The sequence below is a fragment of the Cryptomeria japonica genome, chromosome 3 (assembly GCF_030272615.1).
Source record: "Cryptomeria japonica chromosome 3, Sugi_1.0, whole genome shotgun sequence".
Lineage (NCBI taxonomy): Eukaryota > Viridiplantae > Streptophyta > Pinopsida > Cupressales > Cupressaceae > Cryptomeria > Cryptomeria japonica.
Genome location: NC_081407.1, coordinates 30,171,673 through 30,243,761, shown reverse-complemented (window position 1 = coordinate 30,243,761; position 72,089 = coordinate 30,171,673). Strand labels below are relative to the sequence as shown.

At 35.9% G+C, this 72,089-nt stretch overlaps 1 protein-coding gene across 2 annotated transcripts; it reads left to right on the top strand.

The window, feature by feature from the left end:
- Positions 1-32,183: 32,183 nt before the first annotated feature.
- On the top strand, positions 32,184-49,091 carry LOC131066006 (MACPF domain-containing protein At4g24290). Of its 2 annotated transcripts, none has more exons than XM_058000677.2 (7): positions 32,184-32,304; positions 45,126-45,364; positions 45,719-45,917; positions 46,025-46,105; positions 46,395-46,578; positions 47,661-47,827; positions 48,228-49,091. In XM_058000677.2, exons 1-7 carry the CDS (start codon positions 32,278-32,280, stop codon positions 48,915-48,917), a joined length of 1,587 nt encoding a protein of 528 aa, XP_057856660.1. In that variant the 5' UTR covers positions 32,184-32,277; the 3' UTR covers positions 48,918-49,091. The 2 variants fall into 2 exon arrangements, with proteins under 2 accessions (XP_057856660.1, XP_057856659.1); XM_058000676.2 differs by lacking the exon at positions 32,184-32,304 and adding an exon at positions 42,412-43,772.
- Positions 49,092-72,089: the final 22,998 nt, after the last annotated feature.

Here is a 72,089-nt window from a genome sequence, read left to right as displayed (position 1 = left end):
CTTCTATTCATTTCAATAAACTTCCCTCCAAGGATGAAACATTGATACGTAATTATCTCTCCCATCCCAAACTTGGTCCTGCTCATAAGGATACCCTAGTTCAAGAAGACATTGTTAATATCTCTTTCAAAGATCTTTTCCTCAAGGATGAAACTGTAAAAAATAATGTTGATCCTTCTCCTAGAGAGTCCCTCTCCCATGTAGATCCTTTGGTCATAGAGGATGATATGATCTATCCTACTAACACTATACCCTTTTTCAATAACTTGATCTCTAGAGATGAAACATTTAATTCTTACTTCTAGTCTATCTCCCAAAATTGATCCTATCCAAGATAACATTTTGGTGCAAGAAGAGACTATCAACACTTCTTTCAATAATCTTAATCATACGAATGATGTTCATCCTTCTTCTCAAATTCATAAGGATACCTTGGAACAAGAGAATGATCTTAGGTCACAAGGGTTTGACATTACTAAACCATCTTCAATCAATATGATACATGTGAATGGTTATGAAACACCCAATAAACCCCTCTTCATAGTTCAAAGTGCTAGTCCTTCTCCAAATTCTCAACCTCTAAACAAGCCTCTTTTGTGGTTCAAGGTGGTTATAGTAATGATTCCTTTTGCACCCCTAACAAACTAGTTATTACTCTGGAAGGAGGTTATCCTACTAAGATCCCTTATTAGTATGCTAGACAAATCACTCGAGAGGGTTATAATTCAGTTGCTCACACATATGATACACAAAATAATAGACAACCTAATCCTCCTCCAGTTATTCCATCTTCACTTCCTACTTCTCATCCTATTCCTCCACTAGCACCTCATATCTCACAGACTCTTGGTAAAGAGTATGACCTTATTGAACAACTCAAAGCTACTCCTGCCAAGATATTGTTAAAGTTATGAAATGCAACCTCACAAAACATTGTGAACACCTGTATGCAAATAACATGTCACAACAATGGAAGATTCATACAAAACACAAAAGTTGCTTTGAAACCCTAGAGAAAAAATATGCAATAATAATAATCATATGTTTAGGATTACAAAGGGATCAATCCGTATTAAAGGATATCAAAACCTAAAAACATAAACCCAAAAAGATATTAATAATTAATAATTAATTAATTATTAATGTGCCTAAGTTTAGGTTCGTAAATTTAGCTTAAGTGAAAATAAAGTAAAAGGTGACTTAATTAATAAATCCATATGATTTAATTAAGTAAGTAAAGAACCTTATTCCTCCAACAACCCCCCTTAATATGAAGTTAGGGAGAAGCTAAAAAAACTAAGGACTAGATGCATGAAAGGAGAAACGGGTCCCGACAACAAGGCCTGATGAGGTACCCAAGTACAATGAAATCTCTGTAAAGTGAAGAAAAAGGATAAAACCCTGTGGGAACAAAAATCCTCTCCAAGAAGAGAAACACAAGTAAAGGACTAAGAATCCTCCAAACAAGAATGTTCCAAAAGATACGAACAAAAGACAAGCATGAAGAAGCTGCAAACACTGTCATAGAATGAATGTTATGATGCTGAAATAAAAACCTCCTCTAAAACAAAAGATGATCAAGATCAAGAAGACATGAATATGCATGAGTACCCTCAATGACACTACTTGAATCCGAATCAGATGGAAAACACAGGCAAACCATCTAGAACCCGAAGATATAGATGGCACAAGTACCAATGGTCTGAAGAATTGATCAAGTGAAAAATGGAAGGTCACCTCTAGAAATAGGAATGCAAGAGTGTCCATATGGTAAGTGTTCCATCTCACCAAAATGCATGGGTAACCAGCTGCTGCATCTACCTAGTACATAAGAATAAATATTGAATACATATCTCACTCCAACGCAAAACCAAGGAAGCATTAGCACGAATAGTAGAAACCCCACCATAATGCTGACAAGTGACAGGTATGACAAGTACACTAAATCTGAATGCGATAATGTAGTGCATGAAGAAGAACCAAGAACATTTGACCATGCAAATATGAAAGTACAAGCAAATACAGAGGGTGTGAAAACCAAGGCACACACACATGAGAAAGGTATGAAGGCAAAACAAAGGCAAACATCAAACACCCATGGTACTTTATATGATAGTATGAGTACAATAAGGCACAAAAATGATGTGCAAGATCCCATAATACATGTGCAATACAGAGGCATTGTAGCTCAGTGTGTTTACAAAAAATAAGTGCTTACAATGAAAGCTTGGAATGTCAAAAAAAGACACAAGGCTGGAAACACATGAAGAACAACCAAAAATGAGTCATCCCACGTAAACGAGAAGTTTCCATGAGCTTATATGTCCAAATAATTCACCAGAGTGTGAAAACACAAAAACCTGAATAAAATATACCTGAAGTAAAATCTGAAAAAAGTACATGGATGGTTGTGAAGAGCTCTGAAACATTGTCCCAATGCTATTGGAATCATGAAAAACAAAGAAACTGATGAAAAATTAGGAGCTCGAGACAAAAAATAGCATCTCTAACTTCAAATGGAAGTAGATTGCACCAGCAACAAAAATAGGTGATGAAACCCACATATTTGGAAAGTAGACAAAACTAGATTTCTGACGATATCTCATTTGCCAGAAAACGATATCGTATGCCCAAGTTATGACCAAAAGAAAAAAAACTTCTTTTAGGGTACAAAGAAGGTCACTGGGGCCATACAGGTCTGATCGTACCATTAACATCAACAGAATATTTTGTGAATATTCTTTTGTTGCCAAAAAAAAATCCCCTGCCAAAAAATACCCTCTAAAAAAAATTTCGGCACTTGAGAAAACCCAACGATGACGTTGTGGTGGTCTGGCGGTAGAAGGCTGAGCAGAGGCAGCGTTGCAGTGGTTCAACGACAGTGGGCTGAGAAGGGTCGGCTATGTGGTTGTCTAGTGACGACAGGCTGAACAGGGCCAGAAAAAAAAAAAGGTTAGCTTTTTGTAAGCTATATGGACTTGCAGAGGGGGGTATGCCCCTTTTCAAAAACTTTCTACAAATGTTTTTTGTAATTGGTTTTTTTTGTTTGTAATTTTTTTTTGAAAAAAAGAACCAATTTTTCTTTTAAAATACCAAAAAAATATTGAAGTGCGTGCACAGGCAATCGTATAGGCAAAAAAATTTGCCTCAAAGGTCAACATCGCCCAAATTGGTCGAATTATATAACAAAATTCATGGAATTGGCCTCCTGAATCCAATCGTGAGGTCCTTTTTTGCCTGAATTGCTCCTGTTAGGACTTCAAAAAATTTATCTGATTTTGAAGACCCTGACTCAAAATTTTGTAGATTGCATTTAGAATCGCCTTGTTGACCAAGCTTGAGTAGTTGTTTTTGTGAGCTTGTATTTTTGCGTCAGTGAATTGTCATGAGAAATACCTTTAAGAAAGTCTCCTTTGGAGGTCTTGAGGTTAGGTCTGCATTTTGCATCTTTATTCCATTTTTATGAGTAGCCCTGTTTGAGGCATTATATCTTCTCATCGATTGAATTTCAAGACAAACAAAGAGTTTTCTATGCTTCCCTGCTATTTTTTGAAGCCCTATGACAAGTGGCTCAGTCCCATGAATCCGTTTGACAAGTTTCCCAAGTTGATTCCATTTGCAAAAAGTTCAGTTTTGCAACTAAACATTGTCAAGCAGTCGTTTGAGGGCCACTTTGAAAATTCATATCTTGCATCTAGTTTACTTGAATTTTGAATCAATTGTACCCCATGATTCTTTGTAATATTATCTACCATATCCTAGATTTGTAGCCCCCCATCTCATCATTTGACCACTTTTTGGAGCCCATTCCAAATGCACTTTTTCAGGGTTTCAGCATCAGCACGTTCAGAATTTTCACAAAGGCCAGCTTTGAGGGTGAATAAATTTCACATGTAAACTAATCAGGTCAAACCCTCTTGCACACTCATTCAGGATATATTGATGTGTCGGTGTGCCAAGTGGTGGCCCTTGATGCGATGGTTTGATATTTTTTCAAATCAGGGTTAGAAGGCTACTCAGGTTGATTCAACAGCTTTAGATTCAGAAAAACCTGAGTGGGCAACTTTGACAGTAAATAAATTTTGACTCGGATGTCAAATCGACGTTCTGTCAGATGCCCTAGATTCTATGTTTTGCAATCTATCAGTGTGCTAGCTTGCAAGTCTCGGTCAAGTGATTTGGTCAGTTTTTAAGGCCTAGTCTGGGAGATCTTGGGTGTTTTGGGCAAAATTTAGGGTTTACAAACATCAAATTTAAAGATTCTGGATTCAGTTTCTCAGATCCCAAACACTTCAGGACAGTGAATCTGAGCAATTCCACCAAGCTAGTGTTTTGGAAACGAATTTCTTTTTAGCCAGGCCCACTTTGGGGCCCGACTAAGGTAGACGCACAATGTGACTACTGAGGCTTAAATGAATAAATATTTGTTTTTGATAAATACAACAACATTAACTAGGGCGCTGACCCTTTACAAAGACAACAGGCTATCAAATTTAAACAAACCAAGCAGGGGTGCAAACCCCAAACAAACAAAGTTAGATAGGCCAAACAAACCAACCTGTCAAACCATCAACAACCCAACCCAACTCAAGAGTGGAAAGAGTCCACAACTTGATGAAGGGGGGGGATAGGGAAGGGGGGGTATATTTTCCCTTCCGCCTACGACAAATAATCATCTAGGTAACACTATCATTAGAAATATTCAAAGAAAAATCGGGCAGAGGAGACCTCGCAGAGTCACTACCAAACCGTTGTTGCAGAACACTAGCAGACTCCTATTGCAAAAGATTAGAATCACCAGGAGAAGAGTTAAGTTGAGGAGAAGGAGAAATGGATGTAGGAGCCAAGGGGACAGAAGAGACTAGAGCAATAGTAACATCAGCAAAGACATCATCATCGGTAAGGGGCACCTCATCTCGAGAGGATTCAATCGAGACAGAGTCAGAAGCATTAATTGTCGGTGATCTTTAGTAGCATCCTTCCACTAAGTAGCAGTACCTCTACAATGTGTGTGTGTGTGTGTGTGAGAGAGAGAGAGAGAGAGAGAGAAGTTTGAAGCTAAGTGGCTCATTGAGAAGCACACTCAACAGCGAAAGGGGAGGCCCTCATAATCCAGCGGTTGAGCTCATGGCCTATCCCCAACCATAAGAACCACATCCCTCAGAAGGGCCAGAGATACGTCAACATCAATTAATAGGTGAGCAAAGGTAGAATGACCCATGGAGATCATGGCATCATCAACCTTTAAGAAGCCTCCAATGGAGTTGTCGATGGCCTCAAAGCAAGAAGACTCCCATAAATTGAGGGGGAGATTGGGGAGGCGGACCTAAACTGGATGAATAGAGAGAGATTCAGTAAAGGGGTTCAAGTAAGAAGACCAGGGCTTAATAGAGAGAGAGTGATCCCCCCAAGACCACAAATTTGTCAGAATCAAATCATGGTCAAGAGTAGAGGTAAAAGAAGCAACAAAAAATCCTTTAGCACAAGGGAAAAGCTCAATACCATAAGCAACTAAAGGCTTCCAAGAATCACTCACCCAATGATGAAGGTCTAGAAGAGAAAGACAAAACCCAATAGATCTGCAGACCAAAGCATTGCATTGTAGAAATTGATATTCTCCACAATCGGGGAAGTCTTGGCACAAGGAAGAGGATGAACCCCCTTGGAAGGATGGGCATCAGATCTGGCCACACGAGCAAAGCTACGGTTCCCAACAAAAGAAGGTATGGGCAAAGCATTAGCACCCGTAGGAGGGTCATCAGGAGCACCACCAATTTGAGGAGAGTCCCTATTACCTTGAACATTAGCAACAGGAGCAAGGACATCCAAATCCAAAACTGGATCAGGGACACCAACCATGGGGAAACAGCACAACCCACCACCAGGGGAGCATCGCGCACATACTGATCAACAGAAAGGGGAGGGAAGGCAGCGGTAAAGAGCGCAAAGAAGCAGCCCCCACCACTACCCATAGTAGCAGTGACACCACTAGCAGTTGCACCATTCATGATGACAGGGTCATGAGAGCTCTTTGAAAATGCCTAGGCAGGAGACATGACGGGAGACTAAATATTTGTTATTTTAATCATATTGATTAAAATAATACTATAATTAAAATAGAAGAGGGGTATTGTGTGAAATTAAAAGAAAGAATTAGTTTGATGATTCCCAAGATTATATGGTCGTGAGGGAAGGAAATAATTATATTTAAATCATTTAGTTGTTTTAAATATATTTTATTAGAAGGAAAAGGGGAATTTTGAAATAACTTGAATATCGGTGATAAATTAAATCTTTTAAAGATTTAATCCTTGTGCTTAGATGCCCTCATTAAAAACTAAATATGTAAATACCTATGGAGATAAGGAAAGAAGGGGTAATTTATGAAAATCAAAATCATTTTGTGAGTTATTATACAAATAATTATATTTGCATCAAACATTTGTTGGTCCCACTTCACCAGAGCATATGCTAGATGTTTTTTTATTTTGATGAGGAAACATTTCATCTTTCTTTGGCTTGTCCCGCATGATGAGATGGGTAGTTGAGGGGAGCCTACGAGATAATGCAATGTAAGCATTTCCCCCTCTTCTTTTATTGTGTGAGTATTAAAAGCCCCTGCAAAGGCACTGCAGGATAAGGGACACAACAAGGTGATGTCCCCCCGCTCTTACCCCATGTGCATTTCACAGCACAAGAGTAGAGTTGTAGGATAAGCACTAAGGCATAGAGAAAGGTTTAAGCTTATCCCATGAAGGAAGGAGGGGCTAGTCGAAAGTTCATGGGATAAGCATTGAACAAGATAAAGTAAAAAGATAAGAATGCAACATAAGAAACTTATTTGCTTGCATGAGATGAAAATAAATTTAGGCTAGAAGTGAAACTTCGGTCAGAGATGAATTTTAGGGTTTTGGTTGAGAGAGGAGAGCGATAAAATTTGTAGAGTGCACTGCAATGCGATGAGGATGTAAGGTTCACCAAATGCATGATGTAGGGTATTGAGTGGTAATCGGCAGATCAAGTTTGCAGAATGTGTGATGCATAGGAAAAGGAAAATGCAGGTTTCAGATAATATGAGGGTGATAGAAAATGAAGCCCAGGCTTTCACCTATGTCCTCCCAACCGATGTCGAAGTGACATTTGAAATAGTGTTAAATGCACGGAAACATGGTGATGATAATGAGATGTTCCCAGGTGACATGAGCATTGAATGGCAACAAAGAGTAGCAAGTGGTCGAATCAATTGGTCGAACCTTTATGTGATTGGGCCTGCTCGGTGGGAAATGGAAATAATGGCTGACTCAAGCATGATCTTCCTCATGGTTCCTCAATTCACATTCTTGTGAGAGGGGTATCGATGGAGCATGGATGGAAATTGTATTGACATTAATTCAAGCCCTTTGTTCCATAAGCTTCATATCAGTGTCCTAAGCATGTAGTGTGAGTATGCAAAGGGGATGGGTACATTGTTAGGGTTTCAAGCAGATCCGAAGCAAATATGAACTAACAATTATATGCAGATTTAAATACAAAAGATAAAGAAATAAAACAGGACACAGATAACATAGAGATTTAACATGGTTCACCCAAAATGGGTTACATCCACCATACACAGCCGTCCAATCTTTCTTATTATCTAGCAAAAATAGTACATCAACCTTACAATGCCTTAAGCATCCCAGTCGATTATAACATGCATTTTTAGGGCAACAAACAAAGTCGGCCTTTTTAGGGTTTTATTACAATGTCGGTTTTCATCAACAAAAAGTGGCAAAAAAAATTTCTCGGGGGCTGCCGCCCTTGAACCCCCGCTTTTCTCGGGGGCTACCACCCCCAAACCCCTGCTCGAGGCCCAGCCCGACCCCAGACCCTGGTGAGGATACGTGCTGAGTGTATAGTACTTTGTTGATCAGTCACCACATTTCAACAATCTCCCACTTGGAGACTGATACTACACGACACCACTGTACATGCAACATCCGCTGGATAAAACATTAGGACTTGACTGGTATAAATTCCATAATTATCAATCAAGAAGACCAACAGAAACTAATGAAGAAATCAGCTTCTCCTATGGAACTGCCTTTGTGAACATATCGGCAAGATTCTCACTTGTGTGAATCTTCTCAAGCCATAACTGACCCTCCTCCAAAATAGTCCAGATGAAGTGGTACCTGAGCTAAATGTGCTTTGTCCTTGAATGAAAAGTAGAGTTCTTCACAAGATGAATGGCACTTTGGCTATCAGTATACAATGGGCTATCCTCTTGTGTCTGACCCAATTCCTTCAGAAAACATTGCAACCAAATCATCTCTTTGCTGGCTTCTATAGCAACAACATACTTAGCTTTAGTGGTTGAAAGTGCAACAACATTTTGCAGCCTAGAAATCCAACTAACTGCAGTTCCCCCTATAGTAAAAACATACCCTATAGTACTCCTCCGTGAATGAATATCACCCACCTGATTAGAGTCAACAAATCCACTTAGAGCAGCATTAGATCCTTTGAAACATAATGCCTTTGTAGTAGTTCCTTTCAAATACCGAAGAATCCATTTCACAGCATTCCAATGTTCCATACCCGGATTACTCATAAACCTGCTCACAACTCCCACTACATGTGCAATATCTGGCCTTGTGCATACCATTGCATACATCAGACTGCCAACAACTGATGAATACAGGATGTTAGACATTTTATTAACCTCTTCCTGTGCCTTTGGGCACATCTCCTTAGTCAATTTGAAATGACTAGCCAAAGGTGTACTAACTGCTTTTGCATCCTGCATGTTAAATCTTTTCAACACCTTCTTTATATACTCACTTTGGGACAACTTCAAGGTTCTATTTTTCCTATCCCGTGTAATCCTCATATCGAGAATTTTCTTAGCTACACCCAAATCCTTCATAGCAAATGACCTGGCTAATTTCTGTTTAAGATCATTTATATGTTGCATGTTAGACCCAGCAACAAGCATGTCATCAACATAAAGCAACAGGATAATATAACTGCCATTATCAAATCTCTTAAAATATACACAATGATCAGAATGACATCTATGATAACCATGTTCAGCCATGAAACTATCAAATTTTAAATACCATTGTCGGGGTGCTTGCTTTAGGCCATATAGACTTTTCTTCAACCTACACACCAAGTTCCCCTTACCTTTGACCTCATATCCCTATGGTTGCAACATGTAAATTTCCTCCTCCAAATCTCCATGGAGAAAAGTTGTTTTGACATCTAATTGTTCAAGATGTAAATCATCTGTAGCCACAAGACTAAGTACAGTTCTAATTGAAGTCATTTTTACAACTGGAGAAAATATTTCATCATAATCTATACCCTTTTTCTGTGCAAAACCTTTTACCACAAGTCTGGTCTTATATCTTTTCTGACCTCCTTCCTCCTCCTTCAGTCGATAAACCCATTTGTTAGGCAAGGCTCTTTTTTCTGTAGGTAAAGGGACTAAGTCCCAAGTCTTATTTTTCATCAAGGAGTCCATCTCCTCTTTCATGCCTAGCTCCCACTATTGTTTAGCATCTACCTGCATTGCTTCTTCATATTCTTTTGGTTCACCAGAATCCGTTAATAAAATAGAATACAAAGAAGGAGAAAATATTTCAGGGGGTCTACTTGTCCTTGTAGAATGTCTAACACTTGTAGGAGTTTGTGGGACAATCTATTATTGCTGAGCATCAGGTACCTGTGGCATTTCATTTTCAGGAATCTCATCCAACACCACATATTCTTGTTTGTCCCGTTCCTATTTCTTTTCATGTATTTGTTCTTTATACATAACCTTCTCATTGAATATAACATCTCTACTTCTAATTATTTTCTTATTTTCAAAATCCCATAATCGATAGCCATATTCATCTATCCCATATCCAATGAAGGTACATTTCTGAGATTTAGCATCAAGCTTGGTTCTGTTTTCTTTATCAACATGGACAAAAGCTTCGCAACCAAAAGTTTTTAGAAAAGAATAATTTACCTTTTTACCAGTCCATGCCTCCTCTGGAATACCACCATCCAAAGGGGTTGAAGGTCCTTTATTTATCAAATAGATAGTAGTATGTACAGCATCTACACAAAAATGTAAGGGCAATCCAGCATGCAATCTCATGCTCCTTGCATGTTCCATGATAGTCCTATTCATTCTCTCTGACACACCATTTTCCTGTGGAGTTCCTGGAACTGTCTTCTGCTTTTGAATCCCATTTAAGGAGCAGTAATCTTCAAATGCTTTGCTGCAATACTCACCTCCATTATCCGATCTGAGACACTTCAACTTTTTCCCTGTCATATTCTCAACCAAAACTTTCCATTTCTTAAAAGTTTCAAAAACATCTGATTTTTGTTTTAGGAAATATACCCATGTTTTTCTGGTTGAGTCATCAATAAAAATAACATAATAACAAGAGCCATCAAGAGATGATACCTGAGTTGGTCCCCATACATCTAAATGTACAAGCTCTAACTTCTCACTCTTCTTCTCTTTCCCAACCTTGAGAAATCTGACTCTTTTCTCTTTACCATAAACATAGTTTTCACAGAAGTCTAAATCAATCTTCTTTAGTCCTGGCAATAGATTTTTGGAGTGAAGGATTTTCATCCCTTTCTCACTCATGTGCCCAAGCCTATGGTGCCACATTATCAAATCTGTTCTTGCAACATGTATTGTTGTTGTCCCTGCAGTAACTTTATTTGTAGCAGCTAAGGTAGAGTAAGTGTTACCAGTACACAGATATAATGTGCCTACCTTCGCACCTTTAGCTACTACTAATGATCCTTTAGTGACCTTCCACATACTATCTGAGAAGGTAGCTATGCAGCCTTCACTACCTAGTTGCCCTGCAGAAATTAAATTTCTTCTTAAATTAGGAACATGTCTTACCTCCTGCGGAAACTAGTCATTACCATTCTACAGCTTGATCTTTATCTTTTCTTTTCCAACAATTTGATAGGGCTCATCATCACCCAAATATACCTATCCAAAATCACCTTGAACATAATCTAGAAAATATTTTCTATGGGGTATAGCATGAAACGAAGCCCCAAAATCTATTACCCAAGAATCATTAACATTATCCAAACATAACATTAAAGCATCTTGTAAAGTATTACTTGCAATATTGGCTTCCTTACTATCATTTTCATTTTTGTCTCCTTCTTTGTTTTTCCGAGACCAACAGTCTTTCTTTAGATGACCAGGCTTTCCGTAGTACCAGCAATCTTTTTTTCCTCTAGATTGAGAGTGTCCTTTCTTTGACTTCCCTCGTGACTTCTCATTCCCAGGGCCTTTTCCTCTTTCCTTTGATCTTCCTTTGTTCTCCACATTCAAAACACTACCCGATGATGTTGAAGTCTCACCTGTGCTTTTCCTTCACATTTCCTCGCTTAGGATAACACCAACAATATCATCAAATACCAAAGTATTTTTACCAGAGACAGAGTTACTTATAGCCATAACCAAGCTATTCCAGCTTTCTGGCAAAGAACATAAAATCAAAAGAGCCCTAACCTCTTCTGCAAAGGTAATTTTTACCGAAGACAATTGAATGGTAATTGTATTAAATTCATTTAAGTGCTCCGCTACAAATCCTCCATGACTCATTTTCAAATTAAACAAACGCTTCATAAGAAATACCTTATTCGAAGCTGAGGGTTTCTCATACAACTTAGCCAATGTTGCCATCAAATCTACAGTCGTTTTTGCTTCTATTATATTGAATGCTACAGATGACACAAGGCACAATCAAATGGATCCCAGTGCCTTTCTATCTAAAATGTCCCACTCTTCATCTGATATTGTGGTTGGTTTCTTTGCCTTTCCTTCCAATGGCCGCCACAAATCCTTTTGATACAGGTAATCCTCCATCTGCATTTTCCATAACTGATAATTCTGGCCGTGAAAATTTTCGACCTTGAATTTGGAATCCTCCATTGCTCCCACTCAAATCTAAAAGTCCTACCAATTTACAGAAAACCTCGCTCTGATACCAATTGTTAGAGTTTCAAGCAGATCCGAAGCAAATATGAACTAACAATTATATGTAGATTTAAATACAAAAGATAAAGAAATAAAACAGGACATAGATAACACAGAGATTTAACGTGGTTCACCTAGAATGGGTTACGTCCACCATACATAGTTGTCCAATCTTTCTTATTATCCAACAAAAATAGTACATCAACCTTACAATGCCTTAAGCATCCCAGTCGTGTATAACATGCGTTTTTAGGGCAACAAACAAAGTCGGCCTTTTTAGGGTTTTATTACAATGTCAGTTTTCATCAACGAAAAACGGTAAAAAAAATTTCTCGGGGGCTGCCGCCCCCGAACCCCTGCCTAGGGCCCAGCCCAGCCCCGGACCCCAGTGAGGATACGTGGTGAGTGTACAGTACTTTCCTGATCAGTCACCACATTTCAACAAATTTGTGGGCAATGGTAGTGTGTGTAAACCGTGCAGAGCCTGGCAGACAACCCAATCGATGGTTTCAATTCATTACAATATCTATACCAGTGAAGTGTGATTGTGCCATGATTCATATATTGTGCAGTGCTCTTTGCATTCCGGTGAGGTGTGAACCTTGTTCTATGACCGTTAGTGAAGATGAGTTGTCATAATTGTCTCAAATTGAAGATTCGTAGAAATGCATGATCTTAGGAGTTTCTATATTCTGTGTATATTGTAGAAAAAATATTCCTATATCGTGGTTCGTGATTGACTAAAGGGCAATACTTACAACTTGCAGATGGATTTTTTTGCCAAGGAGCAGCTTGATGGTGATACTTGTGTCTTAAAATGGGGGCATGTAATTAATTATTTTATCAAAAATTTTGTTTACCCATGAAGGTATTAAACAAGAGGAGGAGATTTTACATGCACAAGGTAAAAGTTTGATAAAGTGGATTGGCAATGGGAGGTGTGATTTTCACCTGAGAAGTGATTTTCCCATTCAGGTAGGTACAACCATGTGGTAGTAAGGTTAAACTGGGTATTTCTTAAAGCCAAAGGGTTGAATATTGTTTACTCCAAAAGTAAATTATTTCTGCATGTAAAATGTCCAGTACGAGGAAGCAAAGAACGTAGAGATGCATTCATTCTGGCCTCATAAAAAATCATGGCATGTAGAACTCTAATATATTATAGAAACTGATTACCTCCAGCAATATGAATTCAAGAGCTAATATATGCCAAAATGAGTTGTCATATTTTACAATCGAGATATCCTCATTAGAGTAAATTCATACAAGGGGTGAATTATTTTTACTCATGGATCAATGCTTCAGGTGAAGGGTAAAACTCATGAGAAAAGATGTAGATAAAGAAGAAGCATTATTTTCAATTTGAGTTAAATATTTTCTCAAGGAAAATGAGAAGAAACAAATCTGCAAAAAATGAAGGACAATCACATGGCACTTTTTCAATCTAAAGGGGTTTTTTTGCTATTTTCAGTAGTGAAAAGACCCGGGAAGAGGTGCAGAGAAAAGTAATTTTCGACTTTCATCAAAAAGAGGTAGTTTTTAGTATTAAGAAGAGAGAGAAAGGTGGGCTCATGCAGCAGGTGGACAGAGAACCAAAAGTAGAAATATTTGGCAAGGGTGCAGGTGTTGAAATGATAAGTGCCTGAAAGTGGCAATTTTTCAAATTTCTCTACTTTTCAGCAGGGGTCACAATTGCTTGTTTTTGGCAAATTTTGAACGAAGAGGATGAGCTGATTTGAAATGCAAGTTTCAAGTTGAAGAAAGGTCTTCTTAGATATTGTTTTAGGGTTTTCTATTAGTTTTTCTCTATTGGATGTATATCTTTCTTTCTTCTTCTTAGTTTTAGGGATTCTAAATGTAAGTTTTTTTGGAAGCAAGGCTTCCATGCAAGTGTGCAAGATTTTTATGATAGTTAGAGTTATTTTAAGTTTATGTATGTTTTTCACTTTTAGTGCTTGTAATCATTTATGCAAGTAAAGAATACAGGTTCCTCGTACTATTGTTTTATACATGTAACATTGTTATTTATGAAATAGACAATCAAGGATTTTGTGTTTTGTCCTAGCAAGTCTAATGTTTATTCTATTTTTGCTTCTCTTCAAAGAAGAGATTAAAGTGCTTGAATAGGATAATGAATAATATCTTTGTATGTAGGGTCTTAAGTATGATTGCAGGGAAAAACCAAGCTAATGGGTGTTGATGTTAGGCATTGATGCTGGGATTTATGTGGTTGCAATTCAAAGCTACCGAGGTGTAAGGTTGTGTGTTGAGAGTAGAATATGTTGCCCATACAAGGCATTGGTCATGGGATTGTTTCTAGTTTTCAGAATCCATTTCATAATCAATCTTTTTACTTTCTGCATTTCCTTTCAACATTAGGAGTAGGATTAGTGTAGAAAATCCCCTCCTCAATGAGTGCTTAGATGCTTACAAACTAAGATTAAAGCCATAACCAGGAGTTTATTCATTTTCCTTAGTATCTTTCATTGAGATGATCTGTTGTAACATATAATGTCAAGAGTGTTTTGAAGCTGAAAGTTATAGAACATTGCATAGGTTCACCTGCCTTGGTCTCATGGAGCCAAAAGAGTAGGAGATCTCAGTCTTGTGACTGGATCTTGTTCGTTGGCCAAATCCTTCCCCAAGTCTGTTGATGAGTTAGTGGCAATTCCTCTAGGACTCGAGGACTATTGGTTTGGGAACCAATAGCTCCAAAAATCAGGTGCCCCCTGGATTAAAAAAAAAATTAGTTCTTCAAACCCTCACAGATCTGGTCTCATGAATAAAAAATTGACAAACAAAAGGTCAATCTTGACTATTTCGCATGTGTTGGATTCAATGGTGAGGTCCAAATCAACCCAAATTGCACAGAAAACCTACTATAGGTAGAATCTTACAATCAAACGAACAAGAAAGCCTCAGGTCTGAAGCTTTGGTACCATGTTAAAGTTGTGAAATACAACCTCATATAACCCAGTGAACACATGTATGCAAATAACCTATCACAACAATGGAAGATTCATACAAAACACAAAAGTTTCTTTGAAACCCTAGAGCAAAAATATGCAATGATAATAATCATATGTTTAGGATTACAAAGGGATCAATCCTTATAAAAGGAGATCAAAACCTAAAAACATAAACCCTAAAAGCAATTAATAATTAATTAATTATTAATGTGCCTAAGTTTAGCTTCCTAAATTTAGCTTAAGTGAAAATAAAGTAAAAGGTGACTTGATTAATAAATCAATATGATTTAATTAATTAAGTAAAGAACCTTATTACTCCAACATATATCTCTTTGGGATTTGATTCAAACTTCATCCACTCATCATGGTTTGTTACAGGATTCTTTAAAAAACTTAGATGTCCCACCCGCAATGACACCTAATAATATGGCTTCTTTGATTGACTCCATGACAACAACCAAAGCTCAAATTGTATTCACACAAAATGAGTTGTCTTCTCATGATATCCAACATCAATATGGTCCTCTTATGATTGTTGTCCTTATCAATGGTAATGCTATAAGAAGAACCCTTGTTGACAATAGCTCTGCCTTAACGTTTGTAGCATTAAATGTGGATACATCTCTTATTAAACCAGAATCTCTTACTATCTATGGCTTTGATAATGTTGCTAGATCTTCTTTAGATACTATAACCTTGCCTATTAAGGTGGGACCTGTTATTTTGCCTACACCTATTCAAGTCATGCCTGATAATTTGACCTCCAATCTTCTATTAGGGTGACCTTGGCTTCATAATATGCAAGTTGTCCCTTCTACTATTCATCACACTGTCAAGTTCATTTATAACAATAAGATGTATGCTTTGTATGTTGATACCAATTTACAAGCCCCATTGCAAACCTCATCTTCTTGTTCAACCACTTCTAATCCTTTTTCAAATACTCCTACCTCTTCAAGTATGCCTATTTCCTTGAATACCCTTGTTCCCTCTAGTGATTCCACAACTCCTGGAAAGGATTCTACTCAATCTAAATCCTCTCCCAAAGATATCTTTTCTCCTGAAGGGGTACTCTTAGATGACGATTGGGGATCTCTAGACTTTAACCCTACTTTTGTGGGAGAATATAGGGTCTCTTGGAAAGGATCTAAAATTGAGAAGGAGAAAGATAAGGATGAACCTAAAAAGCAACCCACTTTGTCTAAACAATTAAGTAACAATTTTGTGGCTACCTCTAATTCAAACAATTCTTCAAAATCTTCTTCTTCATCATCTAATTATGGCACTGAGACCTATGAGGGCCCACCATCTCTTTTCGATGTGGCATCCCTTTATGGTCTAGGTTTTCACATTTTAGCTAAGAGTGGATATAATGGCAATGGTTGTGGCACAAATGAACAATGGATTAAAGTTCCTTTAGAAAATAACATACGTGAAGCTTCATTTGGACTTCGATATAATCCTTCAAAGCCAATCAAAACATCTAAAAGATTGTCTCTCAATGTGAATGCTATATTTAGTAGTGATAATGAATTCACCTCAATTGGATCATCCTCGACATCTCCCAACACTCATCCCCCTCATAAGGAAATTAGGGTGATTTACAAACCTCTTTATGAATCTTCCCAAGAGATTTATGATGAGGGCACAACCCAAGAAAAAGAAAAACACAACAAATAGCAATAAAAGAGATACAAGAGATATTATTATTATCTGAAAACTATCTGCAATACATACATATATGCAAGTAAAAGGAATAATCCTCACATGCTACAATACAATATCTTACAGAGTTTTCTAAAAAACCCTTACAATAAAAAAACACAACTCCCAAAACTCACTCTTTAGAAACCCACCTCCCAAAAACTAACTCACGAGTTTCCTCAATGAGTCCTAAATAGCCTTTTCCAACTTGGAGCCAATTTCACAGTTCAGAAATTACCATTTGGAAAACAAATGCCAAAACATTAAATTGGAAATATGAAAATACAGCCAGATTCGAAAATTGAAACTTTCTGAAAAATTGTCCAACTTCTGGCAACCATAACTTTTGATCCGAGAATTGGATTGACAAACCATTTGAAGCGTTGGAAATCTCTTTGAGTGAAGAATATGCTAAGAATCCGCTCTGTTGATTCTCGCCATTTTTGGGGCCTTTCAACACCGTTTAATGCCTCAAATCTGACTTGGAAGAATTTTTTTTGGTTTATCAAGAAATTAAAACTTTAATAACTTTTAGACCGTTAATTATTTTGACCCGATTCTTTCACCATTGTGCTTATTTTTCCTTCCTTAATCTTCGTGTAAATTTTGGGCTCCATTCGCCTTCAAATAAAAACCTTCTATTTTTGGCAGTCGGCTAGAAAAAGTAGCTTGCCAAATCGAAGAGTTGGAATCTCTTATTTGTCCAAAAGGGTATCCAGAAATGCAAAAACATTAAATAAAACAAAAACAAAAATATTTTTTTTTGGGTGTTGCAGGATTGCCCATACACCACCAGATGCTCCTGCATCAATTTCCAATCCCACTTATGAGGCCTTATCCTCTAATCATTCTACTATCCTCTCTTCTATAAATAGGGTCCTAATGAATTATACGTATTCCTATCCTAATGCATCTTGTGTGCAAGAGGAACATGACATAGTGCGCTATTCTTCTCCTACAAACTACTCTCTTGATCAAGACATTTTAATATTTATCATCTTATACATGTTTTTAATCTCGCAGATGGTAGAACATTTAACATGTCATAATCAAATTCTTCATCCAATCTATCATATCTTCAAATAACATTAGTTGCTATTATGTTTCTCATCTTTATGTGACATTGGTATCTCACTTACTGGGGGCTCATTGGCATTCATGATAGTACAATTTCAAGTGCAATCATACTTTGGAAGTGACATAATAGCCTATTTTTGTCCCATCTCTTGTCTCTATATGTGTGGGGTAGGAGTGATCTCAAACATCTCTCCTTCTTAGGGTTAAAACTTTCCCCTATGTGAAGCGGTGTCTTCTATAAGGATTTATTATTGATTGTAGAGGTGTATATTCTTTTTGGGAACTCTCTCTCTCATATTGGAACAAGTATCCCTAATGAGGATATTTAGTACATATCCTTAATTGGACCTCTTCCTTAGTGTGGGAAGTCTTTAATCATGCATCAAATTCTTTTCTTCATTGAGTGGTATCTTTTATAAGGAACCCTTCTATCTTATGAATGTGCATATCCCTGATGAGGATCTCTTTCCTTCTTTTAGAAGAATGTTTCTTTTATAAATTATCTCTCTTTGATGTCCTTGTTTCTATGCTTGGGGGGCAAGGGTGACATTTCAATCTTCTCTCTTTTCAAAAGAACCACCTTTCCTTTAATGAGTGGTATTTTTCATTTGATGACCATTTCCTGCATAGAATATGTGTCTTCCGTATCTAGGACCTATTCTCTATTCGAAATGATACATCTTTCATGAACAATATCTCCTTAGTGAAAGTGTGCAATCTTTCACTAAGAATCCTCTTTTCCTAAATATTGGAGAAGGTGTGTATTCTTCTTTTCCTTCTCCCCTCTTTCAAGATGTTATCTTTATCAAAGATCCCCTCTATTCTCAAAGGCGGATGTCTTTGAATAATGATCTCTTCCTCCTTTTTCAAAATTTAAAAGGTAATTCTTTTTTAAACCCTAATTTTGCATTTCTTTTCTGCTTAATCTTTCATCTTGTGTTAGAGAGCTCCAAACCTCATACTCTTGGTTGTGTTGGAATTGGGTTATGTTCCATGATGCGCTTTGATCTTGTATCAAGCTTCATTGTGGGCATTTGGCATCACCTCTTTTCACAATTCGTTGTGGTAAACATGATACCATGTTTCACCTCACTAAATTAGCAAGTTGAAATAAGGGGGCATACAGCTACCCACGAATTTCATCACTTCCTTAGTAAACATTAGGTGATTTGGTGATTTTATCTAACAAGTGGATTTGCAGGGTGCAGTTCCTAACAGTGTACTGCAGATACCAGTGGGGGCTTCATCCAGCACCTTATGGATATATCCTTTTTCATGAATGTTTACTTTTATATACTTTAGCTTGCATATGCATGTAGTGTCATATGATCGCTAAAGTGGGGGCTAAATGTAGCATCATAAATCATACACCCTTAATTGGGTGGTACAATTCCATGCTTAGGTTAGCACCTGCCTTAGTGTGTTTGCATGTTGCATTTAAAACTTCCCTTTAAGAATTTAATTAATTAATTTAATTAAATCTAAAGTTTTCTTGTATCCCTCTACACATCATAAAATTGGACCCTTTACATTAAGTGTGCCCCTTTTTTGTTTTCTTCCTTCAATAAATCATTTCATCAAATACCCTAATTATGTCCTATTTCAACCTTCAAGGCCTGAATTCTCATATCTAAACATCGTAAATTTCCATATCCTCTTGGAATTTTCTCTAAAATCACAATATCTTGCTTCCCCAAAACATTGGCAAAAAGTTAGTCGAATCATGTGTTCGGACCAAGTAGGTACCTACTTGGTCCTGACTTTTTCTCCTCAAATTTTGGGAGCATGTTTTGGTGGTATTTTAATATTCAAATCCATGAGATTGGTGGAAAATATTATTTCTAGGTTGGCCTATGACTCAAAACAAAGTTAGGGTCTCCTGCGTAAAGCCTTCCTTTCCTCATTTGAAGGATCCAAGATCTAGCGATTGAAGGAGCATCTCGTGAAGTGAAAGTGCAGGTTATGGGAAGTCTACAACAACAAATCAAGCATTCATCAAAAATTTATCAAACCTTCATCAATCATCTTCAACAATAATTAAGAGCTTTAAAGATATTGAAGAATAATAGGAGATCACTACTAATGATTGACTTGTACCTCTCCCTTAGGGTTTGGTATGGTTTCATGTTATTTTCATGTCTTTGTATGAGCTTCATTTTCATATTTACATTCATGCTTTAGATCTCTAGTTTGTTTGTGATTTGAAGCATTTACAAGCATTTAGGGTTTTCTCTCCAAAGCATAGGGTAGAACTCTATATTATTTATTACTCTCATTTAGGATCTTGCATACACATAAGATTCTTTCACACACATTTTTAATACATTATCGGCTATTTGTGGAGGTGAAGCCCACCAAAACAAGGGGTTTGACTAAGGCAAAACCCTATATAGCCACCTAGACACCATTTTTTAAGTTGCAGGTGTAGGTATAGAAATCAGACAGCCGTGCGATCTTCAAAACTGACAAAGCACATGGATACAAATCTAGCCTCAAAGTTTGACCTCAATCTTCAAGGACTAGGGTGTGGCACCCTGTTCCTCCCAGGATTAGGGCGTGGCGCCCTGGTCCTCTGAGTTTTCCTACATTTTTTGGCAGTTCAACATTTTGGAGTCAAATCCAATCATTTCAGCCTCTTGTAGTATTAGGGACCAAGGTGCCCAATGCCCTAGTCCTTCCCAATTTGCATCAAATTTCAGCAGCAAGTGCACCTCTGAGTCCATTTTGCAGTCCTACTTTTTGTATCTTAGTTTCAGTTTAGATAGAATCTGCATTTTTCAGTTTTTGTGTGCTTCATTTCTAATCTCCTAGCACAGTTGGTTATTGCATCATATTTTGCATATCTACTCTTCATTATAGAAAAGGAATAGAAACCCTAAGAGATATTCCTTGACTCTCTCTTCCCTACAAGAAGTAGTCAAAGTGAGATATCTCCCTAGGCTCTTTCATATTCCATTGTGTGTACGTGAGAGTGGGATTAGGTCTTAGCTACTTGGTTCCATTTTTATGCATCACGGAAGGTGTGTTAACTCTTAAATTATTTTAATGTAATAAGATAGGACATTTTGCATCAAGGTGTCCAAAAAGAGATATAAATTGTAAGAAGCCATTTAAGCCATATAAGCCTAAATATCAGAAGAAGTGTTATTATGTTGCTAATGAAGGTGTGACAGATGATGAGTCGGATAAGGGAAATTTAGGAGATGAAATTGTGTTCATTGATATCAAGGAAGATGATCCTATAACTAAATATTCTACAAGTTGCATTAATGAGGAGAAAGCTTTAGCTACCAAAGTATAGGAGAAAGATGAATGGGTAATTGACAGTGGTTGCTCTCATCATATGATAGGTGATAAGAGTAAATTTGTAAAGTTTGAAAAGTATGTTGTTGGTATAGTAAGATTTGGTGATAATCAAGCTTGTGTAATTCATGGTAGAGGTTCTATTTCTCTTGATGGTAAGCACAATATTGATGATGTGTTGTATGTTGAAGGATTAAAGCATAATATTTTGAGTATTGGTCAGATGGTTGATAAGGGATATAAATTGCAAATGTGAGATCTTGAGTAGCTCCGGAACTAAGATTGCATTAGGTACAAAGATTAAAGGTAATATTTTTTACTTGAATGTTGGTGGTAAAATTTGTTTGATTACTTAGAGTTATGAGAGTTGGTTATGGCTTAAACGGATTTGTCATGTAAATTTTGATTGCATAATTAAGATAAGTTATAATCAAGAAGCAAGAGATCTATCGAAGTTGATAAAGCCTTCTATTCCGATATGTAAGGAATGTCAATTAGGGTAGCAGACAAGAGTCACTTATAAGATAAAATGATATAATTCTAATGGATTGTTGGATTTTGTGCATACTGGTCTGTGTGGTCCTTCTAGAGTGAGAAGCTTGCAGGGTGACAAGCATTTCATGTTGTTGATTGATGATTATTCAAGGATGATGTGGTTGCCTTCTTAAGGGAGAAGTCTGAAGCGATGGAAAAATTCAAGATTTTCAAGGCTATGGTAGAGATAGAGGCTGGATTGAAGCTGAAGTGTTTGAGATCTGACAGAGGTGGATAATTCACTTCTGGTGAGTTTAATGTATATTGTGAAGAGCATGGAGTTAAGAGATAGTTATTTGTTCCTAGGACACCACAACAGAATGGTGTTATGGAAAGGAAGAATAGAATAGTTCAAGAAGCTACTAGAACCATGATGATTGAAGGAAATGTTCTGCATGTGTTTTGGAGAGAAGCTGTGAGTACTGTAGTATACACTCTTAACCGAGTAAATGTTAACTTAGGTGATACTGGTAAGACTCTTTATGAGTTATGGTTTGGTCATGCTCCTATTGTTAGATATTTCATAGTTTTAGGTAGTAAATACTATATCAAAAGAGATGAAGATCTTGGAAAGTTTGATGATAGATGTGATGAAAGAATCTTTCTTGGTTATTCTATTGAGAGTAAGGCCTACTGGTGTTATAATAAAAGATTGAGAAAGATTGTTGAAAGTGCTAATGTGAAGGTTGATGAAGGTAATGTGTATCAGATTAGATCTTGCGGATATGATTCCGATGATTAGGATGCTAGTTCAAATAAAGAAAAACAAGTGCAGACCCAAAGTAAAGTTCAGATTGCTCCGAAAAAGCCTGAGAATGAAGGTGCATATGCTAATGTAGAAGAAAGAGTTCAAGAACCTGAGAATAAAGAAAATCCTTATGTTGTGATGTTGTGGTTATTTATTTTATGTTCTAGCATATTTCTCTCTTGAGTATTAATAATGTTTTCATAATATTATTGGTCTCATGGTTATGCAAGTGTATTTAGGTTGTATGGATGAGGCAAATGTTGGAAATGAAACTTGATGGATACCTAGTATTTCATTTCTTGAGAGAGAAGGTGAATGAGAAAGAAGTCAGACTAGAGTATGTATCTACAAAGGAACAAATTGCAGATATCTTTACGAAGCCTTTGCCTAAAGATACTTTTGAGTAGCTCGAAGAGAAGTTAGGGGTAATTGCCCCTGCTGATAAGAACTAAGATGCAGGGATTTGCATCAATCTGGTGAACTTCATAGAGATATCTTGTGATCCAGATTGATGAGTGAGGCTGCTACTCAAGGGGAGTAGTCAGTGTTGGTGTTCATATGTTCAGATTAGAGAGATGATATTTACAGTGAATGGGCTACTGACCTTATAGTTCAACCTGAATCATTTGGTAGTTACAATATGTTCAGATACCTAGATTGGATGAGGAGGAATATATAGTTTTAGAACCTAAGTTTATGCTCAACATTCATACCAGCTACCTTCACAACTCTTCTATCAAGGAGTTCTTACTTTCTTACTATAGGGAAATTGCTTGAAATTTGAATATTCCACATTGGAATTTTCCACTAGTTCTCTTTAGGTCCCCACATATGAATCTTCGAGGATGTTGTCATCAATACCAAAGGGGGAGATTGTTGGATGTTGCTGAGAGTTTGTTGGAATGATGTGTTGTCATTGATGTCAACATATTCTTCTATGTATTCTAGTGTTGCAGTTTGGTTGAATGAGTTGGTTTAGCCCGTGTATTGCAGATTGATGGCAACATATGAATGTGAAAAACAATCAATGCAAAGTAATAAATTATCTCTCATAAATCTCAATCAAAATCACAAGGATCAGCTTCCCCTTAGACAAATAACTCAAATTACAAATCTCAAAATTCTCTAGGGTTTTTCACATGCTTCTCTCCCCCTTTAATATCAATGACTATAAGGTCAGTAGCCCATTCAGGTTGAACTATAAGGTTAGTAGCCCATTCACTATAAATATCATCTCTCTAATTTGGAACCAATACAAAAAGAGAGCCTTACTCTAATTTTGTGTTATGATAAACTCATTTTGTCCCATTTCACATTTTTACTTGAAGACATAGCCTAAACCCATTGTACAAACCCTTGTGTTGTAGATTTTGATCCTTTCTCCTTATTATCCTCCATTTTCCCTATTTTGTGATTCCCATTACCCATTTATCCTCCATAACCCAAACATTATCATATCGGTATTCTCATTACGATTTTTATTTTCAACATAACTATTGACACCTTTACTAAGTTGCATACAATCAAATATTTTTCTAGTGTTACTATTGATGTAAAAAGTGTCATCTTAGTGGACTAGATGAAGATGTTTTTCAAATAGGACAGATTATTCCTCGTATTCCTAACTTCAATTGCCCATATTTTGCATCAAAAGCATAATTCAAAGAATTTGCAAGAAAAAAAGGAGTCATGGATTTTTGGTGAGCAATTACTAAATTTTTTCAAGCTATTGGATACTAGGATACTAATGCCTAGGAAGGTCACAAAGTTAAATTTGAAAATTGAAAATTGGTGAGCAATTACTAAATTTTTTGAAGCCATTGGATGCTAGGATACCAATCCTAAGAAGGCCTCAAAGTTAAATTTGAAAATTGAAAATTGGTGAGAAACTACTAAATTTTTTGAAGCCATTGGATACTAGAATACCAATCTTAAGAAGGCCTCAAAGTTAAATTTGAAAATTGAAAATTCATGTCATTTTGATATTTTTACAAAAATTACCCAAATTGTTTCCACATCACATAATTGATTTAAGAGAATAGATTAAATAACCAACTTAACAAAATTGATCTCTAAAATATATTAGATCTCAAATTATTTATCAAATTTGACACTTACAAAATACCTAAATAATAATAATAATAATAATAATAAAATGGCCCTCAAAGAAAGGGGATATGCAATTTTTTAGCGTTATATTTCTGCTGCCCATTCTCTTTGGCCTTGTCTTCTTTAATACACTTATTTCGAAGAAATTGGATGACTTCACTCAAAATTATTTAAATCTGTCCTCTTTCCATGCTTTTAAAAAGAGCATGATCAACAAATCTTAAATAATTTCATATGTTTCTGCACACCTCATTTCACACGTGCGAATAATTGTAAAGTGATTATATATGAAAATAGATTGGTCCTGCTCTCTCTATATAAAAAAGGGAAAATAGATTGGTCCTCCTCTTGCTTTTAGCTACCACCCAACCACAAAAAGATCTTTAAATGATGTATCAAACCAAGCGAAATATTAAAAAATTTAACTTTTTTTATAATACCTCATTATTTATTGGATTGCAGACTATCTTGATGATTAGGCCTCGTGCCTTTCCACACTTGGTTATAAAGCCCTCTGCCTCTTAATTTGAGACTTTTTCTTCACTCTTTCAACCACTATTTTTCTTGAATACCTTAATGTTTTGCAAATTTGATTCAGAAAATACGTTCATCTTTTTGGTTAGATTATATTTTTTTTTTAAATTTAAAAACTGAATGGTATTAAAATTTTATTTTAAAATTGATGCAAGCACTTTTGAAGGTCATAATTTTTTATTCAGTTGTATGTTTGGTCTAAAATTTTAGATGGAGAAGTATTTCGAAGAGTTCTAAAAGATGCCATTGAAATCTATTAGATTGGACCAAATCGGCTAAATTCTTCATAAGACCTCTATTTTTCATTATAACGTAGAAAAGATGAAGAATAATAAAAAGTATATATCATTTAATAAATAAATTTATTACATCAAAAATTAAATAAAAAATTAATATTATTTCTATCTATTTTTTAATATATGTAAAATTATTTTGTAAAATGATAATAAAGACATATAAATTGACTTGCAAATGGGAAACTTGTGTGTGAAGAAAGGCGAGGTGGAGTAAATAAGCATTCCCCACATACAAAAAGGTGGTAATGATGAACATATTACTTGATCTTCAAATTGTGAGAGTAGTCAAACACACAATATTATAATAAATTTTATGCAAAGGACGCCACCCACTATCAGATTGTATCAAGTTGCATGGAAGATGATGATCAAAATATTCATTTCTAACTAATGCTTTATCCTGCCTAAAACCTCGTTGACTAAGGCAAAGATTGTATGGAAGAAGATGTAGCCATGTATCATTTTTCTAATAGAAAGAGGATACCATGTGAAAGGATTCGTATAATGTGAGAAAGAAGCCCATCATAATGATGAAGAGAAACGATTTTATACATTTCTATATTTGTTAAAGATTTTCCACTAATGAATTTAGTTTTATAAAATTGCAATGCTAGAAAAATGGTTCTTTTATTTTTACTTATTCATACATTATATTATTTATTTTATATTATTATTTAAATATATTGTCATAAAGTTATCTTTCATCTTTCATCTTATCTATATATGCATTGATTTTTATTTATTTAATTAGACTATGTATTTGTTATGCACATGCATGTACTCTTTTTCATATATTGTTTGGCCTCCTTGATTTTATCATATTCATGTTTAGGGTCGATTATACACATGTGGGATCAATCTTGCATGTGTAGATCCACATCTTGAAATTTTAGATTTTAAATTCAAATTTCTACAAACTTCTCATCTATTCCTTTTCTACCTAGAGCTAAATAAATAAATATTTGAATGATTTGTTACTATATCCTTGTGTTTAGAGGCATTCAATTGCATTTGTTTCACATTTTTAGGTTTTTTTATCAATCATCTAAAAAACAATGTTAGCATCACTTATTCTGGACCACTAAAAAGAATCCAAGGATATTTATGCATTCTAAAGCATCTACATATTGGAAGTTTTCTATCCTTGATCATTCACGTGACCACAAAGCCAACCTTTTTTGAGGGCTAACCTAGAAGAACTTGTCCCTTAGCAATATTGAGTCCCTTTAAAGGTATTTCATAAATTTTCCCAATTTAGAACACAAATCAAGTTGAAATAAGAATTAGAAGTGTACATTGTACTAGATCAAATTCGTAGTCAAAATATTAGAAAATTGTATTCTTGGAAGTGAATCAAACCTATAAAATTAACTCTACGTAGAGTTAATTGACATCTCAAATCTCAAGGCGACTTATTAGTTAAAATTAAAAAAAGTAGTTCAATATATATATAAAGGTAGATTTAAATATACTTAAAGGTAGAGTTAATTATATATAAAGGTAGATTTAAATATTTTCTTTCACTTGCAAAAATAAAAATTTATTTACTTGCCAAAATTCTAATTTTATCATTTTTTTTTTCAAAATTTCTCATCAATAGTTTTTGAGAAATCTAAATCATAAGGTCAACTTCAAATCACCATCCTTGGATATTGTTCTAAATATTTAATGTGAAAATTTTTTAGAAATATATTTTGAAGTGTCATTTTTAGCAAAACTAAAATCACCTTTTTAAAGACGTAGTGAGACATGCCATCGTCTACAATAAATTTGACCATACACAAGAAAATAAGAAAAATAAGCCTCACTTTGTCTTAGAAAGAGTTCTATGATAGATGTTAGGGATCCCACATAAAATAATAGAAATATGGCTAAGTGCACGAAGATGGTGAACAAAAAGGGGTAGAAGTGGCCACTTTTTTTTTAAATGAGCTAAACATGAACTTGGAGGAGAAATTTAAGATTCACACACTCAAAATTTGAAGATAACAGAATAATAATAATTGTAGTACTTTGAATCTAGTTTCTAAATACTAAAGTTTTAAAAAAATGGATCATATTAAGGGGTCAAATATTTCGTGCACGCAAAAATTCCTATTCTTTTTTCAGCAAAACATAACATAGTGTCTTGTGTGCGCATCAAAAAAGTTATAGTTGCATTTGACATTTTGAAAAACCTTTGGTAGAAAGTTAGTTAAGAGTGAGTACTAGAAGTTGTGTATTTTTTTGTAATATTTAGTTAAGTATTCTTTTTATGATTTTTCGAAGTGGACGCATACTGAAAATCAGATACCTATTTGTGCACATCACATAACTTGTACCAAAATAATAAAAAATGCAATTTTTTTTTAAAGTGTAGAAAAATAATATATAATTTATTTCAAATTTGGACAAGTAGTTCAAAAGTTATTAAAAAAATGGTACACATATGTCTCTGAGTATGGAGACAATGCTAAAAGAAATTAAAAATTAATATGTTAATGTTCAAATCTAAAAAATATATATGGTTAGAAAGCTCAAAAGATATGTGAAATTATGGTGGTGATTTTACAAATACCCACTTGATAACATGAAAACTTGATTCAACAATGAAGCTGAGAAACCAAATTGGAAGAAGAAAACAAGGTAATGAAGCTCCCTAGCCTATGTCTTGTAATCCAAGGCTAAGTACATACCAAAACATGTACATGTTATTTGAAATAAAAATGCGTACACACTTTTATGAGAGAAAAACATGCACATGTTATAACATGTACACGTTATGGTAAACAGGACAAACATGTACGCGTTTTGCTGACATAAACCTAGAAAAGGAACATGCCCCTAGATGCTAATGCCTTTGGCCTTCCCTTAGTTTTTTTTCATCAAGATATATTACATAAAATATAGCATTTAAGTATCTTATACTTTAAGATATATATATATATATATTAACATGATGTTTAAAAATGGTTTCACATCTCTAGGAGCCATAATATAGATTCTCGATTTTAGGAGATAGATTATAATTTTCAAACAGTCAAATTTTAGTAATCAATAGGCTCCTATCATCATTCTCTTGCTATCCCTCTATCTCACGCTCTTTGTCTCCCCCAAGCCCTAGACCTATCTGTTTTCCTATCTCTCTCCTTCTCCTCCCTCCCTCCCTCCCTCTCTCTATCTCATTCTCTCCTCTCTCCCCAATCTATAGATCTTATAATTTCTCAGACAGTCAAATTTCAATAATCACTAAGCTCCTATTATCATTCTATCTCTATCTCTATTTCAATCTCTTTGTCTCCCTTGATCTCTAAACCTATCTCTCTTCCTATCACTCTCCCTCATCTCTCTATCTCATTCTCTCCTCTCTCCCCCTCTCTCCCCTGTCTCTCTATTTCATTCTCTACTCTCTCTCCAAGCTCTTAACCTATCTCTCTTACCCCTCTACTATATATCTCCCCAAGCTCTTCTCTAGGTCTACCTCACACATCCTCTCCTCTCTATCTAACCTCTGTCTCCCCCTCCCCAGCTCTCTCTATCCTTCCCTCTCTCTACTTATCTCTATCTCCTCTCTCCCTCTCCCTACATACCTCCCATCACTCCCTTCCTACCTCTACTTCTCTACTTGCCTCTCTCTCTCTCTCTCTCTCTCTCTCTCTCTCTCTCTCTCTCTCTCTCTCTCTCTACATACCTTCCTCTCACTTGCTCTATTTTTCTACATAGCTCTCCTTCCCTCCTCTATTCCCTTCTATCTCTACTAATATCTATCTCCTCTCTCCCTCTCTCTATACATACCTCTCCCTCCTTCCCTACCTAACTCCATTTCTCGAAATAAATCTCCCTCCCACCCTCTACCTACACTTCATAATGACAACACAAGGATCATGGTTGTACAAACACATCTATATAAACAAGACAAAACTCAAAAAAGACAAAGAATATGTACAAGAGAGAGACAACATTGCTCACATCAAATAATTCTTTAAATGATGACCATGAATTGGTAGCTCCATCAATCTTCTTACAAATTCCTTCATTTCTACAAGTTCATATAGCCCTAGCCATTAAGGATCAAACTTGTCATGTTTTCCTTGTCCTCATATCTTACATTCCACATAATTACTAAATCTCCAACTTGTAAGTTCCTCTGTAATGCTCTCCTGTAAAACAAATTCTTTGTCATTTTCTTATTTGACAAAGCCTTCTCATGTGCAACTTTACCTTTTTCTTGCAAGTCAACCAATTACATGACTCTTTTAGATATTGTAGCACATTTTGTGCCACCAATATCCTGTAGTAGTTGATATACTAGTCATCCTAAACAGATTGTCATCTTTGTATCCATTTCATAAATAAATTTAATTAGACTCATTCCAATAGAAACATTATAAGTTACCCTATCTTCCTAAAGTACGTATTTTAGTTTATCATCTCTCCTCTTCTTGTCTTTTGTTGCTAGACTTAGCTTGTCTATTGCCTTGAGGATGGTAAGGAGATAAGAAAGTGAAACTAATGTCATATTCTTTACATAAATCTTAAATTTCTTATGATATAAAATAACTACCATTATCAAATATGATTCTTACAAGCAGACCATATCTAGTTATTACATTGTTCAAAAAATTACTTATTAGGAATTGCCTCAACCCACTTAGTGAAGTATCATTTGCCATTAGAATCTATGTATATCCATTGTTAGATTTATCTATTTATTATCTTACCTATAAAATGAACTCTCCAATGTTGAAAAGGAGCATTTTCTATTGCACTTTGTTATTGTAATTGTTGCACTATGATGTGACAATTTTATGCATTGGCACATTCGATGGAATTGTTCGAAATTGTTCAGTGGTTGCATTGACAATTTGTCACCCTTTTTGCTAAATTTTATTGTCATTTTTTACAGTAGAATATGAAACTTGCATGTACTGTATGATAATTTTACACTAGTTAGACTTGTTATCATGTTCAAATTGCAAAACTTCTTTCTTGATTTGCTTGAGTTCCACCATAACCTTGCTATTCTTCTCTCATAACTTAAACTTATAAATTTAATTTCCCAATTCATTGCAAATTTAACATTTAATATATGGTTTAGTTTCCATTTAAATTTACTGATTAAATTCCTTATCTGGTGTTAATTTTATTTGTCGTAGTGGAATCTCGAATGAAGGGTGTGAACCGGTGAACGTTGTTGGGTATATGAAGCCCAACAGTCACATGGCTGTTTGTCTTCCCCAGAAGACTCATCATTTCATATTTGATATGTTTATATAAATGGCTGTGTGCAGCCCATACATAATGTACTGTGTAATTGGATATTGGTTAATAAGAATTCTCCCTGCGTTTCTGGTGGACGTAGCCACTTAGTGGTGAACCGCGTTAATCTTGTGTCTTGAGTTCTTTGTTGTGTCTATTATTCTTTCTGCTGTTTTCTGTTCATTATTATGTGTTTTCTCTGCTCGTTTTTAAACTAACAAAAGCAACCAACAAGAAAAGGAAATGTTTGACATGATGCCTTTAGAGGAAGATGAAACACCATGGACTAAGCGTTGCAACTGTTTGACAATATGTCTCGAACAAATATTGTTTCAGGAACAGCAAATAGCAGGATAAGAACAAAACCGATTCAAGTGAATGCAATTGGCAGGTCACTCAACAATTTTTAATTTTTTTTCCTCGTCGGGCATCTTTCCAGCATTATTTCCCATACCCCATGAGATATTTGAACAGCCAAATAAATGAATAAGGAAAAACAAAGTATGGCGCAGCTTATAAAAGGAAAATCAAACGCAATAAGGGAGCGCCTACACACAGAGGGTAAGTGAACTGTTTAGACACAATTTTTCATATAAAAATCAATATTTTTGGGCTGCATCTTTCATACTCATGAGGCATTGATATATCAAAATAACTGTCTATATAAGCTGTGTTGGGAATGGTATGAAACTGCACAATGTTCTAATGCTGTAAAATATGTCTGCAAGTATAATTGCGCCCAGCTCCTTTCCACATCCATGCGGTGTGGTATTTAAAAAGAAAATGAAGATAATTTGCAGTTTAAAAGTATTGCGCGAGGGTTTGTAGGGGAAGGATTCCAAAAACAAGCACTGTAATGAGATTTACTGGCTGTAACTGGGTATGTCAACTGTTTGACAAAATGTGTTCTCATGGAAACATCATGATTACAGGTAAATGTAAAGCCAAACTCCACAAACAAGGTGTTGGGAACTTTTAGCAAATGCCCTAGATGAATTCCAACGCCCTTGCCAGTGTCTCAGGCCACTGGGAAAATTGAAGTGTTGGAAAAGAGTATGGACATCCATTTAAGGGTAAAGAAATGAGGAGTTTGGTCAGATGCTGCAGTATTGCTTTGGTAAGAAAATATGTAAAAGTGGAAGCATAGACAAGGCGTGTGAGCTGGCAGGCAGAAAAGTAGTCTGCACAGGTATGTCATGAAGACCAGCAAACAAGGTTGGGAAATACAGAGTTATTAATTGACATATGGATAGAGGAATAACATAGATATTAAGGCTTCTGGTTTATGATTCACAAGTACATAAGTTCCATGGGTTTCATAGCATGATGTATTGCGTTGTTTGTACCTGGATTGATCCTCATTTTAATAGGACATTGTGTTTCTTTTTTCACAAGATCTGCCAGATGGTAAGTTACTCTGTTATGGAAATGACCAAGGTAATGGCTTTAATGTTTCGCTTGGCTTTCCTAAAAGACTTGTTGACATTGACAATTTGGACAGAAGGGTTGTTTGTCTCCCATCTCAAATTGTTTTATAAACACAGTGTGTTGTGCTTTGTGAGGACATGGGGAACTGTTGAAGTTTAATGAAAATTATTTATTTATTCTTATTTTTGTCAATTTTATATCGTTTGATTTGGTTTTCTGGTTTTAATTAGTCAAAATTTTCACAGATTACCATTCTTTGAAGGTTGAACCAGCTCACATTAGGCTTCTGCGTTACTAGTTTGGCGGAGTTCAATTTATGTCAAGTTTGTCCATTCATGGATGAACATAAAAGAGGATCGAATGCAGGTTTGGATTTTCAATTTTTTGGTCTATCGCTTTTCTTTTTCTCCTATCATTTTCAATTTTTAATTCCTAGATATTAGTTTGATTTCAAGTTTGAATGATTGATTATAGTTATGCAGGTTAGTATGGATTTTTTTTTACTTAAAAACAATGATATTTTGCAAATATTAAATTATTTAATCATTATTCTTGATTGATCATAATTTAGTAACAAACAAATTTGAGAAAAAATTATACAAATTTAAATATGTTTGTTGCTATCTTAAAATTTCAATAGTTTAATTATTTTGGAAGTAAAAATTCTGATGCACAAACAATTCAAAAACATGTATTTAAATTCTTTTTGACATAAATTAATTGCTATTAGAACCCTTTTTTTTAATGAATGCATCAACATTGGAATTAAAATATGGTTAAAAAAAAACTACTTTATTGATACAAATTCTAATTTCAATAAGCAAATCACTATTTTGACTCAATCTCAAATGATAAATTAAATTAAATAATGAGAAAATCATATGAATATACAATTGTTTTTAACTTTCCCAAATATTTCTAAGGCAAACTCAATATTGGAAAGCAATTTCTATGAAATCAAAAACCAATTATACAAGTCATATTAACTAAAGTGAAAATGAATTCAATTAAGTAAACACCTACTTTAATAAATAATTTCGAACTAATCCATGGTGTGCCTTGTGAATAAATTGGCCAAAGCATTCTCTAGTCAAGGGATTTTGATGAGCTGACACAAATAAAATCAAACAAAATTAGCAGATAGAACATTCATAGAGCTGACACAGAGTTTATCTCATGGAAAACCCTCAAGGGTAAAAAACCACGACACAAATAGCTTCCGATAAAAATGGGCACCAACCCAAGGTTACATAAGTCAAAACCAACTCACATAGAAAGCGCCAACTCTTTTTAAAGCACCAACTTCGATTCTCAAAGGCACCAACCTCAAATTGAGCATCAACTCTATTATACTCTAATTCTGATAGCATAAGAACTTTATTTCTGGACCAATCTCACTTTTTCTTCACTTAGCTCCTTTGGATTCACCTATTCTCAGAATTTCAAAGATATTAACAAATAAAATCATACAAAATTAGCTAATAGAACATTCATAAAGCTGACACGACGTTTATCTCATGGAAAAACCTCTCGGGTAAAAAACCATGACACAAATAGCTTCCATTAAAAATGGGCACCAACCCAAGGTTACAAAAGTGAGCACCAACTCACATACAAAGCACCAACTTCGACTCTCAAAGACACCAACCTCAAATTGAGCATCAACTCTATTATACTCTAATTCTGATAGCATAAAAACTTTTTTTCTAGACCAATCTCACTTTTTCTTCACTCAGCTCCTTTGGATTCACCTATTCTCAGAAATTCAAAATCTAACTAGATATATCAGCCAAGCATTGATACGAACAAAAAATTGTAGCATTTGAAGCTAATCACTCTTCATCAAACATCATCCAACAAAGACATACTCTTACAACTTGATTGCATTACTCATACTCTCTGTTATTATCAACATCAGTTCATAACCCCTTCAATCACATACACCATTCTTAGAAAGCGTGCGAGCAATCAAAAATAATTTTTGTTTGGCCTCTACACATTTATACCATGCTTTAGCACCAAGAAAATCAGCATCACAACTTTGAAAAATAAATTTCTCACAAATTTGACCTCTTCACAATTAGGATCAAATTTTTCATCTTAGTTTCCTTGAAAGAAGCTTCCTTCTTTGTTGTCCCATTATTGACATTCCTTATTTCATTTGCAGTAAGAGTGCAAACAATTCATTCATTGTAAAATGGTCTAGATCTCTAGCCTCTTCAATAATAGAAGCATTTGGATCATAACTGAAGGGAAGAAATCTAAGAACCTTCTTTACATTCATAGCTTCATTCACAACTTCACCCAATCCTTCATAGCATTGACAACTTCATCCACTAGGAGTAGGTAGTCAACAATGTTATCTTCCTCTTTCAACCATAGGCTCTCAAACTTGCCTCTGTGGGTCTACAACTTGGCCTATTTCACTTTATCATCTCCTTCATAGATGCTATAATTTTTTTTCTAGATATCCTAAGCAGATTTACAATGCATCACTTTCACAAATTCAAAATTTTAGGATAGCATTTTTTTTTCTTTGGCATTGTTCTCATATGCCTTCTTACCATCCTAATTTGTTGGAGGTGTAGAAAGAGTAGTGTATCTATCCACTACAGATTGCCAAACATCAAACCTTAATGATGATAGATAAGCTTCTATCCATATGCTCCAAAATGTGTAATATGTTTAATGAAATAGTGGTGCCTTCTTTGAGGAGGAACCTTCTTGACTGACTATGTTTTCCAATCCAAGATTTACCTTTAGTTGTTAGGTTACACCAAGGAACCAAAGATTTGATACCAATTGTAGGGAGTTAATGGCTATTTCTCCCAAAAGATGCATATGTTCAAGAAACCACTACCATCCCAGCTAAGGATCTCACAAGAGGTTGTTAAAACATGTCAGAAAACCTTAAGGGAGATGTTGAACACATTCTAACAATCTCCCCCTCAATGTTACTCGAGGGAATTTGAACCTACGAACCTACTCTAATACCACTTGTTGTAAACACACCAATATATTGAGAGAGTGTCAATCAATATATCATAAAATCTCAACTTCTATTTCTTTACATTCACTCATCACTTAGTTGTTAGGAGCATTAGTAAAATCATCAAAGAGTGCAAGCAATAATCACAGCCACACAAGAACACATAACACCACCTATTATATAGAAACCCTAGAAGGGGAAAACCATGATGAGATGATTGCTTGGATCTACTACCCAAATCCAGCCTCACAAAGAAATATGAATATTACAACCAGTTATGATGGCACCAACCTTTAAGAGACTTCAATCCTCTCTCTAATACATCATTGTCGGAACCAACCCTAAAGGACTACACTCCCCTTGAAAAGATCAACTCGACATCAGAAAGGCACCAACCTTATACAAAACAAGAAACAACAACCTCACAATTGAATACCTTACATAACAGACATACCACTATCTAAGATAAAATCATAAAGATATCAGAATGGACCTTGGCAATTCTTCTTTGTCGTTTATCTAGCCTCTGATCCTCACATTGTTCTAAACCACACACTTCACCTCTACATCAAATGATAGAACATGATCCTCACCACCTGAGCCACAAAGAAATTTACTCTGCCAGTGGTAACCTCTGTTATGCATGCATACTTACTCTCCACACACAAATACATAAAGGAATGATCTCTATCACACATATATACACATCTGTGCAATATGATACCATGCTTATGTCAACTTAGTTTCTATTCAATAGATGTAATTCTTCCACTATGTCGACCCATATTACGTTTGATCCACTGCTTTGCGGTCGACTTCAGCAAATTCAAATTTGAACCAGGAATTAGCCATTTTCCAAGTTTGAACCACGACCATCGTTCTTATCCTTTTTGTGATAGAAAGGATGATGAGGCATGAGATCACAATTGAATTAAGTTTGTTTCCCGTTCGGACCTACCATAGACAGGTACCATGATCACACTATTTTGCAGCTACTAGACATGATCCCACCAATTTTCTTCCAATTACGTGCTAGTCATTGATCCTTTATTCCCAATTTGATGTGTCATCTTTCCATAGTTTCGTGGCCAAGGAAGATGGTGTCCCACATATACCTTGCAGATGTGCAAGAGTTGTACGAACACCTAACACCATGTCCTCATTCCGCAATTTCACAACTAAGGCAGAGGACTCCATAACCATCTCACAACTTTGTGAAAACTGTTCAATCTTCAAAGGTTTCATCATGACCATTAATCTGATCCAATTGAGATATTAAATCTGACTAAGTTTACATTGATCCAGTTGAGTTGGTAACTGCTAGGTGAAGGGTCTAGTAACTGGACCCTATGACCTTGAAGGATTAATTGATAATTTAAGCAATTGACAACTGCAAACAATAGGTCAACACTTAAATAGAAAAAGTGCATTCAATCAAAACTAAGACTTAGGGTTTTAGGTGTATGGCAAATATGCAAACCCTAGTTAGGCGAGAGAGTTTGAAAAAATGATTTTAGGGTCAAAATTTTCTAATCCATTTGATCTGAACTTATTATGATTTCTGCAATGCCATGCCTAACATCTTCATCCCATTGTCCTTCAAATGTGATATATGAACAATCCTTTGCATTGGTTAGAGCAACCCATGACGACATTGCAACTTTTCATGACAACATTTGACAACATTCGCAAGTGGTCTACAAACAACGCTCTCCCTCTATAATTGTCATCATAACAATGACAATGACTACCACTAGTCTCCCTTTAGCTTTGCATCTTGACATCAATGGCAACACCTATTACCAACATCCTTATAGTGACTTCAACAAATGTCTCTAGGTTCAATGTTCACATAATTGGGTCTTCCACCAATAGAGCTATAATGTAATTTTTAAACTTATAGATCTTACCTTATTTTTTCTTGATTTTACCCATCTTTATTGATAAAAATTGAATGTAATCAATCGCTCAAATAATTGCATTAGCTTTTACCTTTTTTTCTAAAATAAACATAAAAATATGTAAAAAAATATATACAAATATTTAAATTAAACCTTTATTTTTACAAATATTGCAACCATAATAACTAAACCTTTTACTTACATTTAAAGCATAGAAGGAGACGACTTCCACTTAAAATCTCACATTAATTTCTTGTGTTTCAAGAGTCTTGTATTAAATAATGTTAAAAGCTTTCTTTTTGAAGAAATCTAATCTCTTACTAAGCAATTTTTATATCTCACCAGATTTTACTTCTAAGAAGTTTAGGGAAAAACTTGGGATCTAAGTTTTGTAATTTAGGTTAATTTTTGAGAAGTTTTCTATTATTCAATCTTTTTGCATAATTTTTTATTATTATTTTCATTTGTTTTTTTTTTGCATTTTTTTTAATTAAATTTTTTCTCATCTTTCTCTCTTTGGTCTTCTTGATTTTCAAATCCAATTGAACCCACCACCGCCCCCACTCTCCCTCCCCCGACCCCTCATCCCCTCACCCCCTCTCCCTCCTTTTTATTTGGCTTGGTCTACTAACTATCTTGCCATTCTCTTCTTTGCTCTTACTTTCTGATGAAGGATCATGGAGTTTGATCTGAAACATCAAAGCAAAAAACACACACAATCAAAATGAGAAACTTTGCACAAATTTACAAATTGTGGAAATCATATGTCTACAATAGATAAAAGATATAAAATGACAAGCAACAAACTAAATATAGACCAATTTATTATATTTTATATTTCCTACATTAACAATTTCTCTATTAATAAATCAATCTACATTACGCATACAATCTTTCAATATACATATTTTTCTATTCGATCAAACCAATCAATTTTAAATCTAAATAAATATTAAATCCACACTTGAAGTAAAGTGTTTTAGATGTAGAGTTAGGTTGACATTCGCAATGGGGTCCTCAAAAATCTAGATCCCTTCTTGTTTACTCATCCTTATTTGATTACCTAATTGTGGTCAATCTCCATCGTGGGGATATGCTAATAAAGGGGATTGAAAGCTTGGACAAGGTTGATGTTAGTTTGACAAGAAATGGTTTTGAAACTTGATAATGATGGTTTGAAGAGATCTTTTCACAAAAGTATAGGTTATGGTTAGATGCCTTTTCAACAACTAGGCCCTTTAAATCACTAATATATCTAAATTAATCAAAACTAGAGGAAGATCGCAAAAGAAGATTGTGTTTTTGCAGTAATTTATGTATCTGAAGGATAAAAATGAGTTTGTTGCTTCACATGAAGTTGTCACTCTTTATACCAATTAAGTCATCACAACAAACATGACAAACATGCATTTGTTGCCTTAACAAAGTGGTGAACATGCAACTGAAGAGGAAAAAACAAAGTTTTTAAAGAAAAATAAAAGTGCAAACAACTACCAAATGACAAATAGCAAATAAAGGAAATATTTACGGGTTTTAAATGATCAACAAATAAAACCTTCACCCTAAAAACAGATGCCGGATATCATACAATCGCATTTTCATGTCTTGTTGACTAATTATTTAGATCTTGATCATGAGATAAACTTACCACGTCATCCTATACACTTATAGATGATGACAATCCCATCAACTTAACACATCATCCCATACATTTATAGATGCTTACAATCCCAATTGATCTATATAAATCAATTTTTTTATCCTTAGAGTGATTATCTCAATCAATTAATCTATAAATTAAGTGAGGCATATTTATTTCCCAACATAAAACCCAAATCAAAAATTAAATTCCAATGTGACTTGTCTTACTTTCTCAAGTGGGTTGCAGTAAGAATTAATTCTTTTCTCTATTCTATTCTAGTAACCATTAATTTCCCCGTCATTCACTCCACAATTTTGGGACGGTTTTATTCCCAACTATAGACGGTCTTCGAAATAGACTTTAATGTATGCTTATTTTCAATAAAAATAGAAAACAAAATCTTTATTTTATTTTATTATTTTATATTTGAAGGCAAAGAATCAATCCTATATTTGACTCTTCACGTGATTGACCAATAATAGTCTTCGGGGACAAATTTATCCGCCATTTTTTAAATTAGAGAAAAGAATATACAATTAATAATAAAAATAATAATCTATCCCTAACACTTAATTAATACGTATTGGAAACAACATGGTGCTTGCTAGAGTTGACATATCTCAATGTGGGATTTTATTGATTATTCATTATGTTAAAAACTTTTTGCATTGTTTCCAAGATTGGAAATTTGGAATTCATTTCAAAGTTGATTAGTGGGAATTAGAGTATTCACTAGATAGAGTTCAAATCAAATTTTTGGGAAAATTTCAATTAAAAAATGTCATTTGCTTTTCAAAACCCATGAATATGAGTAGAATGATGAAACTAAGCCAATATGTAGTACAATGGGGGGTGGGGGGCCTTAGTGCATCACTTACTAAAAGAATGATTTCCTAGGTCATATCCAATTTCTTGTCCTTTGCATTTCCCCATACATATGTGCTTAGAATCATCACTGCCACTACTCACTTTCTTCTTCTCACATGCCATCATTCTTCTCATACCCCACTTATGTTGACATATGAGGAACACCTATAAAAACTTCTTGTGTAAGTTGTCATTCTAAGCTATTGCCTTCACTTTCTCACATTTAGGCTTTCTCTTTACTTCTAGAATTTGACTTCGCTTTTGGAGGAGACAAGAATAATGATGTGAATGATAATGATGAGATGGATGGCAATGAATTGAAACCCAATTTTCCCTCTCAAATATGACCTAATTTCAAACTCAAGCTCCTTGTTGAACATTCATTTATTTATGATTTATTTGACTTTTTGAAGATAGACATTGAAATCTTGTGTTGCTTTGGAATTCAACTTGTGTGAATGGTGTCACGAGAAGTTAGTGATTTTGAATTCCCAATGGTACACGGTCAAGCAATTTTTATGAGTTAAAAAAACATTATTATTATTTTAATTTTTTTTTATTGTTATCATATTCAAAGTATTCATTTGTGTCTAATTAAAAGTTAGGCTCAAAAAGTCAATCGACTTATATTTATTAGTTTTTATAGATATTATAAACATTTAAAAAATAAATATAGTAGTAGTTTTTTTTGCTTGTATAAAATTATTGGTGAATCTTTTCAAATCAAAATAAATTGTAAAATAAATATTTTCTTTTTTTATTCATAATCATATTTATTATAAAAAAATTATAAAAATAAATTTTAAAGAGTGAAAGTGTAATGGTAAAAATGATATGTTTTTTTGATTTTTTATATTTAAGATTTGTGATAATTAAATTGTTTTTATTTATTGATTAGAATGTATGAAAATGTATTATAGAACTTGGCAAATAACTTTATTTTAATTCTACTTTATCTTCATATATTTTAGGAGTCTAGACTTGCTTGCTAAAATCCATCATTCACCACCCTAGTTCAAATATGTTCAAGCACCAAATTGACCCAAGTCACTTCCACACATGTAGATCTAAACCTTCAAAAAAATTCAAATTAGACTCGTGTTTTCCTCTCTTTCTGTTATCAAATGACTAAAGTATAAATTATGTCAAATTACATGTTAGAGTGGTGCATTTAAAGACTACCCCTAATTCATTTGAATCATTTAAGATTGATTGAGAACATACAAAAGAATCAATTACGAGGACTAGAGTTTTATATATGCACCCTAAAAGCATTTTACATGGTTGTCTATTGACTCTAATCCTTGTTCAACATCATTAAGTCGATCAACTTAAGAGCTTGATTAAAGGAAAATAAATTCTTGTCTAGTATGCTCCCAAATGATATCTCTTGACACCATTTTTTGAGATACATGTGTATTAGAGCAAGGCAAACTATTTTTACTCAACATAATTTTCTCAAATCATTTCTATTGGTTAAGCTTTGATTTACACGTCAAGCTCACTCTTATCATATCATAGGGTCAATCTTAAATTGTGTGGAAATGAGGAATATATGGTAATTGGTGCAAGTTAGAGTACATGGAGATAGATAGGGATTGAACCATTAGCCAATCCTAGCACAAGAGTGTGGTAAGCCATTCCATCAAGGTAGACAAAACTAAATGTCAAATGGCATGGGTACACAACTTTTACCATTATAAATCTACCTAAAATATACAACCATCTTATATATAGCCTAATTCATTTCTATTTGTTCAACACCATTCATTTTACTTATTTTGCCAAACTCTTAATTGAATTCATGGCTTTTAACACATGCCAAGGTCTAACATTCTTTACATCTATTTTTATGCAAATCAAGCAGTAAGTTTTTGTCAACATAAGAAATCATTATTTGATTGACAAGTGAAGTGGATTTTGATTGACATTTATGTACACATTCCCTATTTTGACACTAATTATCCTTCAAAGCTTAGTATCATATGTTTCTAACAATGATTGTATTAGCATAAAACCAAAAACTAGTTACAAAATATCAACACAATAAAACAAGGATAAAAAAATTCAATAATGAAATATGAAGACCACATAAATAATATCCATAAGCTGAAGGAAAGAAATACGAAGAAAAAGTCATTTGAAGATTCACAATATAGAAGACATTTTTGTAATCAAATTACGAAATGTGTGATACAATTGATGTGCTAAAAATACATGATATTTGTGACCTTTAATATGCTTTAACTACAAGGTGTACACTAGCTTTGACTTTAATCTTGTACCTCTAAACTAAGAATGCAACATAACTTAAACTTTGAATTGAAACTTATACCTATTAACTAAAATGCGAACCTTTAGTATGAAATGTGCTATATGCTTTCTCTTTTAATATAGTTTATTTGCTCTTAATTTCTCCTCCCTTTCAAAAAGTACTTTTTACATAATCTATTCTCATAATAACTTCTCCTCACTCTTACATCATTCTTTGATTTTGATATAACCAACAAAAAGAAGAAAAAAATAAAAATAAAAATAAAAATAAAAATTGCATTCAAACTTAACATGTGAATTGAAAACACATCATTTTCACTATAAATGAGGCCAAAATATTCCTCTTTCAAGACAAGGTAGTACACTTTAAATTCAACATTCACATGTAAATTGGAAATACAAACCTCTTTCTAGAAGAGACTCTTTCAATAACTCTTCCTCTAGTGGACTGTATCCTCCCCAACATTGAGCAATTATAGTAAAATATGAAGCTCGAGAAACTCTCGCGAGAATACATGTAAAACCATATAATTAAAATCTGGGTAGATAATTAAGAGCATATAAAAATCTCAGTAGATAAAACCACGATATTTTCTGTTTAGTTCACAAGATTCCACACCCCCCAAAGGTAACAGAATTTTTTCTAAAATCAGAACAAAGGTCAACCCTACGCCGGTAAAAGAGGGGCGGCACAACGGACACCAGGCAGTCGGCACCAAACGTAACTGACACTCCAATGGCGAAATCCCACGCGCTTCACTTATGACGGCCGGTCACCTTAAATAGAAGTCAAAAATCTCAGGCGAATCACAGGATGGTCTGCCGGTTGAATTGACCCGGGTCAATGTTGTGCTGCTACTAGGAATTTATTGATCGAATTAGCAATTTAATGGAATACCCATTACATTCGAAATGCAAATTATCTTGATTTCGATTGTCATCTCATGACAGCATTTTGGTTTAGGCTTATATAACACGACTTGATTAGTCTCAATTGTGCACTTCAATTATTTCGTTGAGAATTTGTATAGTAGTTTGTATCGGTCTAATTTGAAATAGAGTAGTTTGGATCTGATGGGATTGTATGAAGGAGAGGTTAAACAGGAGAATTGGATAGACAGATAAGTGTTGTAACGCGACTGGGGGAGTTGTCTTGGCTGTTTTAAGTAAACATACTGGGACTACTAAATATAAGAGATCGAGCATTCTAAACTGTTTTGCACATACATGAAGATTCATCACAGGGTACAGTAATACCCACAATATTATTGATGCAGGAGCACCGATAGTATAATGTGGTGTGTTAGTTCAACAGCAAGGGTTGTTGGGTATTGGTAGGAAGGAGAATTGTCTGTATGTTTTGATTTGGGTACTGACTAGATTCTGCTTTTTGAGTTTAAAATTGAATTGGGGAGATTGAGCAGGTTAAATTTTGGATTGAAACGATTACTTTATTGCTTGGGAAGCTTAGCTGTTTGGATGTTTTGATAATTGGGCAGAATGATCTCTGTCTTTTACGATCATCTGCTGTCTCTTTTCTTGCCTTGCGTGTATACGTAGCAGTATGCTGTAATTGGGTTGTCGGTTGCTGGATTATGTTTTTTTTAGTGGAGCTGATAAGATAAGTTGGGTCTGTTGAGGAGGTGAAAGAGTTTGTATGGCTATTTGGTGAATTTGGTAGTGGGTTTGTGAATTGGATAGTTGGTTTGATTTGGGCATGACTCCACTTTCTTTCAATTGGAGGTGTTGAAAAGGTGAAAAGTTTGAATGAGTGTGTAGTTGATTTTGATCATAAGTCATCAACTGGATGGATAGTTTTACATGGGGAATGATTGGATTGTTTTAAGTTTTTGGGCTGAGAAGATGAGTAGAGGGCATTGAGTAGGCAAAAATTTTCATTATGGGGCATGTAATTCCAGAATCACATAGGGTTGCAGTCCAAGCAGTAGAGGCTCTTGGACGAGGGTTTGATTTCAGTAGTGATTTCAGGCTTAAATTTTGCAAGGGCAAAGCAGGAAATCGTTTGATTTACATAGATGAGAATCGGAAGCAAGATATTGTGATACCTGGAGGCCCTTTAATACCTGGTGTTTCGGCTGATATAAAGTGTGCCAAGGGAGAAAGAACGAGATTCAAATCTGATGTTTTGGAATTTAATCAGGTAGGCATATCCTGTTGGAACCCCAATTAATTTCAACATCATAATTTCGTTTTTAAATACTCGATTTTGGAAAACTTGATGGAAATCAATATTTTTGTATGTGATTTTGGAAAATTTGTTTAAAATGCATTATCAAGTCTTTCGTATTTGATTTAAAAGATTTTGTGTGAAAATGAATAAACAGAAGCCCACAATTGGGGATGTCTATGCAAATGGGTATCCAGCTGGGCTTTATTACTTGCAGGGTTAGTCGCTCCTCTTGCAATTAGGTGTAATCCTTTTGTCACTGATTAATGATCGCTGACCTTCCAGCAACATTGTATATCTGTGTCCTTTATTTTTGACAATATTTAGAAAAGTTGGATGTTCCAATCGTCAAAATTTTCTTACAAAGTCCACATTGCGCTGGAAATTTTTTCCCCCGTCTTTTAACTATTTTCCCTTATAACTAATCTGTAATAGAAATGTTTCGTGTTTTTAAGGCAGAATTTCCCACCTTAAATCTTCCTTGCCATGTTACCAGAAATGCAACTCTCATGGTGCTCATGTTGGTAACCTCTTTCTCAAGAAACAAACTTATTATGAGCCATTTCTGTTCTTTTGGAACAAGCCACCGGCCAAACAATCAATGAAATATTCTACTTCTAAGAAAATAAATACCCTATACAAATAGTACTCATATATCGGTCCATTATAGTTTTGTAGTTTGATCTCCCCTTTAGAGTTTTGTATTTTGATCTGTCTTGAGCTCTTCATTGAGATGGCATTTTATTTAGTCAGCACTCTGTTGGGGTTTTTGATTTCCTGACTTACTATTTTGAGTTTTCATTTCCGCAGACTTTCTGCTGTGTACTATGATCTATATTTTGAGTGAAGGATGCTATCCGCTGAAATTTAAAGTATATGGTAATTGACATCGTTTGTGAACGTTTTTTTGTTGACCGTCAATTCTCAGTGGTGTTTGGTGTTTATAAACTCTCAGCCTGGTTTGCTGTTTATAAAGTGTCTCTGTACTTGTGGAGAGTTAAATGATCGGTATTTGTTTGATATAGTGAGACAAAAAAATTAACAATTCCACATATTTTCAAAAATTTGATGTTTTTTGAATAGCAAAGCCCTAGAACCCATGTTGGTTTGAGACCTTTTCCCTGCTGTTTCCTGTTCCTGGTTTTGGTAATATAGCTCAATTGTCCTAAAAGCAAAGCGCATGGTGATTGAGCACCAAGTCTCATCAGCTTAAAATGTATAGTCCACATTATTTTTTGGGTTCAGGAATTCTCTAAATTACCCAAAAGATCAATATCTTTGCTTATAAATAAATGAATAAAATTATTTGTCATGTCTTGACTACAGATGTCTGAGCTATTCAATCAGAGATCCTCTTTAGAAGGGAAGATACCATCTGGTAGATTCAATTCTATGTATGCTTTCAGTGGATCCTGGTTGCAGGATGCTACAGAGACCAAACATCTAGCTTTTGATGGCTACTATATTAGTCTATACAATCTGCACCTTACAAGAACACCCATTATTCTCAGAGAGGAAATCAAGAGTGCCGTTCCTTCCAGTTGGGAGCCTGAAGCCATTGCCAGGTTTGTGTTATCTTTTATATAGTTTTTAGATTGTTAAGCTAGAGGAACTTAAGGAATGGCTTAAGTTGGATTTTTGTTTTATGTAAGGCATATATCTTGCTCGGTGCACTAAATAGAAGGCAAAGTCTCATCATTCAGATATGCGGAGTTTTTGTCAAAAAAGTTATACACCATTGAGTTGGAACTGCTTGCAAATATTGCAGTCACTTAAAAATAATGCTTACGATGTTTCAAGTGCGTAGAGAATTATAATTGCAGTTGATGATTTAGTAGAAATAGATAGAATATTCCTTCAGCTGAAGTGAATCATTATTAATTTCAATAAGGAAATTGGATGGTGTTTTGGTCTTATAGGTTTATCGAAAAATTTGGAACACACATCATTGTCGGGGTGGAAATTGGAGGACAGGATGTGGTGTTTGTAAGGCAAAGTCCTTCCTCCACCATAACACCTGCTGAACTAAAGAGACACTTGGAAAAACTTGGAGATCAATTGTTTTCAGATGATTACAGTCTAATGCCGTTCCATCCAAAAAGAGAAAACAAAGAGAAGGCAAGTTCTTTGGCATCTTTTGTTATCGGCTATTTTTTTTCTGATTTTTTATTTTCTAGTTGATTCTTTCTTTGTATTTTAAATTATTTGAAGTTTTTATGATCCAGATTCCAGAAGTTTTCAGGAACATTTTACAACCTACAAATCCTATGCATCTAGGTAGCTTTTCTTCGGCATCTAGCAAAGATGTAAGTACCGAATTCTCTCATCTATTGCAATGCTGTTTCTTCCAAATGCATTTTGCACATGCCATCAATTTTAATAATAAATGCAAGGCCGTCTGTATCCAATTTATATTGGGTAATAGATAGAAACTGCGCTACCTCTGCAACTCCAGAACACATCCAAATTCAGAATTTTTGTTTATTATGCACTTATTCAATTGAAAGATCTCGAAAGAAGGCACTTGCTAAATATAGACATAATTTTATTCCATATGTGTTTCCTCACTTAAGATGATACCAATTTGTGTTTCAGGGGTTAACAATCATTTCCTCAAAAAGAGGTGGAGTTGTATCCTTACGCAATCACTGTGACTGGCTTCATAGTGTACAGGACCATCCAGATGCAATACTTTTCTCACTAGTTCCAATTACATCGCTTTTGCAAGGTGTTACTGGCAGCGGCTTTTTGAGTCATGCAATCAACCTATATCTTCGCTGTGAGTAATATCGGTCAAAATTCTCAAACCTACTCAATATTTCAATATCTTCATAAAGACATCCTCGCATGCACAAAAGCGAACATTGAAATGTAGGCGCAATGGGCATTAATGTCAAAATGGTAAACTTAAACTTAACGGCTTGCTGCTATCTCCACAAGAGTAACTTTCCATTCATATTAAAAGGACCTTATCATTTGGATACAGATACGAGATTCTATGGATAGCTAAGTCTAACAGGGTCCCATCGTCTAGGTCAAGAGTCATTGAATTTTAGTGGATAGACACCAATATTCCTCATGATAGAATAATATATCTTCTATATCTGTTGGTCTGGTTGTTTTAGCTCACGGAATTACTCTTGGAATCAGCCACTCATGCTGACCAAAGAGGTAAAATTTTAAAATGATATAATTGTGGTATTTGAGAGGTGATATCAGTTTCAAATGAATAAGTTATCAAAAAATTTCAAAACATTATGTGATGATTTATCAGGATTCAATTATATAGTATTGAGTCGATCTTCATCAATTTATGTATAATGAGTAGTGGTTCACATGAACCCATCTTTCATGACCATGAATTGTCTATGTAGTAAAACTCACAGAAGTGAAACACATGAATACCTACCTGATCATCCATCCCAATACTAATCTAGCTCAAACACACTTGACTGTAGAATTTCCCCTACACTCAAAACCCAAATGCCCAAATGTTGTGCCTCATAAACCGTTCATTACAGAGCTCCCTAGAAAGAAACATGCTTTGCAGTACAAACAGTCAGGACCAGGAATTTCCATAGTCTCGAGAATAAAATTTTTATTGGATGATTCTGCGCAGTCTTTTGTTTCAGTATGTGCAGACAATTCTTTTTTTGTGTCATCTCTTGGTAATAGTAAAGGGTCAAAAGTTTCAAACATCTCCAATTCTGCACCTGCGTCATGTTATTATTCTATGTGCTTCAGTCCTGTTGGCTTATATGGGATGCATATTCTGAAATATCATCAAACATTTATTAAAGCTAAACATATAAGAGGAACTTGATATCTTCTTTTCAGTGATATTTTTATTTATTTTTGCAGACAAACCTTCCATTGATGATTTACAGTATTTCTTGGAGTTTCAAGTTCCTCGGCAATGGGCTCCAGTTTACAGTGACCTACCACTTGGACCTGCAAGGAAAAGAGTTTCATATCCGTCAATGCGATTTTCCTTTATGGGCCCAAAACTTTACGTTAACACAGCTCAGGTGATCATTTTTCTCATAATATATTTGAAAAAGAATTCTCATTTTATGTATGTTCACCCTTATAATGACAGTAGAATTCATGCTTAGCCATTTTTCTTAGACTAATTCACTTTGCATATCCAAATTTGAATTGCAAACGGTCTATAATAATTGTATATGAATTTGAATTTGAAATAGTCAAATCACATTTTATATGCAAATTTGAATATTAAGCAGTGAATCACATTGTATATTCAAATTTGTATTTGAAACAATAAATCACAGGTATATATGCAAATTTGAATTTCAAACTGTCAATCGCAACTGTATTTCTAACAGAATGCAGTGTGGTTTTAAGAGTACTGACTTGAATGTATAACATAGTCTAAACCTTCGGAGGCACTTACATCAATATGTACAGGTTTCTGTTGGTAGAAGACCTATAATCGGGTTACGGTTATATCTTGAGGGTAAAAAGTGTAACCGGTTGGCCATCCATCTCCAGCATCTCTCTAGTCTTCCTCGGGTTCTTCAACCATGTTGGGATGAGAATGTCTTCCTTGAACCGTCAAGGTGGCAAGGGTCAGATGAGAAGGATATCCAATATTTTGTACCCGTCCAATGGAAGAACTACTCACATGTATGCACAGTTCCTATCAAATATGATCCTGATTGGGTTCGAGGACAAGGTGGTGTTTTTGTAGTGACTGGTGCACAACTTCAAGTCAGAGGTGGTTGGTCTAAACGTGTCTTACATCTGAAGCTGTTTTTCACTCGATTGCCAAATTACAGCATTCAGAAGTCTGTTTGGGGTCAGCCACCAGCAGTTTCACAGCGCTCAAGATTTTTATCCACACTTAGCTCTACTTTTTCATTATCAACACCACCACCAAAGCCGGTCCCAGTTGTGCTAAACTCAGGCGTATATCCCAATGGTCCACCAGTACCTGTGCAGTCTCAGAAGCTCCTAAAATATGTAGACACTACTGAAATCAGCAAGGGACCTCAAGATACTCCTGGTCATTGGTTGGTGACTGCAGCTAAACTGGATATTGATAGAGGCAAAATATCATTGCAGGTCAAATTCTCTCTTCTCAATTACTGTAACTAGAGGCCATTTACTTATTATGGAAGATGCTAGGAAGGATGCTTTCATTCTGAGCTCACTTCCTACATTCATCCATGCCACAAGTAACGGAAAATAGCTGTAAATAATGCTATTCAAACGAGCTCTCAATTCTTTCATGTATTACTAGACTGACAACTCCAAAATATTTTTTAGGCATATACAAGAGTTTTAATGAGATACATTTATTTGAAATGTAGCAAAGCGTTTGCTCAAAGAACATCTCATGGATATTCTGAATTTAATACTCATATGTGCGAGTTCTTCCCAAACACAGCAGGAATATTGGGAAGATTCTTCCAAGTTCACTTTAATATAAAGATCAGAAACCTAGATTAAAGTAAAATCTTAATAAGCTCAACTTCTAAGATCTAGCTATAAACAAACCCTAAGTAACTCAAAGTTAGAATGAAGAGGCAGATTAAGGCTGGCATTGTATGCTACTATACACAGCTAGGGGGGTGGCAATTAGTAAAATGGAGAGTGGGATACAAATATGTGAATCGGGATAGGGTTAGGGGTGTCATTTTGATTTTGCAGTAGACTAATGGAGTACTTGAAGAAGACACATCTATATTATTTTTTCACTTCAAATATGGTCACTGGGAGATGCGAGTACGGGTTAAGGATGGGGTCCTCTGTCCCTGAACCCACATTTCCTGGTGTTCATCTCATTCCACAATGCATAAGAATCTCCAGGTCTGGTAGATATTTCTCATAAATATATAGTTTGATTTATGAGAAAGGAAAGGCAGGGTTCAGATATAGATATGTACTATACATAGTGAAGGGCTTCTCAAAAATATGTACTTGCAACATTAGATTATCCCACATTCGCAACAATTATAGGTGATGTACCTATAATACAGGACTCTATAGCATCACCTTTCATATGTCGAGTTAGCCGTCATGTCTTATGCAATATTTCCTTTTACATTCTGCCCACATTTATCAGAATTGAACTATTCTTGGTCATTCTTTCCATTGTAGCCCAAAATCTAGTTTTTCGCTGTTATGAAATCTTTTGACCTCAATTTGTTGCAGTCGACTTTTTATTCTTGATAAGGGTAAACAAGGATCCTGAAAGGGCTCCATAACCTTTTACAGGGCCAACATAGAAACCTGAAACAAAACAACACCAAAAACCAGAAAAAGAACAGGCCAATCAAAGACAACTAAAAATACAACAAAAAGGCACACACAATTTAGCCAAAAGCCAGCAAAAAGGCAGGAGAGAAACCCCTTGCTCACTGATCAGCAAGGACATTCAGACTCTCAGTAGCCTTCCAATCAACTTCCAAAGCTTTCATCTTAAGAGCAAGGGACCTCTTATCAGTGTTCTCCATGATGTGAGTCTGCTTTTTCGTTTGGCCTTTTTGTGTTTGCTTAGCTCCTCTTGCCAAAGTAAACCTCGTTTTCACATTGACATGGTCCTCCCTAGAACTAATAATGTCCCCTCGATCACTTAAACCAGCCTCCACCTAAAGCCCTTGCACCTCCTGCAACAGCTCCATCATGCCCATCTTAGAATTCAAGCTTGATCCAGATTCCTTGACATTAACAGACTCTTGAGAGAGGTCTTTGTAGAAATCCCTTTCCTTCCTCTCCTTGGCCAAATAATTTCATGATTCCTTGTTTAAACTTTTATTATCATTGATAATCCCTTTCATAAGACGCAATTCTAAGTTGAGCACTTGCTCCATGGTTTCCAATTTAACATTAACACTAGAAGCATGGAGATTAGAGGTGAGGGGGAAGGGTCAGAACAGGGGATAGAGGGCTGATCAATTTGAGCAGTAACAATGTCCTTATCAGGAAGGCTAATAAAGATGTCGGTGCTTGATTTGTGTCCAACCTCCACATCAAACTTCGTCCTTTTAAAGAGAATTTTTTGAGAATTGCCTCCCCTACCTTCTTGACCACGGGAGAACAAAACAAAGCGCAACCATTCAGAGATTCCACACCCTGACCTTGGGGTTCTTTGGATGGTGGTTTGGGGACTGGCACCAGATGACTTATTATTGGATTCATTTAGGGTTTTAATACAAAGATTCTCTTTAGGAATAGTTTTATGGCTGATGGCAGGTTTTCCAGACTGGAGGAGAGAATCAACGCCTGATGGATAGGCATGTTGGTTTTCTCATCCTGATGGTCCAAAGCCATAGATTTCAAGGACAAAAACAAAAAGAATAGGATACTCATTCCTTGCCATGACAGAAATAATCCAGCAATGAAAAATGATCGGAAAAGATTTTTCTTAACCTTCCTTTGAAGGTTACAAGGAAGGTTACATAACTCATTATTTGAAGGCATACCTCCTCCCAAGGAGTTGAAAGAAAGGTCCATAAGACTCCATTCTCCATTTCATGAATCTTTTCATTGGGTTTGAAGAAAGTATATATCTTCCTTTTTCCCTTTTTATCTCTTTCATCAGCATTCCGGTTACCATAGCCACACCATCTTCTGAAACTTCAATAGTGAGACCTCTCAAAGTAAGAATTTGATCCTTCAGTGCTTTGGTGGTGGTTAGCCCAAGTTTGTTGCGTTTGATTTTTCAATATAGCTGATGAAGCTGCCCCTCTTTAAGATATTTCACACTGTTACATTCTTCTTAAGAGTTACACAAGATGATGGTTGCACAATGCAATCTAAGTCATTCACCCTCCATTATGTCACTTGAAGTTGGAAACCATCTATCTTTTGAACCAGAGGGAAACGAAAACATTGCAGCAAGAGAAAAATCAACCTTGGAAAATTGACAAGATACGGATAACAACTTTACCATCATATGGGAGGATTGATGAGACTTCACACGCATTACTGAGCATATGCTAGCTAAGAAATCTCTTGAAATTTAGTGAGATTGATCTCAAAATGAATCTTTGTACTTACCACCCTGGACAAATTAGAAAACTCATGTGGGCCTTGCATAGGAAAAATTCCTTTCCATGATTACTCACCTCCACATTATTTCAAAGTTTGATTGACCCATTAGCCTTTGAACTTAGTAACAAATGGGCGGCAGTAGGGATGGTTGAGGGCTGATCTTATTTGGTAAACCTTTGCTTGCAACCCTCCAATTAGCAAACTAGTTAGGACAACAATTACCCTCAATAGACATGTTGGATTTTGGTGTGACCAAAGTCTTCTGGGCATCGATGAGCAATTCATCTTCAATAATGAGGTGGCTTATGTTCAACAGTCAAACCATTTTCTTGTTTACGTTTGTTATTATATATGCATTGCCACCAAACTACTCATCAGAATGCTTGCATTTTCTATCTACTGTATGCATTCTATGGAGCTGTACTGCAAATCTTTGGATGCAATTGGGGGTATTTGCATTTTCCCTAGTTGGGAATTTATAATCCATTGTTGTAGAGTTGCAATTTTTCTTGTTGCATGCTGACTTCACAAAAGTAGCTAATGAGTACCCTTGTCTATTACTACTGTAGGGCTAAAGGTGAAGGCATATATAGGCAAAATCACACCATGCTTAAAAAAGGCTACCAAATAATATATTAAAGACAGAATTCAAAGATTGCTCAACCATTTTATGGGAAACACATACGTCTTGCTAAACTTTGCCCTTGCTCCCAAAACAGTAATTTTTTTTGGGTTGCCCATTGGAAAAATAAAATCTATCCACTTGCCATCACCTTTCATTAAAAAAACTACAATTGAGGTCAACAATATGAAACAATGCAATGTGTAATTTTCACATTTGTTAATTGAACTAGAAACAATGAAATGTGTTGTTTTTATGGAAATCAATTGATTGTTGGAAAGTTATTTTGGGGTCTTATGACATGTTATTTCTTAATACAAGATTGTATTCAACATAGATTAGAAGAAACCCATAATTAAAAGATTGGGAGAGATTAATGGCTTACACGAAAATAAGTCATAGCATACAAAGAGAAAATAATGTTTCTTCTACTTTCGTTACGGTAATACCCAATTCAACACATATATTCTATAGAAAGAGAATGATCCTATTTTTCATAAAAGCTATGAATTTATCTATGGGACAAAATTCTATATATGAACAATCTCAATAAAATAGGTAGCTAGGAGGTCAACTATAATTTCTAGTCACAATATTGAATATTTTGTTAAAAGAGTCTCATAAGTTTTTCATGTTCAACTAAACTTTAGGTACATTTATGCCTCAAGCTTGAATTATCAAGGTAGATTCTACTAATGCTTTGTAACTATAGCAAGATCTTAAAGGAACTACCTTTAGTAATTCGGAAGTTACAATGTCGCAATTAGCATCCTAGTATGTGGTCTTTATCCTTCTTTCACAATAATAGGCAAAGGTACACTCTCATTTTCATTCCCAATTTTTTTCGATTAATGAAGAATTATATGCAACAATAAATCTAGCCCAGAAATGCTAGTAGTGGCATGGTGTGATGGTTAAGTTGTAGTAGTGTTGTTCCTGTCATCAAGGTTTAAACCCCACTAGGGTGGTATTATTGAAGATGAGGCCCCCCATTTGTGACCTCACTGATTCATAGCTCCAGGTCAAAAGCTTTTACACCTTTAAAAGAATCTAGCCTAGAAACAATAATAACAATGACATAAATTCAAATGCAAACAAGATGAATTAACAACTTTTCTATATTTGTATTCAAGATTCATGATGAAAAACAATGAAAGTGGACTACACTATATAGACTTTGGAATTCACAAGCCAGGGTGACAAGTGTTTTAGAGGGCTTGAGGTAAGCCATAGTGATTTAGTGAATTGACTCAACATGTAAGAGTTGTGGTATCAAATGACACATCTTGATGAGGATTGGTGGCACATGATTCCCATTAAATAATTAAATGGCATGAGCTCTTACTTCCTAATTTACATAAATAAAATTAATAAATTACCAAAGTAAACATAATATATGGTGCAATTCTATAATTACATCAATACTCCTCTTAAGTGTAACTTAGGAAAACTACAAATGGATCTTGACAAGACAAGACATATGAGGTAATAATTGTTGGAGATATCTAAGAACTCAAAAGTGCAACACTGTAACATGCATGACCAAAAGGTTCCCTCACGACAAATCTGATAGAAAGAATTGCTATATTGCTAGAAATAATGGATACAAAGTTTACAATATAATAATGACCTTGCTAAATAGGCATGGATAAAACCATAAGACAAACTAAGATCATGACTAATTTCTGAATCCTATGATATGAGAAACAAAAATTAAATGACCAAACTAAGCTTAAGTAACTAGGTGTGAATAGGTCCTAAAGTGAATCTAACTAGATAGTATACCTCGTTCACACTTTAACACTCCGCTTAGGTGCAACTTAGGGAGGTACAAAATAATGTATAAAATGAAAAGATGGGCTTGGCAAGAAGGCCCAATAAGGTACTCATGTACAAAAGATCCCTCACAAATGGATTAAAGAAGAAAAACCTATTGGAAAAATTCCTTGAAAATAAAATGTTTAAAAATGGAGGACTAAACATGACCACCCAAGGATAACTTCCATCACTAAGATACAATAGATGTTCCCTCCATAGTAGAGAAAACAAGAAGACTAAGAAGCCTCCAAAATTTGTCCTAATAAAAGTACGAAAATGAAGAACACCACTAGAGCATGAAGACGTTACAAACAAATGCTTTTGTGCTAAAATTGAAGAACCTCCTCTACAATCAATGTGAAGATCGTGATCAAATTGACATAATTATTTACCAGTGACCCTAAGGACACTACTTAAAAAAGCATAGATATAAAATGAAGCAACAAAAACACTAAACAATGTATAAATGGTGAATTCACACCAAAAATTTGAAGCAAAGATTATAATCTTGTACTTGAAAATATAGGTGCTAATAGTTTGAATAATTTTAATCAATTCAAGATGGAAGTTACCTCCATAAATAGGAATATAGGAGTCTCTATTTGGTATATGTTTCATCTCACTCAAATGCATGAATAACTAGATACTACATCTTCCTAGAGTGTTAGCCAAAAAAAAAAAAAGACACATATCTCACTCCAAAGCGAAACCGGGGAATCTTTAGCGCCAATAATTTAATAACCCCCATGATCCTAACAAAGGAGAGGTATGACAAATCCACTAAAATTGTGTTTCATAATTTATAGTGCAAGAAGGTAAAGAAGCAATATCAAAAGATGTAAGATAGTACATACAACTAAAATAGAATCCCCATCGTGGACAATACTATAAAGGTTATACAAAAATAAGACACACTTACATGAAGGTAGACAAAGTTATGATTGCAAATAAAAAGGTTTTGATGATAAAACCCCCATGACACTTTATAAAGTAGCACAAGTATGTAAATGACACATGAGGTATACTCTCACCAAAATACAATTACAATATGTGACACTTATATTAGTGTGTAACAAATCAAAAAATGCATTCAATTGATACTTACAATATATAAATATTATTACATGTAAAAAATATAATTTTGCTAAAAAAAGAGAGGAAATTAAAGGAATAAATAGTATTAATAAAAAATATGCACTTTTAAAATTTGGACCCAAAAAGGAGCCCATAAAAGTTCTCAAAATGAGAATTGTACAACATCATTGAGAAAACTAAAATTCTACAAAACCTAGAAGTGCAAATTAATTTGGAAAGAGCTTTTTAATGCCTATAATAATTTAATTTTTTGACATATTGGGTGAAAGTTATGGCCTATTAAAAAACTTCCATTTAAGCATTGTTAGCAAGAAAATGATTGAACACTAGACCTAAGTATGAGCCCCAAGTAATTTTTGTGTTGTATTTATACCCTAGACTCAATCATGCCAAAGTAAGGAATTATTCCAAACTAAGCATTAACTAGTTAGCAAAATGAAATAACCACCCTTCTTACAATATTCATCTATCTTTCCTATTGCCTATATCCCAAATAGTTTCTTACACATTCCTTTTCTTATCTCTTGATCTATTACATTATATCTTTTTGTATACAAATAGTGCAAACTTAGAGCTCTTGTCTCTTGAAAATTGGATTGATAGGCAACACTAGGCATTAGGCACTCTTGTCCTAGATTTTTTTCCTAAATTCATTATGACAATCTCTTTCACTGTAAATCTAATCTTCTTGTCTCATTTTACTGTTTTAAAATTCCATATATGTACTTGCATAAGAACAAAGAGATAAAAAATGGTTGTGGCTATTTAGGAGATTGCATCAATCAAGCCCTTGTTTTGGTATTCCTACCTCCACGAATAACCGAGTTGATACTAAAATAGAGTGTGTACTTTGAACCTTAAGTGTATATAAGATTGTGATAAGTAGTGACATGCATAAACATAAAAATGAAACCCTAATCAAGTGTGTTAGAATGGAGCCCTAGGTGATTCAAACAAAGGTGGTGTAGAACCAACTCAATAGAGAATAATATGCATAAAAGGGACAACAAATAACAATAAATTAAATCTAGAGATTATAACTTTGAAATGTAAGAACAACATAGAACCATACCAAACCCTTGATGAGAGGTACACGTTGATTATTAGTTAGTAGTCCCCATCATCCTTGAACATTCCTTGAAGCTTCTATCATCTTGTAATAATGGTGAATGATCAATGTAGATAACTTAAGATTTAAGATAATGCTTCAGATTTGCAGAGTTGAGTGATCAATTTGGCAGAGTTTTGCAATCATTATAATCATATATCAAAATGATAAAAAAAAATATTAGCTTATATATGGATCACAAGGTTACTTTTTTATAAAAGACCAACACAAAACAATAAAATACAAAAATTGAGACTAGATTTCAAAATGTAAAGGCTGATACTTGAAATTCAAACTTTTTCAAGAGATTTTGGCAAGACTAAGGAGTTGGGCACCTTATTCCTCCCAAAATCTACTCCCTAAAGGGAAACACAAGTGTTGAGGCTTGTAACATATGATTTGGTTCTATTTTTATCATTTGATGATGAATTAAGTGTGAGATAAATGATGAATATTTAAGATATGATAAGACACATCTTCTCAAGTTGTAGGTAAATCCAAGGCTAGAAATGGTCCTAAAACTATTTTAGGGAATGGGCACTAAAGAAAGTGCCAAGAAGAGTGTGAAATTGGGATCACAACATTAAAGAGTATATTTTACAAATATGCAAGTTGAAGTATAAAATAGGAAATAATCATGAAAAAGGATACTATACATGATGTCAAATGTTGTCAAGCAAGAGCTTGAAACCCCTAGTGTAGCAACCTATTATCCACAATGTTAGGAACTGCACCCTACAAAACTACTGTGTGAGTGATTAAAATCATCCTACACACAAACAAGAATAATTCTAAGAGTGATTAAATTGGAGGATAGATATTGCCCCCTAGTTTCTTCTTGCTTTTATGGAGGTAGAAATAGGGTATGATCTTTACCACATCAAAATGTTTAATGGAGTAATGAAAATGATTTTAGTGTGATCATTTAGCAAAACAACACCAAGTCAAAAAAAACTTGAGAGAAACAAGAGCGAACTTGTGATTCCAGTACAACAAATGGTGCAAAAATCTAAGCTCACAAGCTCAAATAATGAAATGAATGATACGTACAAAATTAGGATTTTAGAAATTTGTACCATAAATAGTATTTTTTTTTTACTTTTCTACTATTCATTTATCTTATTCACCTATACATCATTTCAAATGGGTCCACACAAATAAGAGAGAAAGGATCTCACATAGATGAGTGTATCAACCACCTAGGCTCCAAGCACTAAGGGAACACGTCATAGAGAGTGTCTAGAATCATGAGGTAGGCTACACTAACTTTTATTTGTTTTCATTATTTATATTTTTAACTATTTTTAGGCAAAATAACCCCTTTTAAGACTCTAGTACCCTCATTGGATGCTAGAGTCCTACATAAGGTCCAAGGTCTAGAGTCCAATCTATGTGCCTAGGTCCAATCTAGGCTCTAGGGTCCAAATAGATGTTTATGGGATTTTTCTTGAAACTTATTTGATATGATGAAATTTAGATAATGACAACCATCAGACCTTCATAAGGGCCCAATCGAATGACCATGTTTTAAGCTTCAATTAGCTCTTTTGCGCGCTTACATGGCGAGATATTGTGTGTCCATCTGCGTACAAGATCTCTTGATCAATGGGTGGTATTCAAACTCATGGTGACCGTTGAAATTTGCTCTCTATCAGGGGTGGTTGTCGACCCAGTAGTCGAGACATTTTTGAACTCATCCAGCGCCCGATCTCTGATCCGTTTTTCTTCCAACCATCAAGTATATATGCCATAACTCTAGAGGTGACTTCTGTAGGCTCATTTTGGATGTCGCCCATGCCTCTTCAATGCATTTTGAAGACTTTCTTGCCTTGACTATGCTGCCATGATGCATTTGTTGCAGAGATGTCTTCTCCTATAACCCTTTTTGCCTCTTTCAGAGATGAAGGACCACTTACAGAGGAGATTCAACATGCCATCAGATCAGTCGATTTGATCTTCTTCTCCTCTCTAAAAATATTTTGTAACCTAAGCTATGATTCAATTTTGAGTTATGCCTCAGCTATAAAGGCAAATTTTGTATTTTTTCTCAGGATCATCTTCTTCCTTTTTCTTCTGCAAAAAACTTATGTTTCTCTGCTTTTGTAAAAAATTGCCTTGCCTTCACATTAATGAAATTTACTTGTTTTTCTTGATTTTAGTTCTCATAATCTATGTAATGCTTTTACCTCGTTACCTGAATGCATTCTCTTTTGTTTTCTTGAGTATAAGTGATTGTGTTGATCCCTTGTAGATGTCATCTATGAACTCGGTTAGTTCCTCCTATGGTCTTACAAATTCTGACCTTCACTCATGCTTGTGGAAGCTAACTAGGATAGAAATTTGTGCATGTATTGGGTGGTTTCATTTGTGTCTTGTGCAATTATAAGAAGGAAGATCACAGTTTCAATCTTGGTGCAAACCCCCTTTCCCCTCTTTTAGTATCCCTTTCCTCTTTCTCCATTTTCCTTGTTAGATCAATAGATTAGTTTTACCAATGTTGGGTTGGTCCAACAATCTGCATTTGGATTGAAGAGTAAGTCAACCTTCTCCGAAGATTCAACCTCAAAACAATGCAATGTCCCACACTTGAGAGGTTGATTCAATGTTTCACAAGGTTGATCATCACAAGGTGCAACTTTTGTGACAAGAGTTTTTGGCACGCCTGGTGGGATAGATGTTTAAAGCAGTCAAGCAAAATCCAGTTCCATTTCAAGCCACCGATCACACCACATTTTTTGGCACGCCCAGTGGGACACACATTTCAACATCTTGATAAGAATCCAATGTTGTTCTTAGCAACCTTGCCTTTGGAGGCAGTCACATTCAACACTTGCCGACTCTGAGGATCAGATCCAGGTTCTTGTTCAAGGACCAACTTCCATTTTACACCAAGAATCCAAAATAGGAGCACCTTCTAGAGGTATTTTTCTTTAATGTTATGAACTTTCAGACTCTAGAAGAAGAGGGAGTTGTTATTTTTCATGGCAACCCCTAGAGTACATTCCTTTGTCACCTTTAATCGTGGAAACCCCTTAGCTCTAACCCAAAGAAATAATATCCCAGTAGCAGCCCTAAAAGCTTTACCATTTTTTACTGGAGAGAATCTACCTCCCTGGAGGAACACATCAAAGATTTTGTAGGCATCTGCTCTATTTTTGACATCATAGAGGATAAAATTGTAGTGAGGCTTCTTGCCTCTTCATTCATAGCAAAAGCCCTATAGTGGTATAGTGAAGCAGTCACTGGTGAGGAGGGACCTCAAAGAGATTAATCCGGACTAGTCAGCAAGAGTAAACACAACGGAAACACATAGATATGATGGAGGCAATGCATAACTGATTGATTTATTGCATGAAATTTGATTACATCCAAATGGTAACAACCGGGTTACAACATATCGACACACAAGCCTGGTAGAATAGGTCACAACCGGGACCTTGAATTGAAAGATCTATCTTCTATGTACAGTTTAGCTATCCAATTCTCTGATTCTCAATTGATTCCCTTCTAAAGAATAATTACAAATATATATATCGATCCAAAGAATCCAGTTGGCCCAAAAGGGATCAAGACCCAAAGAACAAGACCTAACATGAAAATAACAAAAGTCGGCCTCCGCCAAGAGATTCCTCCAAAAAATCCAAAGGATGAAACGTAGAAGTTCGGCCACATGCCAAGGAACATCAAGATCAACATCCAAGGCTCTGCAAGCTTCAGAATGGGTTTCAGTAGATCACCAGAATAGGTCTTAGGCAACCGGTAACAAAGGAACAACCGGTAACAAGAAACTATCATGGAAATCGGTAGCGATATCTTGTTGGAAAGTGATCCAAATGTGATGCAGTCTGAAAGCAAGAAAGATGATCAATTATTCAAGTAGAATCCAACTCCATAGGATCCGGTGAACCAAAATTGGGACACACAGAAAGGAAAACTGAAACTGCAAACAGAAAACAAAACAGAAAGGAAAATGTTTTTGGTTGACGCAAGATTGTTGTGAACTGACAATGCTCATGCTTTTGCTGGGGTCAGAGGAAAACTAGGGCGGTCTACCTCTGCCTGAGAAATCCAAGATGAATCTTTAACTGGTTTGTCCTTCCACTTCACAAGATATTCTTTATACTCATTGCTCCGAGTACTACGCCCAATCCTACTGTCCAAAATCTCTTCAATCTGATTTGGTTCCTTCCGGGGCAACTTTTTCTCGAAGTCTGCAACACTGCCCTTACTGAATTCTAGTCCATGGTACTCATGAAGATCTCCAATGTTAAATATAGGTGAAATAACTATCCGATAGCTCCACTTCATATGCATTTCCAGAACTAAACTTCCTCAAAATCTTACAAGGTCCAAACTTCTTCATCTGCAACTTATTATAAGTTCCAACTGGGAATCTCTCTTTTCTCAAATATACCATCACTTCATAGCCAACTTCAAATTCCTTATGTCTCCTTTTCTCATCTGCCTTCTCCTTATATTTGTTGTTCATGTCTTCCAAATGCTATTTAACTCGAATATGCAATGTGACCATGTGATCTGCAAAATCTTCTGCTTGTGAACTCTTTTGATCTTCACTGCTAATGTCTCTCAATTCTGCTATACCTCTAGGGTGCACCCCGATAACAATCTCAAAAGGTGTTTTTCCATTACTTCTATTCACTAAATTGTTGTAGGCAAAATCTGCTTGTGCAAGGATCAAATCCCAACTTCCGGTTTTATCTCCCACTAAACATCTCAACAAATTTCCCAAACTCCGGTTAACAACTTTTGTCTGTCTATCAGTCTATGGATGAAAAGTATAATTGAACTTCAAATTTGTCTTCATCTTCTTCCAAAGTGTTCTCCAAAAATAGCCAACAAACTTAGTGTCTCTATCTGAAACTATGGTCTTAGGTAATCCATGCAATCTCACCACTTCCTTGAAAAATAGGTCTGATACATGTAATGCACCTGGTGTATTCTTACAAGGTATGAAATGAGCCATCTTCAATAATCCATCCACTACCACAAATATAGAATCATTCCCTCTCGGTGTCTTAGGCAATCCAAGTACAAAATCCATACTTTTATCCTCCCAAGGTCTTACCGATACTGTCAAAGGTTTATACAATCCCACATTTTGACTACTACCTTTTGCAATTTGGCAAACTCTACAACTCAGCACATATCTCCTAACATCCTTATGAATTTGAGGCCAAAAGTACTACTCACTCAACAATGCAACTAATTTGTCAATGCCAAAATGTCTAGCTAGTCCTCCACTATGTTTCTCCTTTATCAGGTTCTCTCTCATGGAACTCTTAGGTATGCACAACTGAACTCCCTCGAATAACATTCCATCCTGAATGAAGTAATCCAACCATTTTATTCTATCTACCATAACTGGTTCTCTACATGCTTTCCAAGGCTCTGCAAAATCCAGGTCTTCATCATACAAGGCCTTCAAATCTTCAAAACCTAATACTAACAATCTCATCTCTATCATCAAATTCATTCTCCTACTCAATGCATCAAGAACTTTGTTAGATTTTCCACTTCTATGCTTCAACACAAAGGTGTAACTCTGCAAGAATTCTACCCATCTCATATGTCTCTGATTCAACTTACTTTGACTGTTCAAATACTGCAAAGATTGATGATCTGTATACAACACAAACTCCTTAGGCAATAAGTAATGTCTCCATTTCTTCAAGGCTTGAACTATAGCATAAAAATCCTAATCATACACTGAATATATCCTCCGGACATCATTCAATTTCTCACTGAAATAGGCTATTGCTCTCCCTTCTTGACTCAAGACTGCTCCTATTGCAATTCCACTTGCATCACAATCCACTTGAAATATTGTATTGAAATCCAGTAAAGCTAACACAAGCTACTCAGTCACTTTCTACTTTATTAGTTCAAAACTTTTATTTGTTCCAATGGTCCACTTGAATTCCTTCAGATCTCCTCTCATGGTCTCAATCATAGGGTTAAAAACTGCACTAATTTTTTTGATAAACTTTCGGTAAAAACTAGCCAATCCATGAAATGATCTTACCTCTCCAATGCTTTTTGGTGTAGGCCACTCAACAATGGCTTTCAATTTCTTAGGGTCCATCTTCAAACCATCCTCAGATATCACAAAGCCCAAATAGACTAACTCATCCTTCATGAAAGTACACTTCTTGATATTGATCAACAACTTTCCTTCTCTCAACCTCTGCAAAACTTGTCTTAACTGCAACAAATGTTCCTCTTTTGTCTTACTGAAAATCAGAAAGTCATCCAAATACACAATAACAAACTTACCCAAGAATTTCTTCAATACCTCATTCATCAGCCTCATGAAAGCACTTGGTATATTAGTCAATCCAAAATGCGTCACCAACCATTCATATAGTCCTTCATTTGTCTTAAATGATGTCTTCCACTCATCACCTTCTCTGATCCTGATTTGCTGATATCCACTCTTCAAATCTATCTTTGTAAAGTATTTTTCTCCACTCAAACAGTCCATTATGCCATCCATCCTAAGCAAAGGAAACCAATATTTCACTGTGATCTTGTTTATTGCTCTCAAATCGGTACACATCCTCCATTCTCCATTCTTCTTAGGTGCGAATACTGCCGACACTGCATAAGGGCTCAGAATCTCCTTGATCAAACCTTTCTTCAATAGTTCTTGCACTTGTCTATTCAGTTCTTCATTCTATGCTGATGTCAACCGATGTGCAACTTTGTTAGGCAAACTAGCTTCAAGAACCAAGTCCATGCAATGAGTAATACTTCTTACAGGTGGCAATCCATTAGGTAAATTATCTGAAATGATGTCCTCATATTCTGTCAGCATATCTCTTATCTCTTCCAGGTGTTCTCTTTCTGATTCTGGTCTCTCAATCTTCTTAGGAATTAAGGAAAAACACACATTCTCATGTCTCAGTCCATCCATGAATTTCCTTCCATCTACTAAATAGATTCTTGCATTCGTACAGACTTCATTCTTCAAAGGTTCCTCCAAAGGTAACAAGATTTTCTTCATCCCATTGACCAAAAGAGTGTAAGTATTCTTCCTCCCATCATGTATTACCTGTCTATCAAACTGCCAAGGTTTACCCAACAAAAGATGAAAAATATCCATAGGCATAATATCACACAAAACTTCATCATGATAATTCCCAATTTTCAATTTCACCAAACAGTGTTCACTTACTAACAACTTATGTTCATCCTGAATCCATGCTATCTAGTAAGGCTTAGGATATTTCAATCTCTCCAATTTCAACTTATTCACCATCTCTTCTGAAACAAGATTATCTGAACTACCACTATCAATAACAAATTTACAACACTTACCAGATACCTTACATCTGGTCTTGAACAGATTCTTCCTCTACAAGGGCTCTTCATCTCCTCCAGTATGACACAAAGCTCTCCTCATCATCAATAGTTCTCCATCTTCCAGTTTATTGTCTGATCCAGTTGGGTTTTCTTCCACCACTGCTACTCTTTCGGTAGCCTTTGTCTTCTTACACTAAAATGCACGGTGTCCTTCTCCTCCACACTTAAAGCAAGTTCCTCTAAATGTCCTCTTGTCCTATCTTCCAAAGTTCACATTCTGGTAACCATTCGGTTCTCTCTTCTAGTAGAAATTTCTATCATCCTTCTTGTATGAATTACCTTCTTTGCTCGCTTCCTTGTCCTTGTTCTAGTCTGTACTGGTTCCTCTTCCTCCTTGAAATATTCCTTTGGTAAACCTTCCACCTCTACCTCTCTGTCTTTGCTCATGTCTTTTGTTCAATTTAACTTCAACCTTTAGGGCATATAGGTAAGCCTCTTCAACACTCTCCAATTTGATCATACTAAGTTCATCTTTTATAGACATCCACAATCCATTCAAATATCTTGCAATTTGTTCGACTTCATCATCAACATGTCCAAATTTGATGTTTAACTTGTAAAATGCTTTAGTGTACTCCTTCACACTAGATTCCTTCTGTCTTAGATTCTGCAACTTCCAGAACAAATCCACTTGATAATTCACCAACACAAACTTTGATTTCAACTTAGCAATTATCCTATCCCATGTCTTAATCTTTTCTTTACCTCTTCTCTGTCTTTCAACTTGCAAATGCTCCCACTAAAGAGATGCATGTTCTTTCAACCGGGTACAAGAATATTTCACCTTCCTCTCTTCTACAATGTTTTCAAAATTGAAATACTTATCCATCTCCGAGATCCAATCCATCAATTCATCCGAATCTAACTTCCCATCATATTTTGGTGGGGTAAAATGAGGTTTAGTGTTCGCCCTACTCAAAACCCTCAAAAACCTTTCTTCATCCGGATCAAACGCTGGTAGGTTTAGTTTTTTTGTTGGGGCTTCTTCTCTTTCATCTTCACTTACATCTTCAATGTGTCAGCCTCTTCTCTGGGCTGTCTCAATGACTTCTAACCGGGCTGCTATTCCTCGCAACATCTCCATCATAGTAGGGTCTGCATTCCCACGTGCTCCACCATTCTGAGTTCCTCTTCATGCCATCGATTCATGCTAGTCCTATGCTATTGTAGATCGGATCCACAATCTGCCACCCTACAACAAGAAATTAAGGACATGCAACCTTCAGAACGAAACTTCGCTCTGATACCACTTGAAGCAGTCACCGGTGAGGAGGGAGCTCAAAGAGATAAATCCAGACTAGTCAACAAGAGTAAACACAATAGAAACACATAGATATGATGGATGTAATGTAGAACTGATTGATTTATTGCATGAAATTTGATTACATCCAACCGGTAACAACCGGGTTACAACATACCGACACACAAGCCTAGTAGAATAGGTCACAACCGAGACCTTGAATCGAAAGATTTATCTTCTATGTACAGTCTAGCTATCTAATTCTCTAATTCTCAATTTATTCCCTTCTAAAGAATAATTACATATATATATATATCGATGCAAAGGATCCAATTGGCCCAAAAGGGATCAAGACCTGAAGAACAAGACCTAACATGGAAATAACAAAGGTCGGCCTCCGCCGAGAGATTCCTCCGAAAAATCCAAATGATGAAATGTGGAAGGTTAGCCACACGCCAAGGAACATCGAGATCAACGTCCAAGGCTTCACAAGCTTCGGAATGGGTTCTAGTAGATCACCAGAATAGGTCTCAGGCAACTGGTAACAAAGGAACAACTTGTAACAAGAAACTGTCAAACCGGTAGCGATATGTTGCCAGAAAGTGATCCAAATGTGATGTGGTCTAAAAGCAAGAAAGATGATCAAGTCTTCAAGTAGAATCCAACTCCACAGAATCTGGTGAGCCAAAACCAGGACAGACAGAAAGGAAAACTGAAACTGCAAATAGAGAACAAAACATAAAGGAAAATGTTTTTGGTTGATGCAAGATTGTTGTGAACCGGGGATGCTCCTACATCACATAGAGATTTCTCTCTAACTCCATCTTTAACTAGGATGAGTTGGGAGAAATATTATGCAAGATTTTTGAAGACAGGAGTGACCCCTTGTCACTAGTTGAACAACTAGCAACCATAAAGGGAGCCCCCTATGAGTTCATGGAAAACTTTAAATATAGGTTTCAAAAGACTTGGGATAGAATCTCCGCTTTGTTCAAATCATCTGCCAATTGTGCCTTCTTGTACTTCCTCAGGGCTCTAAACAGTGACAGTTGTGATGATACAATCAATGGGCAGGGATAACATTCTAAGAGCTTATGACATTGCCATCAAAGCAGAAAGGTGCTTAATTCAAGCTGGAAAGTTAGCTCCAAGGCCTCCACTGCCCTTGTTCCTAGAGGCTCCTACCCAATAGCCTACACTTTCACCAATGCCAATGACATCTGTAGGTCAAACACCTACACCTCCTCCACCTTCTAAGATTCAGGAGATTATGACCTTGGTGCAGAGACTTAACAATGAGCTAGTTTCTGTCAAGAGACAACAATCTCAGGACAACAGGCCCTATCAACCACAAAATCAAGGCTATCAACATAACAAACCCAATTTTCAAGGGCAAAACCAATGAACAAGCCCTAGGCCTTTGAATAGCCTAAACCCTGCAACTGTAAGAACCTCAGGAACACTTGTCCCTATGCAATATAATCATGTTACTTAGGCCACTTGCAGAAATGAGGATGTCTCTCAAGCCTTAGTGGCACAAAGAGATTTTGGTTTTTTAAACTGGTAGGAGGTAGATTTTTGTGGTGTTAGCCAGTCTGACAACTCCCCTGTGGCTAACAAAAAAGCTGACAACAAAGTGGAGGTTATTTTCTCATTATGGGATGAGATTCCTTCCTTCTTTGAAGAAGAGTATATGCCTACAACTGAGTTGTAGCATGAGACTGAGATAAGGGTGGAGGAGTTAGAGGATGATTCCTTCTGGGATGATCTTGAGGGCCTTTGCTCAAGTTTTGACACCGAGCTAACATCTTCTAGCCAATTGAATTAAGAGGAGCGGGAGGAGGATCTTACATTGCTAGTAGAGACAATAAATTTTGAAGAGCAGGGGCATATCTCAGAGGTGCCTGTTTTATCGCCAAATCAATAGAGAAAAGGGGATGCCAACAGTGATGACCTAAGTCTATCTCCTTCAAGGGGATTCCCTATTGGACATTTGGCTTAGACTTGAAATTCACCCCTTGTCAGGCTTATTTATGAACGTGAAGTTGAGCATCATGAAGGAGAGAAAGTTATTTTCACCCATCCACCTCAAGAAGATAAAATTCAAGCATGGGTGAGTTTTTCTTTGATCTTAGGTTTTGGGAGGCATTCCAACAATCTATTGGATGCTTGTCAATTTTCTTTTCCTGTTTGGTTTCCAACAGGCATGAAGAGCATCAGAGCATGGTCAGGAAAGGCAGCTACTTCAACAAGCGAATTAATGGTTTTGTTTAATTCCTCTTTGAGGTGCAGTGTACACAGTTAGTTAGGTTTCTTGTTTTAGTCTATTTTTTCATTCCAAGAAGTGCACATGCACAATTTGCTCTTTTAGCATAGAAGAAAATTTTATAATCTAGGTTGCAGGGGCAAAGATTATCTAATTTCGTTCAGACCTTGACTCGTGCCCAATGGATACACAAGGCATTTGGTCTCGCCCAAAGCAGGCTTAGGGTTCCCTCTAAGTCACCAAAATGTTGACCCTTTTTTTGTCAACTTAGCTGCAGATCCAATCTAAGATATTCAAATTTTTTTGCATAACCTATGTGCTATGCGCACCTAGATAACCTACATGTTATGTGCATTTTTTGTTGTTGGCAGTGTCAGGAAGGATTCTTTCCATCTCTTTAGGCTCCAGGTTCTATTTTTGTGTTGATTAGTCTTAGTGGTCAAATGAATTACTTACTACCAGCTAGAGAGTTCCTTTTCGTTTGTGACCTAGCTCCCCTTTATTTTCTCTTACCGACCGTTGGCAGTTTCCTCTTAGGTCAAAGGGCCCCTGCTACCCCGCAAGGTTTTATAAGGTCAATAGGTGATGCTACGGGATGGCGGGATGGTGGTTCCGGCCTATGATATCATCCACCACACATAGGCAAAAGGGAAGGGAAAGGTTGCACGCAGGAGAGTGGGGGAACAATGAGGTCGTCTCTTCCCCACTACCCTTCAAGGAAGGAAAAACCACACAAAGGACCCTGCGGGGTAAACAAGGCTAAGGGAATTTGGCTTCCCTGCCATCTTGCATGCCACTCCAAAGTTTTTTCGGCATAGCTTTCTGGGGGCGATGCGAGCATTATTTTGTCTAGCCGAAAGGCAATGTCTTAGCGAAATGTGGTGGGGCCTCCCTGCCATCCCGCAATAGGTTAATGAAAATCACAAAGACTATGTAGGTAAGAGCAACAAAGAATGAAGGCTTCCCCACCACCCCATAGGTATTTCAATGTGTCTAAGGGAAGCTTGTGAGGTAGGAGACAAAGAGGTGGTTGGTATTCTCGCTATTCCGCACAGGCAGATGACCAAGTGGTAAAGACTCATGGGTTAGAGAAGCAAGTGGACAAAGGGTTTCATTGCCATCCCGTAAGGGACTTTGGGGAAACATTTGGGCCCTGTGGGGTAATAACAAAGAGAAGTGATGGTGTTCCCCCATCCCGTAGGCAATTTCAATGTGTTGAGGGGGCCTTGCGAGATAAGAACAACAAGGGGAGGTTGTCCTGTGGTGAATTTTCAAGGATCCAAGGGAGCTTGTAGGAAACAATGATCAGGAATGTGGACCCAACCTGCCACGTCAGACAATGACGACTGTCAAATCTTCATAAGGGATGATTGAATGACCATGTTTTAACTTCAGTTAGCTCTTTTGCACACTTACATGCCAAGATCTTGCACATCCATCTGTGCGCGAGATCTCTTGATCGATGACTGTTGAAATTTTCTCTTTATTAGGAGTGGTTGTCGACCTGGTAGTCGAGACATTTTTAGACTCAGTTGGCACCTGATCTTTGATTTGTTTTGCTTCCAACAATCAAGAATCTATGCCATAACTCTAGAGGTGACTTCTGCAGGCCTATTTTGGATGCCAGCCATGCGTCTTCAATGCATTTTGAAGACTTTCTTTCCCTGACCATGCTGCCATGATGCATTTGTTGTAGAGATGTCTTCTCCTGCAACGCTTTTTGATAACTCAATGATGAACAAATAGTACCAAACTGGTACTAAGAGGGGGGGGTGACTTAGTACAGACAAAAACACATTCCTAAAACCAGTTTGTCAGCAGACACTGTGCTTTGGCAGACAAACAAAAACACCGGTCTTAAACAGAGTACAATCGACAAAACCCAGAATAACTAAGACAATCATAAACTGGTTGACACTTATCTTTTCATACAATCTAATACTTCATTTCCATTTCACCCTAGTGCATGAACAGGTAATCTATCATCAAAAATATATAAATAGCTAGATCAACATGATTTACCTTCAGACACAAATCACTTAAACCATCACATGAATAACACCACACATGACACACAAATTTTTTTCACGTGGAAACCCAACTGGGAAAAACCACGGTGGGGATGAATACCCACAAGCTGTTTTTGAACTCTTTAGAAGTCCACTATGTTAGGAGCCTTGTCTGGTTAAAGATTGATACAATAGGTTCTGTTAGGAACCGATCCTGTTAGTGATCACCCGGTTAAGGGATGGCTAGAATACCTGGTTAAGGGTTAAAACTTGTTAAAGGTTAGCTTGTTAGAGGATTTCAAGAACTCAATGGTTTTGAGTCACCCTATCAAAGGATTTACAGTAAGCTAGTTAAAGCTACCCTGTTAAGGGATTTCCCAACTGTTGAAGTGGTTAGAGATCAATAGGTATTACAATGATCTGGTAACAACACTCAATGCCAATGTAGATCCGCTTTAGCTCCTCTTCACCATCTGCACTTACACTCTACAGGTATCACTTCTCTTCTCTGGTCTGGAAAGAATCACATATCTCTTCACTTGGATACACACACACAACTTTTGCCAACAACCTCAAAAAGAAACACAACATCGACCTTATAGGAAACAGATAGGTCGGTAGCATAAACCCTAAACTGTAAACCTGTTAGGTTAAGCAATTCAAATGGTTCAGTCCTGAGCATTGAGCGCATTGCATTAAATGCAACACTCTTGAATCGATCTCAAGACGTTATCCATCATTCGTTTTCCACCGCTTTCATGGCGACTGATAACCCATCACATGTTTTCACCATTTACAGACTTCGCACATTCCCGAGGTAGATAGGAACAATCTCCTTCATGCAAGATCCTTCACATGCACAAGGCTGACGTGGCAACATGATATGTTCTTCATTACAATGCTAACTTATCACACAAAGTCACTGATTGAGTCACACAGGCTTGAAGCACTTCAACCGGAAACCCTAAAGTTGAGACTACCAACCGGTAGTCATACAAAGCTTCCATGTACCGATTCCCATATCAACATGCCAGTTCACCTTGAACAGACACACCACTTCACTTTGGCACATATAACGGTTCACAATGTTATACCTGTTCTCACATATACCGGTTCTCTCCTCTTCAGCATATTGACATCAATGACAACATACAATGTCATCATGTCCTCATACCGGTTCACATAATGCCAACAATCTCCCCCTTTGGCATTGATGGCAATATACAAAGATATCTCTCCGCTTCACATCTTCTCCCCCAATTTTTGTAGGTATCTTCTCTACTTCACTTCTTCTCCCCCTTTGACAACAATGCCAAAGTGGAGGCACAAGCTTCCTTGTTCCATTATGCTGCTCCCCCTGAGGAGTAGCATCCTTCAACACATCAATCTTGAAAAAAAAAATTGACTATGGAATACCTGACCGATGTGGAGCATATACCTTCAGTTCACCTCCTGAAGGGGTAGCACCCCTAATTCACCTCTTAAGTACATAAATGTAGCCTTTGGGAGAGGCTTGGTGAATATGTCTGCTAACAGCTCCTTACTGAAAACATGTTCTAGTGCAATCTCTTTGTTCTGAACCTTTTCCCTCAAGAAATGATACTTAATCTCAAAGTGCTTGGTTCTAAAATGTAAAACCAGATTCTTGGAGATGTTAATTGCACTAGTATTGTCACAAAATATACTTACTGGTTCAAATACAGGAACTTTGAAGCCATTTAATACATGCTTCATCCAAATTGTCTGAGTGCAGTTCATGAAAGCTGCAACATACTCTACTTCCACTATAGACTGAGAGATACAACTCTGCTTCTTACTCATCCATGAGACCAGTCTACCACTGAGAAAGAATGCACCACCGGTTGTGCTCTTCTGATCATCTACATTACCAACCCAATCAGCATTTGTGAAAACTTTCAGGTTAAAATCACTATTGTATGGATACCATAACCCATAGTCAATAGTTCCCTTCAAATATCTAAGAATCTGCTTGACTGCTACCAAGTGGGATTCTCTAGGGCTTTGCTGAAACCGAGCGGTAATACCCATTGCATGTGCAATGTTCAGTCTGCTATGCACTACATAATGCAACTTACCAATCATTGATCGGTAATCCTTCTCATTTACCACCGTTGAGTCATCTTCTTTTGACAGCTTACAACAGGTCACCATTGGTGTACTGACCAATTTACTATCTTCCATGCCAAAGGTCTTCAACACCTCTTTGACATACTTGGACTGAGTGATAAAGATTCCATCTTTCATCTGCTGAATCTGCAGTCCAATGAAGAACTTAATCTCCCTTATGAGTGACATCTCAAACTCTTTCTTCATCTCATCTGCAAACTCATGACTCATCTTGTCATCTCCACCAAAGATAATGTCATCAACAAATACCTCATAGATCAGGATCTAATCTCCTTCAGATTTCAAGTAGATATTGCTATCTTTGCTTGTTCTCTCAAATCCAATCTTCACAAGACGGGAGTGCATGTGTTCATACCAAGCTCTAGGTGCCTTCTTTAGACCATACAAGGCTTTATGTAGCCTACATACCATGTCATTGTCTTCAGATAGGGAAAACCCATCTGGTTGCTCTATATACACCTCCTCTTCAAGTACACCATTTAGGAATGCAGATTTTACATCCATTTGATATACTTTGAATCCTTTAAAAGCTGCATATGCAAGAAGCATATGAACTCCTTCCAATTTGGCTACATGAGCAAA

Excerpts from the sequence above, each read along its gene's own strand:
- LOC131066006 (XM_058000676.2), top strand. The coding sequence starts at position 43,512 with ATGGGGCATGTAATTCCAGAATCACATAGGGTTGCAGTCCAAGCAGTA. Across the intron at positions 45,365-45,718 it reads GAGCCTGAAGCCATTGCCAG|GTTTATCGAAAAATTTGGAA; the intron begins GTTTGTGTTATC and ends TTGGTCTTATAG. Across the intron at positions 46,579-47,660 it reads AATCAACCTATATCTTCGCT|ACAAACCTTCCATTGATGAT; the intron begins GTGAGTAATATC and ends TTATTTTTGCAG.